Below are 70,232 nucleotides of genomic sequence, written 5' to 3'. Positions count from 1 at the left end.
GCCCCGAGCTGCGCCCCAGCTGTGCAGAGGAACTGCAGGTCCCCAGAGCGGTAAACACAGTCACCTGCAAAGAAGATTTCAAGGTGACCAATGTCTCAGCCCGGATGGACGGGACAGCTTGGACACAGGCCCTGTGGCATCCATCCATCCTGGGTGCAGCCACCTTCCCAGAACTTTTCTCGTGCCTCCTCCTGGCCGATTACTTAGACCACTGGAAAGTTCTTCTCGACACACAGAACCTATTTCCCCGTGGTATCCGAAGTTGGGCAGAGGCCCCCGGCTGTAGGAGGTGAAGCTGCATTCAGCTCTGTGCAGGGTTGTCAACCCAGGAAAGGCCGCCAAGCATCCATCCACTAGTCCACCCAGGACGAGCTTCTTGGCATGGAAAGGGTTTAGACGCCTTGGGGATTGTTTGGGTTTCTCCCGCCAGGAAAGAGAAAGGCGGGTGTGAGTGGGGGATTTCAATTTCATTGCCTCAGAGGAAAACACTCTTTTGCAAAGATTTTATAGAAATAGTCAGGGCCACCAGCCGCTGGAAAATGAACTGATCAGGACCCACCGGCACAAGCAGTCCAGCTATGCCTCCGCCCTCCCCAGCCCCTGAACACTGTATCGATTGTCTAATTGATTTCTGAAAAGAAAAAGCCAGGTGGCAGGGGGTGGGTGTACACACACATACCCAGAGGCACACAGATAACACCGTAGAGTCGCAGGCAAGGGAACACACATCATGATCCACAGCACAACTCCTTCAGAGAGCCTTGGGTAACCTGTGAGGTCACAGAATATTGCTCCAGATAGGAGTCGGGGGAGGGGTGAGTCAAGATTTGCAAGAGTCCAGCGGGTCTCACCACCTCCACTGGATCCTTCTCTTTCTCCTAGAGAAACCTCAGCCAGAGATCCCCAAAATGGGTTGTTTTCACTACCCTGATACTGTAGCAGTTCCTCCTCAGCCCCTAAGCCCCACCCCGCCCCACATACAATCACTCGAGACTGCAAACAGGCCCCTCCCTCCTGTACCTGACCCCCACCGACTCCAAGGCAACAGGGACTTCCTATCCGAAGTAGGTCTGGCCAGAGGCAGGCCCGCTGTGGTCTCTGGGTTTCTAACCTGCTTGGTCCTAAATTAGGGAAACCGGAACGGGCGGTCCGAGGGGGCAGAGTTTGGGAAATTTGTGTACAGCCCTCCGGACCTTCGACCAAGGAGAAGAGGACCAGGATGACCCTGGACAACGCTGTAAGGCTTCCTCTCTCCTTGCGCCCCTTAGGAATGTAATCGAGGAGGAGGATGCTGGCCCTGCGGCTGCTCAACGTGGTGGCCCCCGCCTACTTCCTTTGCATTTCCCTGGTGACCTTCGTCCTTCAGCTCTTCCTCTTCCTGCCCAGCATGCGTGAGGACCCCACAGCCACCCCGCTCTTCTCGCCTGCCGTGCTTCACGGGGCGCTCTTCCTGTTCCTCTCAGCCAATGCCCTGGGCAATTACATCCTGGTCATCCAGAACTCCCCAGACGACCTGGGTACCTGCCAGGGAACCTCATCCCAGCGATCTCAGTGCCCACCACCCAGCACCCACTTCTGCCGAGTGTGCTCCCGAGTCACGCTGAGGCACGACCATCACTGTTTCTTCACCGGCAACTGCATCGGTAGCAGGAACATGCGCAACTTCATCCTGTTCTGCCTCTACACTTCACTGGCCTGTCTTTACTCCATGGTGGCCGGCGTGGCCTACATCTCAGCTGTCCTTTCCATCTCCTTCGCCCATCCCCTGGCCTTCCTCACGCTCCTGCCCACTTCAATCAGCCAGTTCTTCTCCGGTGAGTGGGCCTGGGCAGGTCTGGCAGGCAAGACCTCCTAGCCCAAACCCAAGTTTTTTTTTTTTTTCCAAATAAAAACACAGGCTATTCAGTTCAAACCGCCATATAACCAGTTGTTTGGTATAATTATGCCCCAGTATTTCAGGAGGCAAACCAAGAGAACAGATCGTAATCTATCAGAGATGCAGATTAACTGGGCATGCTCTGTTTCCTCTGACATTTGGCCCTCCTCATCTCTCATACTATATGATACTCATAAAATTATGGCAACCAAGCTCTACACCTCTCGGGAGCGGCACTGTCCTTCAGAGCTCATGCTATGTTCCCCATTGACCTGGACCCCACCCCACCCCAATCCTGTCCACATATTCCTTCAGGAGCTCTTACCAAACAACCACAGCTACACTTGACTTCAGGTGGTGCTCAGCAGGAGGCTAACTGCTCACCTCCAACCTCCCGCCCACTGGGTTTGACTCCTTGACTCCGCTAGGCTCTTGTGCAGTTGACAGGTGGCTCAGAGCCACTTCACGGCTTACAAGTCCACACTCCAGAGATCCAGTCTGCTGTGGGATCTGACCCTTTGGAAGGCTCTGACACCTGCTGGAGCCAGGCACACGAGTCCTCATACTGGTGCTCACCTGGGGATGAGGCCTGTAATTTGAATAGTATGTCTCAAAGAACATCCCATGAAGCCCTGGGAGACTCTGCTCCTGGTGGCAATTCTATTTTACCTGGCCTTGGCGTTTGACCCTACTTCATTTCTTTCCACTCTCTTCTTACCTTGACCTTTGATTGCGACCAATTTGATCTCTACCATTAGTAGTGTGTACACAAAGGTGTGTGTCTGGTGTTCTTAGGTCCATTTCTCAGATAAAGAAACTGAGTCTTATCTGGAACTAAATGACCTGCCTAGCATCTTACTTCCCTGGAATAGTTATCTCTGGCTTGTATCCAGATGCTTAAAGCACAATTCAGTGCTCTTCCTCAGTTCCCATAGTCCCAAACACAATGACTTGACCTTCTAGGCTCAAAGAAAGACAAGCTGCTTCTACAGAGAACCTGACTGTCCTGGTGTACCTGGACTGGATTGAACTGGGCTGGACTAGACTGGACTGGGCTGGGCTGGGCATTTGAAAAAAAAAATGGGCTATACCCTAGGGGAGCTCTCATTTCAGCCCCTGTCTTATCTACAACCCAGCTTTTCCCAGACATAGGACTGACATGCCAATTGGCAGTGGGAACACAGCAGACCAGGGAGGACCAGCCATGGGAAATGCCTGGAGGGCTGGTGGTGAAGCTGGGCCCAGAACTTGAAGCTCTGGGGCCTTCTGGATCTTGGTGCTGGCACGGGAGGCTGCCAAGACTGAAATAAGCAGGATGGGGGAGGGTAGGTGGGTGGGCTGGGGGTGGAGTGTGAGAGCAGGCAGGTGGAGTGATGAGGAGAGCCAGAGAACCTGATTACACATCTTTTCCCAAGTAGTCTCACAACCATAAAAATGGGTGGTTCCAGAAGGAGGACCTTGAAAGGGTTGGATTTAAGTCTGGGCGTGAGGCCTGGCCATATGTGCTAGGTTTGGGAAATATGGAAGAAAGGAAGCCTCTTGCTTTGATCTGATGGGAGAAAAGAGCCAGCCCATGCCCACCCCAGGGCCCAGGCATCTGTTCTGGCTTTAGAACGAGTCTCACCCACTAGAAAAAGGAATTCAAGACTTCTCATCACCAGACCCACATCCTCTTCCTCCTTCACTGACACTTCACATCCTTCCCTGGTCCTCTCCACACACATACACTTTCCTGTTCAGCTCCCTCCTTTGAGATTCCTCTTCTCCAGTTCCTGGTCCAAATGGTCCAGAGCACACCCTCTTGGCTGCTCAGAACAGGTGGGCAGGAGGGTGTACCAAGGGCAGTTGTTGAATAGAAATCACCCCTGAGGTCAAGACCTGCCATGAGCACCTGAGATGGCAGTGAGCGGGGCCCTGAAAGCCCCCCACCTTCATGTGGGGGGGGAGGGGTTCTGAAAATGCAAATACCACTAAGTCCAGACCGTCGGCTAACACCAAAGGTAAGAGAGAGGTCAGTTGAGGAAGTCTGAAACAGGTTCTTTCCTTTGGCTTCATGCCACCTGTCTGAGCCCCATTCTTATCTAGAGAATGGAGATGACGCCATCTAGCATGTACCATGGCGTTTGGATTGGCATGAGTTAGTAGATAGCACCAGAAGGTCCGGTGGGAGAAAAAGATGGCTAGAACTTACTGAGTACCTATTTTGTGCCCCCAAAGGCAGTGTCTTATTGCATCCAATCCAAATCTGGGAGACGGCTAGTCTATTTTTTTAAGGCTGGGGAGCCAAAGGCTCTGCCAGGTTAACTTGTTTCTGAGCCATGCCGCTTTGGATTCTGGGTTCATTTTGTTCTGCTCTGCCACCCTGCCTGTCTAGTCTTGCTTCCTTGCTGAATGGGCCTCTTTGGGAGGAGGGGGATTGCGGGTGCCCAAATGGATGGCAGAATATGCGGGGGGATGGTTTGACAGGGGTGCTAGAGATGGCTGCCGGGGAGGAGGGCAAGGATAGAGGAAATTAGATGATGTAATCTTCCAGGTCCCTTAAGAAAGTTCTGTGATTTTTCTGAAAGAGGAAGTATTATTACATAGTTTAGAGGCGCTGAAGCAGCCAGGCCTGGTAACTTCAAACACTTTGAAAGAAAGAAAGAAAGCAGCTCCCCAGAATAGCCTTTTGTGGCTGCTGCATGGGGCCAGCAAAAGGCAGAAAGGTCTTTGCCTCATGCCTTGATTTAGAAACCTGTGGGAAATGGTTTCCATCTGCCTGGCTTGTTCCTGGGGCTGAGTTGCAAGGCAGGCCTGAGCTTGACAGTTCCGAGCCTCTCACATCCTAGCTTGCGGGCTAGCTTGCACATCAGTATTCCTCGAGCTGGAAGGGCACCATGTCCCCGGGAGTCTCTGCCCTGCACATGGCTGCCCAAGCTAATTTGTACTGACAGGGAAAAAGTGGGTCACAGAATGGTCCGGCCCCATTTGAGTCTCTCTGATGCCCCCAACAATGGTGGAGGGGTTTCTCTAAATGCCAGCTGGAACAAAACTTCTGTCCTCTGGGCAGCTGGACCTATTTGTCTCTAACTTTGCAAAGAAAATCCTGCTGCCCAGGCTCCTAGGGTTGAGGAAAGAGGCTTCAGATGAGCAAGCCAGCAAATTGATTCATCTTGGCTGCTGAATCCATCATGGATCAAACTAACGGGTGTTGAAGCCTACTTCTCAGGAGTCTGGAAGCTGGAGGCTGGGAAGAGGTAGGCTGGGGCCAGGAGGTGCTGGGGGAAGGGAAGACGAGGGAGATGTGTGTGGGTAGACTGGGTTGTAAGGTGACATCCCTGAAGCAGGTACCCAAGCCTCACTGGAGAAGGTGGTGGTGGGTGGCCCCTGAGTTCTAGTCTCAACCCACTGCTCTGGCTGCCAAGCATGCCAGGGTGGTTGTAAGCATGTCAACGTAGATGTTTACTACAGCTGCAGCCCAGCCCGGACTCCAAGCCCTGGAAAGGTGGGGGGAAGGCCGGAGGGTCTTATTCTCCTCCTCTGGGCCTTGATATTCAGCACTGAGTAGAAACCACAGCACTGGAAACTCACAAGCCCTGGAATCCTGTAAACCTGCGAAGCATTATCATAGCCATTTTGCCAATAAGCAACCTACAGCTCAGAGAGGTTGAGAAACCTGCGCAAGTCCACACAGCTGGGAGATTCAAGTCCAGCATGGACTAATCCTCCCACCTCAAACTCCAAGGACTCATGAGACCTCTTACTAGGGGACCTTTAAAAACAGCCACAGGGAGTGCTGGGTTTGAAGCATGTAGAGGAGGTGCTGTCCCGCGCTAGGGTGCTGAACTGATGGCCTGGGCGGGGGCGGGGGTGTTAGAGCCTTAGCCGGCTGACGTGACTGACAGGCCGAGTGTTCCAGTGTCTGCTTCTTTTGTTAACATTAATGACTGAATTGTTCTCTAAGTCAGCTCTGTGCGCTGCCCTTGAAGCTGAGCTTGTGACTTGGTCCCATGACCAGGTCCTGTCCTCCATCATGCTGTCAATTTCCCAGATCCTCCCAGACAGTGCTCCCAGCCTCACCGGAAGAACTGACAGCAGTCTAGACGGCTGCCCGGGTGCCAGCTCCCTTTTTAGGGTCCTAAGCTCGCTCCTCTTTCTTCATGTGTACCCCGCCACACCCCGCTTCCAATCCAGAAAGCGAAATGGGGAGCATTTCTGCCTCTAGGGAAATGTGCAGGGTCTAGGCTGTGCCAGAAATGCCGAGGGCCCTTTTCGCTGACCCCATCTAGCTTGTTCTCCGTCCCCCTAGGCCCCCGTTCTTGCCCCCTCCTCAGGAGCCATCAGCACTAAGGAAAACTTGGGGCGAGGAACTCAGCCACAGTCTCACAGGCTGCATTTTGCTACAAATCGCAAACTGCCTCGCAGCAGAAAGCGCCAGAGCGAGGAGGAGCGCCTGGGGACGTGGCCTGGGTGTAAAGCGGTCTGGTGTTTCCCTTCCCCCCCCGCAGGAGCTGTCCTCGGTTCTGACATGTTCGTCATCCTCATGCTCTACCTCTGGTTTGCCGTCGGCCTGGCCTGCGCGGGTTTCTGCTGCCACCAGCTGCTGCTGATTCTCCGGGGGCAGACCCGCTACCAGGTTCGAAAGGGGGTGGCCGTGAGAGCCCGGCCCTGGCGCAAGAACTTGCAGGAGGTCTTCGGAAAGAGGTGGCTGCTGGGCTTGCTGGTCCCCATGTTCAATGTTGGGACCGAAAGCGCCAAGCAGCAGGACAAATAGCGGGCAAGCATGCCTGCCATCTCTGTGTCTCAGTTCCTCCTGATCATAAGACCACAGCACCCCTGTCTCCACCTGTGACACAGCACACTCTCCCCTAGGAAGGGCCTCATATCCACCCCAGGTCTTCCACCCTCAGAGGATTTATAAACAGGGGCATTCTGACATGGAGGGCAAATGGCCACCTGGGTACCCGCTAGGCTGCCCACGGGGCCAGCCAGGTAGGTAACCGCTAACCTGTTAGAGTGTTTCTGCTCCACGTTGTTATCTCCTGAGAAGCCCCTCCCCCACTCCCTGCCTGGCCCATCCACTCTGACGTCTCAGGTCATCACCGCTTCTGCTAAAGTCCTTCTCTTCGTGTCGATAGTGGAAACTACATTCTTGTTGTGGGTGGGAGACTCCAGAGGCCCTGGAGGCTGGTAAATGGTACAGTTAACAAGCATGAATGGCCGTCTAGTAAGCTTTGCCAACTGCTAGTGAAAATGGGAAGGGATGGGGATGCACATTCATGCTCTATAAGGGATCGTCAGCAGCGTGTGTATGTCGAGGGGACCACAAGAACTTACTTCAATCAATGACCTAGCATTTTTTAATGCTGTTCCCTTCCCAGACTGCCCCAGCTGGCCACCCCAGCCCAGCCAGCCCAGGAATTAGCTGGACATTTCTTTTCCCTGGAATCCCTCTGTCATTTGGTCTCCAGCCTCAGATTTTTGCTAGCTATTGGGAAGGGAAGAAGGAAAGGGAAAGGGGAATTACCCATAAGTAAATAGGGGAAGTGTGTTTCTATATAGCCTTATATACCATATATAAATGTGTGTGTGTGTGTGTGTGTGTGTGTGTGTGTGTGTGTGTAAGGGGGCGGGGGTGAGGAGTGTTGTTATGAGCACAGAGGAAGAGTGAGTATTGGAGGGGAAGGATGGAAGGGCAAATGGGTTGACTCTCTTGCAACCAAAGCCATCTGGTGTTTGAATACTACCCGGAGTATTCAAACTGACCGTTGACGGTATTTTAACAGGATCCAGGCAGTGATCTGCCAGGAGTACTATGAAAGAGACTTTTGATCTAGTCCTAGATGAACTTAGAGATCCCTTGACAGTCCTGATTCTAATGTCCTCTTTGCCATTGCTGGGTCCATGGGCAAGGTCTTTAGCGACCCCTGGGGGTTACCTGCTCTCATGGGGCAGAGGGTGGGGTGAGCATGGGAAGACTCTAGAAATCAGAACACAGACTTTCTGCACCCAACCCAGCCAATCTGGAGACTTCCTGATGTTAGCAGTGGCTGAGGGGGGCTAGCATTGGAGGACGGGGAGGTGTAACAGGGTTAGGGTCAGGTGGGGGCAGTTGTAGGGAGAGAAAAGCCTGAAGATCAAGCTCAGTCCTGGGGGGCTGGTGGGGGTGACAGAATATGAGGGTGCAATTGCCAGTCCATTGCTGCCAGTCTGACCAGCTCTAGATGGGGGCACTGCCTTGTATTCTGAGACCCAGAGGACCAGACAGACCCATAGGCATATCAAGGAGTGGAAGACACATAAAAACTCACTCTGGACTTGGTCCCAAGGCCAATCCAGCATCCATACAGGCACTGAGGCTGAAGGCCACACCTGGCCTGCAGTATCCAGTGGGTAGCCACAGCGACCCCACCCATTGCTCCATAAGACCCTGAATTCTTGAACAGAGGCTGGGGTGATTTTATGCAGGCCCTCCTTTGGCGCCCTCCAGAGGGCTAATGTAGTAATGGGTTGTCTGCTCACACTTCTCCCTCCAGCATTCATTATTTTGGGGCCTCCCCTTTGTTCAACCTTCATCCGTTCATCCTGCCTATATGTACCAAGCACCAACAGTGGGCTGGGTCTCAGTCACTAGCAATCCAGATGCCGATCTGGCAGTTCCACTCTACGACCTTGGCAGTCTTTGAAGCCCGGCCCCTTGGAGGAAAAACGTGCGGTAGGGCTGAAGGGAAGCCCAGGCTTCCTCGGTGGAGGAGCCGTGAGAGGTGCCTTCAGGAACAATTCTGGCCACCCCTCAGCAGCATGAGGAAACAAGGTGGGGAGGTCTGAACAGTTCAGGACTTGGAACTCTCTTGACCCTAGAGTTCAAACTTGAAAGCCAGCCCTGCATTGTCCAGGCTCAGCACCATGGAGCCTGATATCCCAGAAGGGAAAAGGGAGCACTTCAGGTGTCCAGCTCCTTAAACACTGGTCGCTGAGGGGTGGCTGTGGGGAATCTGCCAGGAGTGGTACGTGAGTAGCCTCTGTGCCCATGGCCCTCTGTTGTTAATGAAGACTATCAATAAAATATGTGGTTTTCAACTGTATTTGACTTGACTGTCTGGTTGGTGGCAGAACTACAGGAATGGCATGTGCTGATGCTGATTTACAATGATTAAGAATACTTCTGGGGGGTGCCAGGCGGTGGTGGCACATGCCTTTAATCCCAGCACTTGGAAGGCAGAGCCAGACGGATCTCTGTGAGTTCGAGGCCAGCCTGGTCTACAGAGTGAGATCCAGGACAGACACCAAAACTACACAGAGAAACCCTGTGTCGGAAAGAAAAAAAAAACTTCTGGGAGCTGGAGAGATTGCTCAGTGATTAAGAGCACTGGCTTCTCTTCCAGAAGACCCGAGTTCAATTCCCAGCACACATGGCCGCTCACAATTGTCTGTAACTCCAGTTCCAAGGGATGTGACACCTTCACACCAATGAACATAAAATAATCTTAAAAAATAAACAACAACAACAAAAAAAACTTCTGTTCCAGTGAGTAAGTAACTATAGCAAGATTTCCTGAGTAATGCACTTCTGGTACCCCTGTTCCTCCCTAGAGACCCCAGATTCAGTGAACAATCGGGCACTAATCCAGGACTCTGCTTCAACCCCTTCTCATACTCTACACATACCTATGTCTGTTGTGACTGGTCAGGGCCATGCAGTGTGGTGGCAGTATGACTCTCAGCCTTGGTGGGTAGTAGGTATATGGCCCTGGGGTCTGTGAACCACAGAGACCATGAATGAAAGATCTCATCTAAGTACTTTCCTCTCCCCCTCCTCCTTGGTACAGAGGGGTGGGTAGGGAAGAGGATGGGAGGCCATCTGCTTCTTCATCCCAGCCAGCAGGCTAACTCGAGGACAAGCCAGGGCCTCCTGATCCCTCAGGCTGCCAGCACTGGGGGCAGTCAGGAGGGGTACAATCCTCTGAAGCATCCTAAAGACACACAGGACAAATGGGGCAAATGCTGACTCTGTGTCACCCACCAAAGCCCAGACCAACACAACAGCCAGCAGGCCAAACCCTGATAGACCAGGCAGCCCACTGTCAGCATGTTCTAGACGTGTCATGGCCTGTCCATCCCATAGGCAACACCACACCTGCCCTTTTCAGCCCAGTACCCTTGATGCCCAGCAGGCATACTGCAGGTTCAGGAAACTCTGATGCTGTGGCTTTTTTCCCCTTCTGGGAGAGGCTCCTGGGAGTGCTCAGAGAGGCAGAGAGTGTATGTCCAGCTGTCAGGATGGGGTAAGGTTTCCATTTGTGCAGGCCTGGGTAGGTGGGTGAGATGTGTGCAGCTTGAGAGTGAGAAGGGAATTCTAGGTAGAAGCGGCGTGCCTGGAGCCTTAGAGCGCAGGGGCCATCACAGTGACAGGGAATGAAATCCGAGGGCTGTTAGGTGAGCGGGAAAGACTTTCAACGCCAAGCTGGGGTATCTAGTGAGTTTGAGGGACAATAGGGAGCCACTGACATCCTGGAATGGCAGCATCAGCACCGGACTGCAAAGAAGAAAAAAGTAGCGTCTTGGAGGATAGAGGAAGAGGGAGAAATGAAGTGACCTGACAATCTGGGTGGAGGCAGGGTTGTGGGCTAGGAGAAAGGAGCCATGGGTCAGACACTTCCCAAACACATAGAGGGGGCCACAGAGAGGGGACCCAAGACAGCCTGCAGCTTGAGACAGAGTGAATCGGGTGACTTCAAGGGACACTGGGATAGGGAGGTCAGGATGCTGAGGATCTGGGCCACAGAAGCACTTACCTTTATCATTGGCCTAGCAGCAATTGATAATGTCATAGTCAACTGCCACCCTGCCACCTTGGTGGAAGAAGGAATTTGGAGGGACATCTGCAGGCCACACTTTGCAGCAGGACTCTTGACCCCCAAAGCTGAGTAAAGGCTATGTGCCTATTTCAGAAAGAAGCCATGGGTACTCTGGCTTTACATTCAGTACTAGAGGGAGACACCTGCCCCTTTCCCCCCAGTGCCTAAGTATCCCCCTCCAGACAGTGTATGCACTCTGTTTTGACCCATGTCCTGGTCAAGCAAGGTATAAGCACCCCCACTCTTAGGTCCAGGAGCACATAAAACTCTGGAAAGAGAGCAAACTCATGGAACTTTGAACTTACAGACCCTCTGCTTCAACAAGCTGGCCCTTAGCTCCCAAGGAACTAAACTCCTTCCCCAGGGCCTCCATGGTCCTCCACATTGTCTGTGCATTTGCCTGACCCAAAGGGCCCTGGCTTCTATTTGTTCCCTGGGTCCTCCATGTGGTCCTGCTCTGCCTCAGGTATCCTCACAGGGATACTTTCAATGTGCCCTCCATGTGGGTAAAAAAAAAAAAAAAATAGGGCTGGAGAGCTGGCTCAGTGATTAAGCGCACATACTGCTCTTCCAGAGGACCTGAGTTCAAGTCCCAGCACCCACATCAGGTGGCTCACAATCACCTGTAACTCCAGCTCCATGAGATCCCAATACCTCTGGCCTCTTCTAGAACCTGCGTTCATGTGCACAGATACACCGAGACACACTGACACATATACCAACACACTCACGCGATTAAAAGATAATTTTAAAAAAATTTAGGGCCTGGAGAGATGACTCAGAGGTTAAGAGCACTGGCTGCTCTTCCAGAGGTCCTGAGTTCAATTCTCAGCAACCACATGGTGGCTCACAACCATGCGTAATGAGATCTGGTGCCCCCTTCTGGCCCGCAGGCATACATGCAGGCAGAACATTGTCTATATAATAAATAAATCTTAAAAAAAAATAAATAAATAAAATAAAGAAGGACGTGCAGGAACCAAGGACCCAACTGCTTTAGTGAGGAGGCGGAGCCTGGATCTCCCCTGCGGCCCCGTGAGCCTGCTGTGTGGGGCGGGAGGTGCCTGGAAACAGCTCCTCGGCTCCCACCCTCCATGCTCCCGCTGCGCACCGTGCCTGCCGGTCCAGCTACTCCACTCATTCTTCAAGCATTCACTGACTCTGACTCTGTGCCAGGCACGATGCCAAGAACCAGAAAAGCAAAGATGAATGAGGCCTCAGGGAGCTCACGGGGAAGAAGACGAATGGCAGACGGTTGTGATTCAGCAGGAGGAGCCGGCTGACGGGAGGACAAGGCGCTACGGGAACCTGCAGGACTGCACAGCACAGCACCCCCTCAAACGTGGGTGGGCTGGAAGGCTTCCCAGAGGAGGCAACGTGGAGGAGACCAGGCAGGATGCATAGGAGCACACCAGGCAGGCAAAGCCGGGCTTGGGGGTGGGAAGGGAGGAAGGGTGTGCATCCATCGACAGAGAGGCTTCTGTGGTTTCTGGGAATTGCAAGTCAGGGTTTTGAAAGTGATGAGGTGCGGGGATGTGTCCGCCAGCCACAGTTAGGGATCCCCATGCTCCCCAACAACCCTGCCTCATCTCTTTGATAATTTTTACTTTTTTATTTTTTATGAAACCACGCCTCACCTCAGCTCCTGCTGTCCTTTGGGTGAGGAAAGTGCCAGCGGATGTCTGAGTGGTCTCTGCAGCGGAGACCATTTCTGAGGGAATCTGTCCAAGGCTGCTGATGAATTTGGCTGGGAACATAAATAATCTCTTGACTCCCTGTGCCAGATGAGGGGCTCATGGGAGCTCCTCACCACCTCTGCCTTCCTGAATAGCTTCAGCAAGCAGAGCGGAAGGAAGCCTTCCTACCACGATGATTTACGGGAAGACCATGAAATGCAGGGGCCGACCCTTCCTTGTCCCCTTTATCTGGCCTGGCAAGACATTCCCTTGTGGCTGTCTACGCTCAATGACCCCGTAGCCCCTCACAGTTCTTCCTTTAGTCCAGATATCTTTAGCCTAGATATCTCCCACCCTGTCTACATCTTGTTCCTCGAAAGGGCTTCGCCTCACCGGAACCAGACTAGTCTGGAACCATCTGCCTGAAGTCCCATGGTTCTCCGCTGCTGTGGGTTATATAATGCCTGCACCACACACCTTCGGGGGCAAGGGTGGAGAGGGTGGGGTCTTTTGCCCAATTCCATTCCATGCTGATATATTCTTTTTTCTTTTTCTTTTTTTCTTTTTGGAGCGGAGGATCGAACCCAGGACCTTGTGCTTGCTAGGCAAGCGCCCTGCCACTGACCTAAATCCCCAACCCCTGATATATTCTTAATAGAATTAATAATGACTAGCATTGACCGGGCATTCCCCCTCTGCCTGGCCCTTGTTCTTCATATACTTTGCCTGTATTATCGTTGATTCCCTAGAGCAACCTTGTGAATAGTCAGCTCTGTTATAACTCTATTTTCCAAGTTTGGAGGGGGGGGGGCGCTCAGAGAAAGTTACTAATTTGCCCAAAGCCTCGCAGATAGTAAGTAGCACCGCCTAGCTTCACAGCCATGTAGCCTGCTCTGGTGTCTAGCCTTTCTCTCCAGGCACCAGCCTCTGCATTGTGAATTATTGTAAACATTCAACAAATTCCCCGCTGAAAAGAACATGGAGTCAAACTTTCCCTTGATAATTCTTGGGTTCATTCTTTTATTGTATGCACTGAGCAGCTAGAATGTAACAGGAATTAGTGGTACAACCTCTGCCTGGAAGGGATGCTCATGATGCCTAGTGAAAGCTGATGTGCCGGGCCTCCCCAATGTGGGGATAGTGACCACTTTACAACTTTCCGGGTTCTGGGGTGAAGCTTCTCTAGGGAAAAATCTGAGGTCCTTCTGGCTGCATCCCTACAGAGACCCCCTGAGCTGGGCAGTGGTGGTGCAAGCCTTTAATCCCAGCACTTGGGAGGCAGAGCCAGGTAGATCTCTGTGAGTTCGAGGCCAGCCTGAGCTACCAAGTGAGTTCCAGGAAAGGAGCCAAGCTACACCGAGAAACCCTGTCTCGAAAAACAAAACAAAACAAAACAAAAAACAGAGACCACCCCTACAGAGACCAAACGAGGTCAAAGGACCCTCATTACCCAGCTTCTGGAGATGCAGTAGAGGAAGTATGGGCGCGGGGAGTGGGGTGGAGGTGGGGGTCAGAGGCAGTAGGCTGCGAGAGAAGACCTCTCCACACAAGCTCGTCTACAATGCTGGGAAAAAGACTTCCCACGGAACCTTGGCTGGCTGCTGGCGTAGCTCACAAGCTAAATCCTCCAGGCTGAGGCCAGCAAAGATGCAAAGCCCTGCAAGGAGGGGGGGCCCAGGCACCACCCTAAACCGGAACCCCAGCGAAGCAGGGAGAAGCTGGACTCAGTACTAAGAGGCCTTCAGAACAAAAGGCAGACCCACGTGCAGACTCTTATGCCCTTCCCGGTCCCTGAAAGCCTCCTCTCTGGCTTGCTTATGACGGACGCCTTTATTCCTCACCATTAGTATCTCCCCGCCAAATATTTTCAAATTCCAGGCGGCGTTTGCCTCTAAACCTCTTGAAATGAGATGCCTCCTTAGGGAGAGAGCCAGCGGACAGGCGAGCCCGCGGCTGGGGAAGGTTTGAACTGGCAGGGGAGGGTGGAATCCCAGGGGTGCACAGGGAAGGAGGCCCTCCCAACAGGAGCTGTGGGAGGGACGCTGCTTGAGGACATCTCCAAGATCTGCGGCCCAAGACATCTGGGCAGGGAGCAAGGGCAGAATTGAGCAGTGACCTCACAGGTCCCCAGCCAAGGAGTTCACCCCCATCCCCAAAGATCACCGCATCGAGTACCTGGTGATAATGAGTCACTGGGATGAACCCTAAAGAGACAAGCGTGATGATGCACTTCGCCACAGACTGCTGCCCCACACCCCTGCCTGTTGGGTCCCGAGAGATCTGTGAGTTCATAACCCCCAAAGGTCAAGCTTCAGGGACGCTGAGTTCTAATCCTATCTGTGCCACGGATATGCTGTATGGCCCGGGCCACTCTGTCCAGTCGCAAACCTTCCACCTAGCATGTCGTGCTGTGGACAGTGGTAGACAGCAGGAGTCGAACCTAAGAGGAGAAGCCGTGGGGTGTATACAGTTTGAGAGCTGGAAAGACAGAAGATGAAGTAACCTAAATTCGACTTTGATGGATAGGCGCTGCAGAAGTCGCACGAGCCAGGGGAAGCTGTTCTTGCGTTTAGTCCAAGACTGTAGAGATTGCTCACAGTGTCCAGGCACAGCAGAGCATGACGATGGAAAGGGAAGGCCAGCCCAGGGCAGCGGGGCCCATCTACAGAGCCCGCCGCCGAGGCTGAGAAATCCCTCGCCTGAGCAGCCTAATTAATCCACAACAGCAGGGGAGAGAGTGCGGCGGCTCTTAGAGAAAGGAGTTAATTAGCAACGCGTTCGGGGGAGACAATTAAATTACAGCAGACAACAGTACGCTTGGAGGACCCCGGAGCCCCCTATGCCGATCGCCCAGACCACGCGTGGGGGTGGCCTTTCCACCTAAGCCACCAGCGGCGCACGGCGGGTGGGCGGGCGGGCGAGCGCTGCAGTGCTCGGGTCTGCCGGAAGGGGGCGCCGCCGCCCGCCGCACCTGAGGCCACCGCCTGCAGGGACCGTCAGCGTGAGACCTACCCCAGGAACCAGAGAGCCTGCCGGTGTTCACCTCGCCAAGTCACAAAGGGCTTTAGCCTGGAAAGGGAGTGCTCTGGGGTCTAAACTCATGCTACCAATCATGGGTAGCATCTCTGCATGGGTCAGGGGGCAGGCAGCCTGTCCGGAAGGGCGGGGACCCAGCCGCAGGTTCCCGGGAGCTCGCTCCTGGCCTGAGCCCTCGCTCTTCATCAGGTATCCTCCCTCGCTCACTGCTACCCACCCGGTGGCTTTGTTACAATAGAGACCTTTCTTGCTCTCGCCTAGCCCCAGGGCTGGTGAGTCCTTGGCTTAGGGAAGTTCACCCCATCATGACCACAGCGCTGTGCAGGGCGATTAATTAATTCACCTTGTTCTGAAGAAGAAACCCCGGCTCAGAGAGGCTGAGGAAGTGGCCCAGAAACACACAGTGAGTGGAGGAGGTTGACGTGCACATTCCAATGGCCTCTGAGCCCTTCCCCAGCCTCTAGCCTGATCTTAGCCCAGACCACTAATGCAGAGCTTCTTCACATAGGTGCTAATTAAATGAGGACTCCAGGATGGAGGGCAGATGTGTTTCCTTGTTTGCCAAAGTATTGAGAGAGATGTGGGAATCGCATGAGATGGTACGTGTGTGAACTCCCCGGCAGTGCACTGGGGCCAGCAGAAGGCGGTGTCCCTGACCCTTGACAGTTCTGGGAACCCCTGGGGAATCTTGTTTAAAAACGCGGCAGGGCCTCGCCACTCTGCATTTCCCACAAACGACTCCTGCTCAGTTTCCACCTCCCACCCGGTCTGCACATTCACAGTCACCCCAGGAGTTTCAGAAGTTACCGATGGGTGTGGATGAAGGGGGAGGTCCTCCCTCCCAGAGAGTCTGCTCAAACTGGTCTGGGTGTGACCTGGCATGGATTTTTTTTTATTTTTTTAAACGAGGTCCCAGAAGGCTATTGCTCGGCAGCCGAGCCTAGAGCTCTCCGTGGGTGTATGTGAGAGTGAAGGCGTGAACAGAAGGGCCTTATCACAGGTGTGAAGGACAGAATGGACGTGGAGGCTGAGTCACCAGAGAGGTGGGGCCCGCTGTGAGAGGAAGCCACCTGGCTGCTGAGGTGGGGCTGACAGCCATGGTCCTGACCCTTTGCTCCCACCCAGCCAGGATGGGGTGAGGCCCGGGACAGGCTGGGGGAGCCGCAGAGCCGTTTGGCAGGTATTCCCCAGGATGTGCCCTAGGAAGGCTTGTATTCTGGGTGTCTGGGCCGGCTGCCAGAGGCAGGCAGGGAGCTGGCCGATATGCTGACTGACTGTAAGTACAGAGCAGAAGGCTGGGCTTGGACTGAGGCCAGCTCAGCCAGCCCGGCCCTCGGTTTATTAATCCGCACAGTTCACTTGCGGTGATCACTTAGTGATCAGTGCTATTGAGCACTCACCACAGGGGGTCACAGTGAACTCCTTTACATTAAGGCCCAACAATCTTTTAATGTCGACGGGAGCAACCCAACTAACGAGGAAACAGGCCCATCGGGGTGATACCACTAGCTAGAGTCCTACAGACCGGGCGGAGGCCTGACACCACCACATTCCCTCCCCCATGAGGCCTCCGTTCCTGTTCCTGCTCTCTCCTTGACTGAAACACTACTCCAGGCAGTCAGGGTGACACACAACTGTAGTCCAACTCTCAGGAGGCTGAGGCAGGAGGATTGGAGAGAGCTCGAGGCCAGCATGGGCTATAGAGAGAAACCCTGTCTCAAAACAAATCAGGATTAGGGCCACTGAGTTGCTCTTTCTGTAAAGGCACAAGCTGCCAAGCCCAGGGAGCTGAGTTTGATCTCCTGGACCCACCTGATGGAAGAAGAGAAGCAACTCCTAAAAGTTGTTCCCCCAGCCTCCACACATTTGCTGTGGCATGCAGGTATGCACACACACACATGCACATAAGAAAAAAAAATTTTTTTTTTTTTTGGTTTTTTCGAGACAAGGTTTCTATGTGTAGTTCTGGTGCCTGTCCTGGATCTCGCTCTGTAGCCCAGGCTGGCCTCGAACTCACAGAGATCTGCCTGTCTCTGCCTCTTGAGTGCTGGGATTAAAGGCATGCACCACCACCACCCAGCTAAATAAAAATGTGAGTGTTTGTTGCTGCTGGAACCAGCAAGCCAGGATGTGTGGGTGCCTTTGCTGGCAGCTGCTGAGGCCGGATGACAGGCACTGCTGTTGGGTAATGCAGGAGAGCAGAGAGTCACCCAGCAGGATAGTCTACCTGAGAACTCTCCCAGTGTACCGGCATGGCGTGAGGGTGGGGCATTATCAACCAACCAATAGGTTGCACCTGTTACAGTACTTCCCTTTGCTCTCAATTTAGCAGGGAGCTGAGGACTCTGGCCTTCCTCACAGGGCGTGACCCCAAGGTTATCAAAGTGCTGATCTTTGAAATAAAAGAGTCAGGCAAGTAGGAGGTCTCAGCTCTCCAGACTTTACACACCAACTGTGTGTCTAAGGCCTACTGAGAAGAGACACATCAAAGGTGTCATCGTCCCCCCGGTGCCCCCCTCTGATTTAGTCATCATCCTGGTTTGGTTTTATTGTCAACTTGATATAACAATTGTCACCTGGGAAGAGCAAACCTCAACTGAAGAACTCCCTCCATCAGGTGGCCTGTGGTCATGAACGTGAGAAATTAACGTATGGGAGAGATTAATGGAGGAAGGCACAGCCCATTGGGGGTGGTGCCACCCTCGGGCAGGCGGGCCTGGGCTGTGGGAAAGGCGGCTGAGAAAGGTGTAGGGGCATTCCTCCGTGGTTTCTATTTTAGTTCCGTCCTGAGTTCCTGCCCTGACTTCCCTCAGTGATGGATTGAGACCTGGAAGTGGAAACCTCGTAAACCTGTTCCTCTTCTAAGTCGCTTTTGGTCACGGTGTTCATCACACCAACAGAAAGCAAACTAGAACTATATCCTTTTACAGCATACAGCTAGGTCAGGACCTAGGACACAAACCATAGTGACCATTTAAGGAATCTGTTGCCCTGAAATAACAATGGCATTGCTTTGGTCAGGTAAGGTAGAGAAAGCATTAAAACCTCCAGAAGTGAAAATGGCCAAGATCTGAGAATACACTGTGTGTGTGTGCACGCGTGTTTTGTTTTATTTGGGGTCTCTGGGGGGGGGGGGGTTGCTGATGCTGAGACAGGCTTGAATGTAGCCCGGGTTGGCCTTGAACTCCTGATCCTCTTGCCTCCACCTCCTAAGTACCAGGACCACAGGCACACAGCACCACTCCCGGTACTAACTCAAACTTTTACCACAGCCAAGCTTTCCCAGGGCCAGAGGGGCTTCCCAGTGGAGAACACTTCAGTACTTGAGTCAAACCCAGGGCCTTTCAAACGCTAGGCAAGTACTCGGCCACAGAGCTGCATCCCCAGCCCTACAGAACACGAGTCTTTGAGAGGAGCAGATGAACACCCGGAGGGCAAGGACCACATCTGAAGATACTTAAGGTTCCTCAAAGTGGAATCTCCTTGGGGCTGACCTGTGCCGTCTGGTGCCTGCCTTCCTGACTCGATGCAGCTGAGACCTCTTTTCTTTTGAATGAAAACAGCAGCAGCAATAAAAAGAAGCGAGGCCGAGTCGGGTCCCACTCATCCCAATCCTCCTGTAGCCGGCAGGTCAAGGAGGCCCATCCTGGCTACAAGCAGAATGGGCATCATCACTGTGACCGGACTGGGCTCATCAGCAATGTAACGTGGGCTTCACCACATAGCCTGTAAAATGCTGCAGGAAAGAATCACAAACCAGTACAAGGTTCACATGCTTCTACCTACACCTTGGCTTGATGAGCATCTATTGGGAAAGCCTTGAAGGAGGCTTCCGCCTCGGTTTACCTTGACCTAGCTGCCTGCCAAAGTGCAGGGACAATTGCTTGGGCCAGGCCTCTGCTGCGTCGTCAGGCTGGGTACCCACGGCTGGTGGTTGGTTGGTTGTCGTGTCCGCTGCCCTTCCAGTTTGCTTGGGGGGATATTTGTGTGCATTCCCTCAACAGAGAGAGGCCCAGAGGCCTGCTTAAAACCCGAGGGCAGCGGGAGGAGACATGCAGAGTGAAGCACTCCCAGGAGACTCCAAGGCCTGATAGCCAGGCTTCCCTGCATGTCAAAGGTGGCATGAGACTGCCTTATGTTTGCGTATGCCTTCTTCCTACTTCTTCCCCTAACTTTGAGGTAAACAAGCCCAGGGAATCTTACCTCAAAATATGACACCCTAGGGGCTCAAGAGATGGGTCAGAGCGCTTGCTCGACAAGCATAAGAACCGAAGTTTGACCCCTAAGCCCTCCGGTAAAAAGTCAGGCAAGACTGCTGGTGCCTGTAACCCCAGCCCTGGAGAAACAGGCACGGGCAGAGCTTAGGAGCTTGCTCACCAGCGAGGCTAGCCAAACTGGCGAGACTCTTTTCCTGTGAGAGAGCCTGTATTAAGGCTACAAGATCGAGAGCAACAGAGGAAGACTCCTAGTGTCCTCTTGCTCCAGCTTCTTCGTGAGCACACCTGTGTGCAACCAGTGCACGCACACACACACACACACACACACACACACACACACACACACGAGGCACCCTTGGATGCTGACTAAAGACTCTTAGCTGACAGCAGACACTGGAAGAAGCTTTGTTCCATTATCCCTTTATCTGATGAAAGCCCAGACTGTCCCTTTCCAAGGAGTTAGTGAGTTCATATTCTAGAAAGGGAGGCTGAGGAACGGCACATTTTGTCAGAAGCTACATTCTCCTTAGACACTATTACCCTTGGATTTGCCTGCATCCCCCCATCCCCCACCTCCTCTCACCCCCACCCCGCTCCATGCCCTTTGCAGAAGGGCAGAGAAGCCTGCACCTGGCTGGGTTACCTACTGAGCCAGCGCGCTTCTGAGATTCTCCATTCATACATGGAATGCCCTTTCTCCTCACAGTCTGCTCTCTGTTCATTCCAATGAACCTTCAGAGGTCAACGAAAGCTCTCCTCTGGCCCCTCCAGGGTCAATTTATTCATTTTAGGAGAAGTGAATGGAGATGGTCACTTTCATACAGCTCTCTGTGAAGACATGGCTTACTATCGAGTACTGTGGGGGTCCAGCCCCTCAATAGTCCCCTCCCAGGGTCCGGGAAGAATCTACAACCAGCTGAAAATTTAATCTTTGATGAAAAGAAATGAATCTATGTACATGAAACTTCTTGGTCCATATACTTCATTATTCTGTATCAGTTCTCTGTCTACATATCTTCTACTCTGCTTTCATGCCTAGCTCCTTTCTTGCCTGATTTCTCTCTACATTTATCTGCTGTCCCCTCTAAGTTCTATCTTAATTCTCTCATCTTTGTTCCGCCCCATCTAGGTTCTCATCCATCTAGTTCTTTCCTATATCAGCTCCTCTCCCATCTCCTTCTCTCTCATCTTGTTCTTCCTCATCTGGCTCTTCCTCATCTTCCATCTTGTTCCTCTAGTACTCTCTTCTAGTCCTTCAATCTAGTTCTTCCCCATCTCAGTCTGTTCCTCTCCAGTTCTTACCCATCTAGTTCTTCCATTCTCTTTTCTCTTCTCCATCTCATCCTCAAGTCCTCTCCCTCAAATCCTCCTCCAAGTCTCCTTATACCTCTCCTTATCCCTCTTAGTTCTCTCAAGTCTCTGAGGTATTGAGTTATAAACCCAAGCAATAGCAATCCTCTGGCCGAGCAAGGTCACCAGGCTTGAATTTTTGCAGGGTCCTAAAGGCAGACAAAAGTTTTCCTCAGGGAGTGATTATCAGGTTTTCTTCCAAAAAAGGGAGTGATAAAGGAGGAGGTCCACTGCGAGCTAATGATCGGTTAGTATATCAAGAAAAGGGGATTTATATGCTCAGTCTACATTCCTTCAAGTGGTTAGGTAAGAAGTTAGGAGTCTATAATGTTAGTAAGGCTGTATAAGAAAGGAGGGTCTCAGCCGGGCAGTGGTGGTGCACGCCTTTAACCCCAGCACTCGGAAGGCAGAGGCAGGCAGATCTCTGTGAGTTCGAGGCCAGCCTGGGCTACAGAGTGAGTTCCAGGGAAAAGGAGCAAAGCTACACAGAGAAAGCCTGTCTCAAAAAAACAAAACGAAAAACAAAAACAGAAAGGAAGGAAGGAAGGAAGGAAGGAAGGAAGGAAGGAAGGAAGGAAGGAAGGAAGGAAGGAAGGAAGGAAGGAAGGAAGGATGGAAGGAAGGAAGGAGGGTCTCACCTAAAATTGCACAATAAATAAAGCTATCTACTTGACCTAGGAGACAGGTGTTGTTTCCATAACTTCTTAGTTCAGGAGATCATTTGGCCTTGGATGCTTGATAGATATTTTAGATAAATACACTGTTAGGAGTTCTTGGAAGCACACAAGAAAATCATCTTAGGAACCGGCATATATATATATATATATATATATATATATATATATATATATATATATATATATATATATATATATATATATGCTAAAATATCACCAAGACTTCTTAAGCCATGGCTTGACCTTCGGAAAAGTCCTTGACCTTTCCAAATAGTAGCTTTTGTGATAGTAACTGGGTTCCATTACATTTTCCTGCGGCTTGCAGCAGCTTACCATCAGTAGGTCAGAGCAGATCTCCATTTTTCAGAGCTTCTGATTTCTTACTACCCCCAAATGAAGAGTGCCAGGCCCTCCCATGGGCTTACCCAGTGGGCAAAGCTTGAGGACTATTCCCAGAGAACAGAGGCCACAGTTCTGCTGTTACAAGGGCCTCTATCAGGAGGAAGGAGTATTCTTCCAAGGCCACTGCAGTTCTTGAGATAAAAACTCGATAGGAAAATTAAAAGCATCTATTTTTACTCTGAGGCTCTTAGCCACTCCTGAAAACCTTGCAGAGAACACAAGCATTCATCCTGACCGAGGCCCTCAGAAGAGCCAGCCTCAAAATCCCACTTTCGGTTTTTTTGGTTGTTTTTTTTTTTTTTTTATTCCCCCTCGTTTCCTATCAGCTTCCACCCACTCGCTGTGTTCACTTGGTACGCCATGGGCTTTTCTCACTTTCTTGCTCATCTCCAGCTGCTGAAATTTGGGGCAGGAATCATGCAGACTTTTTTTTTTTTTCAAGCAATTCTCTAATGTCTTGCATAACCAACCCTCAGAAATACAGGGAAGCCACGTGTTCTAAGAATGAAGAGGGATTCTTAGAGGAGAAGCCAAAGTGGTCACGTGTGGACCCACAGAATGCGTCCTTCCAGGAAGCCGGGCAGAATAACCATCCTGGGTTGCCACTTGCTCTTTTGGGGTTAACTCTAACTAGACATTTTGGCAGTAGGGTCTCTAATTACCCAAGCGAGTGACAGCCTCTCTGAGGCTGAATTCCATTACAGGGTCTGCATACAGGAAGGCTGCCTTACTCGGCGATTTTAAGACTTAAGATAACATCCTTCCACGCTGTGATCTCAGGGTGCCCCCATCCTGTTCTCAACTGAAGTGCCCGAGGTAAAAGCTGCCGGGGCCAGGACACACAGGTGCTTCTTTCTCAGCTATTCGGACTGTGCTGTGCCACGGAGGCACAGACTTCCCATCTCACATCTCTTTCCCAGCAGACAAAAGGAAGGCCGGGACCGGAGGACAGACCTCACAGAGCACCAGAGCCTCTGTGTATCCCTGACTACTGACGGTGAAAATGTTCACTCGGCCCACAGCTCCTGCTAACACATGGAGAAACATCACCCCTGCTTGCTTGTGGGGAGAGACGTCGGAAAGGAAATAAAAAGCCGACTGACACACTCTAAAACGATTTTTTTTTTTAAAGTCACACCTTTCATCTCAGATGAAAGGACTGTTTTCAGAAAACTGACCAGCAAAGAACATGATGTCATTTGATCCTCGGATGCCCTTATTTTTAGTTAATAGAATCTGATGGAGGCTGGGGAGATGGCTCAGCGGGGAAGAGAGCTTGCTGCACAAGCTTGAGGACCCGAGTTCGAATCCCCAGCACTCGTGTGGTCCCGTGCATCTGTCCCCAGCATCAGGAGTGTTAGACGCTGGGTTCCTGAGACCAGCTGGCCACCCGTCTGACCCAAAACCACGGAGCTCCAGGTTCAATGAGTGGTCCTGTCTCAAGGGAATAAGGCAAAGCATGGCAGAGGGGAGGGCACCTGAGCACACATCTGCACACACGTGTACATACATGCATATACCACATACACACAGACAATTCCTTTTTTGAAGACTAGGGAAGTAGCTCAGTGTGGCAGAGTGCTTGTCTAATATGCAAGGCCCCGGGTTCAATCTTCATTCAGCACTCACATAAATAAATGAAGGTCTTACGTGGCAAACTGAGGCAAGAGGGCCACAAGTTCAACATCAGTCTGGGCTATATATCGCAAGACATTGCAGAGAGGAGAGGAGAGGAGAGAGAGAGAGAGAGAGAGAGAGAGAGAGAGAGAGAGAGAGAGAGAGAGAGAGAGAGAGAGAGAAAGGAAGAAAGGAAGGAAGGAAGGAAGGAAGGAAGGAAGGAAGGAAGGAAGGAAGGAAGGAAGGAAGGAAGGAAGGAAGATCTGAATGCAGGTGTTTTGTTGTCGTTGAGACAGGGTCTTGCTTGTAGCCCTGGCTGTCCTAGAACTCTGTTTACCAGGCTGGTGCCAAATTCACAAAGATCCACTTGCCTCTGCCTCCTGAGTGCTGGGGTTAAAGGCAGTTTTTACATGGGCATGAGTGAATATGCAGGCTGCAATCAGGTACTTATGAGAAGACTGACGACATGCTTCTCCAGAGTCACATTCCAGAGGTAAGATCCGACCGGACGCTGACATAAGGTCGCCTTACTGGAGCACAGACGATCCATTTTCTAAGCTCCTCAAGTGAGTCCTTTCTAGTCTGTTGATTTTACTTATGGCTCATCTAATGCAGCTACAGGTCTTTTCTAAAAAGCAACTTTTAAAATTGCATTTCATTCATTCGAGTGTATTTGGGATGGGGGTGTGTGCACGCCATGGTGTACATGTGGAGGTCTGAAAACAACTTCCGGGGGCCAGCTCTCTCCTTCTACCATACAGGGCTTGCTGGTCAACCCCGGCCTCCAGCAAGTACCTTTCCTCACTGAGCAGTCCTGCTGACCCCCAGCTACAGATCGCATAAAAGGTAACGCTGGGAAGAACCTCAGAGCTAATCAGTGCTTTCTCAGTCAGCTCAGAGGCTACACGTGACCTAACCAAAGTCACCAGAACAGTGGGTTGGGCAGGGACGGGGCTTTTTCACCCGGTGGTAGAGCAGTGGCCTGCCATGCCTGAGGCTCTAGGTTCAATCTCCAGCGACATGGAACGAAAATGAGACAGAAATGATAAACAAAAGCCAGTCTTTGGTGTCTCTGGCACCAGGCTGTGAACTGTGGTGGAAGCGTCCAAGATGTGGCTTAAACAGGATGTTCTCAAACAGGCAGGTTCTAGATGCCTGGATGCTTTCTCCCACAGGAGCTGTGTGGTGGGGTGGATGAGGAGACACAAGTCAAGGAACAGGGCTCTCCCATGCCTCACAGAATCTGTTCTCTGTGATCTCTTACTTTTCTGGACGCCACTTCTGGAGAAGGTGGTCTCTATTTCAGAAGGGCCTTTTTGAGTTATCTTTACCCATTTTTAATTCATTTTAGTGGCCTTACAATCATATTTCAAAGTCCCTCAGATCACTGTGTGGGTCAGAAATAGATCTATAGGACTTCTTCATACTGCCAACCCTGTAGATCTTTTCATGAGAGTAAGCTTGCTACACTCCCAGGATCAAACATGCAGGAAGAGTTCTTGGCTGGACTGGGATGCAGGGAAGACATCTCCCTGGTGGGAGCACAGAGGAAGGCTGACATACTTGCTGAGGACCCCTCTGCTGTAGAAAGAGCTTCAGATTACGTGGCTTTACCTCACCACAGTGTACAGCTGTAGCCACTGGCCCTGTGGTGTGTGAGGTGGAGCAGGCACTGGACGGTCCTCTCACTCTCCCCCTCCAAGCACGGCAGACTGCTCAGGCTGAACAGACTCCAGTACTCCGCATCCAATTCCATATCCCAGGTGACACAAAACGATGTTTGAAGCCTCACGCAATCCACACTTATTCTGGATTTCTTTCAGGGTTTTTGTGAAGGAGTAGCTAGGTGGAGCCCAGGGCCTTACACACACCAGGCGAGCACTGTACCAAGGGCTCCATGCCCAGTCCTTAGAATCTTTATGCAGTCGCAAAGCAAATAGTTTTCAAGTAAGTGACTTTTATTTTTTTCCCCCCGCTGACATTTCACAGTCAATTTCTACATAACTTCACACTTTCTTAAAAGAATTCACATTTGGTAAATAGTCTCTACCCTAAGAGGTTGTGGCTGAAAAAACCCACTGAAGTACATGTGCAAGAGTAACGTGTGTGCTGAAGGAATCCCACTAGAGAAGTCAGACAATACTATAATCGATAAAACAGCGTAGCAAATTACAAACGTTAAGTTCTATAGCCAATTCAATCAGGAACCTTTCTAAAGGTGTTCCGATGTTGCCAATCCAACCTGACAAAGGGTCTCCTATGGGCTGGACTGAGCTACACTTCTCACAGCCCTGCACAACGCTTCAGAAGGACTTAGAGCATGCACCACGAAGGCCATTGCTACTTACAGCTTTGGGCAACCAATGGAGATCTTTCCGGTCCACTCCAGGCTTCCTCCAAATGCTGGTCTAGCCTCTGACCTCCAAGGATCGCTCCTTCTAAGACCTAGCTTCTCTACTGGAGTCCATCTGCTTCCAGCTCCACCAGGAAGAGAACACTATGCTAACAGCCTAGGGACTTGCAGCCATGGCTCTAAGATCACGGAGGAGCAGTGACTGGAGAGTGCTGACCCCCCCTGCCACTCAGCAGCGAAGATCTATGGTGGCTTTCATCATCTTTTATGGGGACAAGAAGGGAAACGGAAACCCATATCTAGGAGGAAGAGTCCAAGAGGCTTACAGCTCCACGGAGGGCTTTTCCAATGGAGTACATTTGGTTCTCAGCAAGTGCTTCCAGCCTTCTGACGTTCGGTAAAACTTGTGGCTGGTGCCCAGGCTGCTCTGACTGCACCTGTCTCTACAGCTTTCCTGCCAAACAGTGTGCCAAAAAGGGAAGCTTCCTAGTGGAGTGAGTGGAATAGCTCCGCTACCACACGGATTCAGGGAAGCGTATCGCAGGCAGCTGAGTCTGCCCAGGGCACTGGCTCTCATTGGGGGACTCTTTCAGGAAGCAAACAGCAGGTAATAATTCTGTGTTGACCAGAGAGTAGAGAGATTTTTACCAAGCTGATTATCTTTTCAACCAGTCATATCCAAATCGTATGTCTTCATGAACACAGTAGAGTCAACCTGAGTCTTACAATTTTTAAACTATGTTAGAATTACAACCAACTCCCTAACAGATGTGACCCTTAACTCTGGACCTAGTAAAGCCCATGAGCATTCTCTCTGCAGGAAGATGCTGGTCATGAAAGCAAGTTAATTTGTGAAAAACAAAGCTTTTCAGGAGGATGAAGATTGTAAACAAGCGGATACAACCCTTTGAGTCTTTACTGTTTAGATTTTAGTTACCAGCACAGGGAAGCTAAAAAGAATGTGTCTCACATTCTCCGTCCTAAGGCCAGCCCCTGAGAGGGACACCACACCTCTGCTCTCCTGCCACATCTAACACAAGACACAAGACCTCCACAGTGGCTCCCCATCACCACAGGGGGTGGGTGAGAACTCAGACGTGAACAGGGAAGGAGCCTTCCTGACTCCGTGGCCTTGTTCTAACCTCAGGGTTTTCCTTAATTCAAAAGGTCTAAGCACAGTCTCCTTCCCTCCTACATCAGCTGGGTGAGGTACAGACCAGAGACAGCAGTGGAAACTTAGGCCAGACTCTGAGGACCCACCAAAGCCATCTCAAGCTTTTGATTGTTTTAATGTTGTTGATGGTGGCTTGTTTTTAATCTTATATTCATTTATGTATCATGCGTGTGTGTGTGTGTGTGTGTGTGTGTGTGTGTGTGTGTGTGTGTGCACGCGCACACACAGGATGGACCAACTGCAGTGTCTGTTCTCTCCTTCCACCGTGTGGGTTCAGGGATCGAATTCAGGTCATCTGGCTTGGCAGCAAGCACGTACTCACTGAGCCATCTTGCAGTCCTGTCTCAGGCTTTTTAGATGTAAGACAGGTTGTGCTATTTCAAGCATGAATTAACAAAACTTTCCATCTAGTGACAAAAAAATGCTGGCTTCTCTGACCCTTTAATCAAAAAAGCAATTCATCAACTACAATTCCAGATGGTACTAAACCCAAGTCTATACTTTAAAAATCTGAAGTATTTGCCCACTTGTGTGAGATCTGGTGTGTGATCAGTGAGTCAGATGGCTCTGCCCTTTCTCCCTTAACTTTCAAGTATAAGATTCATAGCCTTCCGTGATTAAATGCTTGCACCCAGGCACAACCTGTGCCCAAAGCATTTTAGGTTTCGCCCAACTGGCATGATGCCTGGTAGAATACAAACACAGTCTCTTCTTTTTCTCTGTGACTAAGATACTTGAGGGAGGGCCAAGAAGACTCTTTAGGTCACCCACTCCTTGGTTTGACAAGTGTGCACTCATCCATATCACTGGGCCTTGGATCATGGATAGTGAGGGGGAAGAGACCCACACAGTCATCTTTCCTGCAGGCTAAGGAAAAGGGACTCACAGATACTCCCAACTGAAGGTCCTCCGAGGAACACAAACACACTTAACCTGTGCATAAACCACAGATTAAGACGGCAGCCAGGGCCTGGCACGTGGCTTTGTGAGTGAGTTTAGAAAGAAAAGCTCTTAAACAGGCTGTGGAGACCAAGTGTAGGTAGTAATAGCAAAAGAGTCGAGAGAACCACTCAGATAACTGAGGAACGCCTCTGTGCTATATGTCTGGGTGATCAGACAATGCATCTAGGTCACTGCCTGAATGACTGGACCCAGACGTTAGTGATGCCTGCAACTTGGCCCACGCCTGAGGTGCCCTGCTCTTGGTGGCCTCTATAAACATCCGGGTTTGCTCCTTCAGCTGGTCTAGTTCCACCTGGGTTGCTTGGTTCTGACGAATCAGCTCCTTGGTTTTGAGGGTGATCTCCAGCAGACCGGACTTGTGGAGGACCACTAGGGTGTTCTGGAAGCGCCTGTGCTTGCTCTGCCTCTGCTCCGCAAAGATGTCTGGGCTGCGGCAGAGGTGCTCGGCGGCGGCCCACAGCGGCGGCGGCGAGCTGTAGCTGGCTGTCAGCGGCGAGAGAGGGGAGCTGCTCTCCAAGCCGTGCAGGGTGCTGTCGGACGCGCACACCGGACTGGCGGGCGAGGCAAAGGTCAGACTGGGGGCTTTAGCCACGTGACTGCTGGACACCGGCTGAAGGGTCTGTGGACTCCCGCCAGCCCCCAGGGAGGGCACTCCCTGCAGAGCCGGGTCCTCGGTGAGCTTGGAGCTGGCGGGGGCTGGGACAGAAGGACTGGAGAGCGCGGGGCCAGGCTTGGCTGGCTCGCTGGAAGACAGACCTGGCCCCAGTCTCTCGGGGCAGATTTTCTTCGGTATCCCACCTGCTCCTCGTTCTTCGGAGCTGAGGGAAAGGCTCCGTTTGCCTGGGTGGGGGGCTATTTTGGTGTAAGAGTTTAGAATGGGCAAGTAGTTTCTGGAGTCTGACTTTTTCTCACCAGTCTGGCACGGGCTGACAGGAGACGGCACCGGAGGATGAAGGACGAAGAGCTGTGGCTGTGCTGAGATCAGCTCAAAGGAGGGCCGGACAGTCCAGGACTGGAGCTGGGATGAACTGCTGCCCTGCAGACCAAGGAGAAGAGCAGCTGCGTTCAGGACGGAGGCGGGCAGCCCCCGCTCCCACCCAGGGCAAAGAGGGCGGGCGCTCAGCTACAACTGCTTCCGGTGCCAGGCTTCCCGCATGCACAGGGAGCCCTTGCTGAGAACTGGGAAGAAGGGGCCTGAAATCCACTTATAGCTGGTACCATACCATAAAACAAGAGAAAAACAAAACTAAAAGCAAACACAAAAACGTTTTCCTACGAGAAACTTGAGGAAATGTTTTAAATTCTGTCTCCGTGTGTGCCTGTGGAGTGCACGTGAGTGCACCATGTCAGCGCCCCCCCCCCCCCAGACGGAGTTACGGGTGGTGTGAGCAATCCAATATGGGCGCTGGGACCAAACGTGGGTCCTCTGGAAGAATAAGTGTTCCTAACTACTGAGCTCCCTCTCCAGCCCTGAACTATCTGTTTCTAATCAAGGCTGTCACTCAGAAGAAGAAACTGGAGGTAGATGAAATAATGGCACAGTCAAGGTACAGCAGAGGCGACAGAAACAGAGAGAGTACAACTTCCTGGCCAAAGCTAGAGCTGCTAAGCTCAGGCTGGGCTTGGACTCCGCTGCTGGAGTGCTTGCCCAGCATGCCTGGAATCCTTTACTGGATCCCATCATCGCATAAGACCTGGCATGGTGGCAGATGCCTATCATCTTGGCATTCAGGAAGTGCAAGCAGGTGCATCGAGAGATCAAATCCATCCTCAGCTACATGAGGATTTCAAGATCAGCCCGGGCTACTGGAGACCCTGTCTCAAAACACAAAGAAACCCCAAAACTAAACGAACCCCGGAAGAGGCTAGCTTGTCACTGAGCTTCCTAGCACCTGACCAGACTAGCAGCCTGCCAGCTGTCCTGTGTCCTCTGCTGGAAAAGCCTCCTCACTCCTGCGCATGGCTTGTCCACACGTCCACAGAGCAACAAGAAAGGCAAAGAGGAGAGAGGGCCAGCCAGGAGGAGAGGCCTCACAGGCAGGGCAGCCCTAGCAGGCAGGCAGGCAGCTCTCTGGGGCTGCATCCCGTCTCTGGGCTCCTTCCTTTCAGAGAGGAGAACTGACGTTCCTGCTGAGACGGATCTACCAAACAAAATGTTCAAATGATAGTTCAGAATTCACCAGCAGCCCACCTTGCTGACCTCAGTGTGTGTTCTGCAGACGTGACCAGGCAGTGTCCAGACACAACGCTAGTATCATGCCACAGCCATGTTCTTCTTTTAACCTCTGGCTAAGATGGGAAGGTCAACACTTAAACCCTCTTTTCAATATACCTTGTCAATGCAAGAACTCTATTTTCAGAGTAAATTAGTATACGTTTAAATGTTGTTTGACTTAAATCACTTTTCCACTCCTTAAACTTCTCTATTTGAACTTAACCAAGTTTTTATGAATGAGTTCTCAGTCTCAGATCCTATGACCTAACTAATATTTGCAGGCACTGACGTTTCCTATCTAGATAGTAGCCACAGAGTGGACATGGTTCTGTGCTAGTGCCCAGTCCAAACGACTCACAGCTTCACAGTCAACGTGAGGACCCCACTGGCACGGCCGCTCTCAGCCCGAGCTGCCCTGTCACCGAGCTGTGGCTCTCACCTAGAAACCGCCTCTGCCGCTGCAGCCAAGATGTCCTTCCTGCTGTTTGTGTGTTTGAACTCTGTCTTTGGCACAGTGTCGGCTCATGCATCCCAGGCGGCCCTCAAATTTGCATTCCTCCTGCCTCGGTGTCTCCAGGGCTGAGATTACAGGAGTGTACTACTATGCAGGCTCACAAATGTGTCTTATACTCCTAAATTCCCAAATCAATTCAAATTAAAAAAGAGGTTCCTAGGGCTGTGATGTAGTGCAATGGTGTGTGTTTGCCTAACATACATAGGCCTTGGCCTCGGTGCTCAGAACTGAAAAAAAAAAAAAAAAAAACCTTTTGGTTCTCCCCTAAACTCTGCCTTGAGTTAGAATGCACCGCTTAAGTGACTTCTTGGTTTGGTTCCATTATCCATTACTACAGCAGGTGAAGGTCCCTTTGAAACTAGAAATACAAAGATAAAATAGTGAGAACATAAGTCCTGACTCATGCACATACTTCTAATTTTTGTTTTTAGGTCTCTCTGTCTCTCTCTGTCTCTGTCTCTGTCTGTCTACATTTCAGTAGAAGTATGTGTACATATGGGCTCAGGTGTCCTCAGGTCAGAGGAAGGCGTGGTAGAGTATTTGCATAACACACACAATTTAAAAAATAAATCTTAAAGAAAAAAATGTAAATCAGAAAACAAACAAACAAATAAAAGCAAACAGCATCAGTAGTTGAAAGGTGACATCCTCTCCCGGGTGGAAGGTCCCCATCAGTGTGGCTCTAGTGTGTTTCTGAAATCTCTTCCTGCAAAGTGGAAATGTCCGCACTCTGGAAGCGCAGAAACTTTCATCTGCAAAGGCTCTGGCCCCACTGGCCCTCCTCACCTGCTTGACCAGCACGTTCTTCATGACCACCATAGAGGACAGTGCAGGGAAGGCACTGTCGGCAGCTTTGGAGCTTGGCCTCGGCCTGGCCTCCCGGCTCCAGCCCAAGGCACTCAGCGTGTCCTCTGACTCCATCTGCTCTGCGGAGCTCAAGCATTCTGAGCTCCCATCTGTGGGCAGAAAAATGGTCAGTTCATGTGGGCTCTAGGCTAACAGCTCATAACCCAGCCATGGACGCCCAAAAATAGAAAGGAACATCTTTGATGGGTGTTTCTGTGAGTTTTCTGAGGTGGAAATTTCACTGGCTGTTCAAACCATCCCTCCTGCTAGGCTTGACTTTCTCCAAATCCTTAGAGAAGCCCCAATCAGTCAGGGTTCCTGTGAAAGCACTCCTCCCCAGATCACGTGAGAAATGAGCTGCAGACTCCAAAGTGAGATGCTTGCTTTTATTTTATTATTTTCACAGCTTTGTTGTTGTTGTTGTTACATCTGCATGTGTGGGGATGGAAGGATGTGCGTGCACATGTGGAGGTCAGAGGACAACCTGTGGGAGTCAGTTCTCTGCTACCAGGTTCTGAGCCATGGTGAGAAGTGACTTTACCTGCAGAGCCCTCTCACCAGAGCTAGGTAATTACTTTCCAAATCTGTTGTTAAGACGTGGGGAGAAGTGTGATCCCAGGCAGAGTTAAGATCTTTAGAGGCTCTAGAAACCACAAGATACAATCAAAGTAAAAAAGCAAAGCCAATTAAAATCTATATCCATTAAAATGAAAAGCTTTGTCCTGAGTTTCTGATTGAGTAGTTAGTGCTGTTTGGAGAATCTACACTCCTAGGAGACAAACCCCCAGGCATACCTGTGAAGGATTATTTAGATCAAGTTTAGCTCTCAGAATGTCAGTGAGGGATTACCTCAATTAGCTTAACTGATGTGGAAAGACTCAGCTAGAGGCAGGACCACCCCCTGGGCAGGGATCCTCGTGTGTAGAGAAGGGAGTGAGCTGAGCACCTCGTTCCTTGCTCTCTGCTCCCTGACTGTGGGTAAGCTAAGAAACTGCCCCAAGTTCCCATGGCCTTGACTTCCCTGCCATGATGAACTTTCAACTGTGAGCTGAAATAAACGCTTTTCCCGTAAGCTGCTTTTGTCTTGAGATGAACCCAGTTTGTTGTCCCAACAAAGGGAAGAGGTGCGCAAACACTGAGGGAGAAGGTGTCTGTGGTTGATATATTATGCACCCCAATAAACTTATCTGGGGTCAGAGAACAGAACAACCATAATATTAAATATAGGTTTAGGCAGTGGTAGCACACACCTTTAATCCTAGCACTCCAGAGGCAGAGATCTATGTGGATCTCTGTGAGTTCAATGCCACATTGGAAAGAGCCAGGCATGGTGACGCACACCTTTAATCTCAGGAAGTGATGGCAGAAAGCAGAATGGTATATACGGCATGAAAACCAGGAACTAGAACTGGTTAAGCTTTTAGGCTTTTAGTAGCAGTTCAGCTGAGATCCATTCAGATGAGGACACAGGTTCCAGTTTGAGGAAACAGGATCAGCTGAGAAGTTGGCAAGGTGAGGTTAGCTGTGGCCTGTTCTGTTTCTCTTGATCTTTCAGCATTCACCCCAATACCTGGCTCCAGGTTTGTTTGGTTTTTTTTGTTGTTGTTTTGTTTTTTTGTTTGTTTGTTTTTTGCTTTTTTTGAGACAGGGTTTCTCTGTGTAGTTTTGGTGCCTTTCCTGGATCTCGATCTGTACCAGGCTGGTCTCGAACTCACAGAGATCCTCCTGCCTCTGCCTCCCAAGTGCTGGGATTAAAGGCGTGTGTACCACCGCCCAGTGGGTTTGTTTTTAGTAATAAGACCTTCTAAGATTCGTGCTACAGGTGTCAGTGGGACAAGGGCACATTTAACTCACTGGCCAAATTTGAGACAATGCAGGGAACAGAAATATGCGGTTAACGGACCAGCAAACTGAATTACTAAAGAATTATACAAATCCAGGGTGATACTCAAAAAGGGACCAGAAGAAGGAAAATGTGGGACTGGAGATATGGCTCAGAGGTTAAGAGCACTAACTGCTCTTCCAGAGGCCCTGAGTTCAATTCCCAGCAACCACATGGTGGCTCACAACCATCTGTAATGAGGTCTGGTGCCCTCTTCCGGCCTACAGTCACATATGCTGTATACATAATAAATAAATAAATCTTAAAAAAAAAAAAAAAAAAGGAAAATGCTTCTTAACCAAGAGGTTCAGTGACTGGGCAAAATGACAGCATTAGTAGATCACAACTTTTAAATCGCTAGGGTGGTAACCAGTTCAAGTGAGATGCTAAAACACTAGTCAAGAGTTTGCAGGAGGGGGCTGGGGAGATGGCTCAGTGGTTATGAGCACTCTCTGCTGTTCCAAAGGTCCTGAGTTCAATTCCCAGCACCCACATGGCAACTCACAACTGCCTGACGCCCTCTTCTGGTGTGCAGATGTATATGCTGACAAAGTACCCACATGAATGAATGAATGAATAAATCTTTTTTAAAAAAAAAAAGAGTTTGCAGGAAGGAAGACGGTATAGTGGTGCCTGCCTATGATTCCATCACTTGGAGGCTAGGTTACCCACACAAGCCAAACTCGCTCTGTAACCCAGGCAATTGAGCTTGTCATTCACCTGCCTCGGCCTCCCCAGAACCTAGGATTCTAGACACGTGCCACCAGGCCCGATTAAAAGATTATCTTTACAATAAAAAAATCTGGTACACAGTACCTTTTAACCAAGGGATCAGAGTATCATCAAAAATGAGAATGGGGGCTGGAGAGATGGCTCAGCAGTTAAGAGCACTTACAGAGGACCCAGGTTCAGTTCCCAGTCCCCACTTGAGGTGACTAACAACCTCCCGTAACTCCAGCTCCAGGGGATCTGATGCCCTCTGCTAGCCCCACAGGCACCTGCATGCAAGTAGTGCACGAACTCATGAAGAGACACATACACGCAAATAAACATATCTTAAAAAAAAAATGAGACCAACTTAACAGTTTCCTTGTGTTTGGGGAATATACAACATCAACAATGCAGTGTTCCAATGACTCCCAAAACGGGAAGCTATAAAACTACAGTCCTGCTGTTCAAAGATGTCAGTGTCATAAAGGAAAGAAAAGATAGGAAAGCTATCCTGGATTAAATAACATTAAAAAGACAGGCCATCAAGCCGGGCGGTGGTGGCGCACGCCTTTAATCCCAGCACTCGGGAGGCAGAGCCAGGCGGATCTCTATGAGTTCGAGGCCAGCCTGGGCTACCAAGTGAGTCCCAGGAAAGGCACAAAGCTACACAGAGAAACCCTGTCTCGAAAAACCAAAAAAAAAAAAAAAAAAAAAAAAAGACAAGCCATCTACATACAATGCATGCTTCTCAGTGGGATCCTAGATCCAATGGCAAATAGCTATAAGGACATTACTGGGACAATAGGAAAAATCCAAACAGACTGTAGTTAGAGAGAATTCAATCAGGTTGACTTTCTTGGGTATAATAATGCCCTTGTTTCTGAGATTCATACTAAAGATTTAGAGATAAAATGCTAATTGTTTGAAATTTTTGAAACTTTTCAAACAGTTAAGCCAATGTATATAGGAAAGGATATGAATAAAGCCAAAATGAAAATTCCTAGTGGACCTGAAAGAAAGTATCTTTCCTGCGAGGGGGGGGGGGAGATTCATTTTTCTTTAGGTTTGAAATTTCTCAAAATAAATTTGGAAAAATAATTAACATAGAAAATATTATCCATTTTGGTTTTGCAAATTTTACTAAAGTCCTTCTCAGGCAGCTTTTTGGCTAAGATTATCAAGTAAAAATTTCATTATATCCAAGGTAACTGCAATAATTCAGGCAGGACCACATCCCTGGGACCTAACCCCAAGAGTGACCAGCATTCACTGGGACCACCTCCGGAAAGAGGATTGAGGGTGGTCATTTCTAATATCACTCTGTCTGAACAGTGCGGCACTTATCAAAACAACTAGCCTGACAAAGACTTCAGAAGATGGAGCTAAATGGCAGTGGTCCTGGGAATTCTAAACAGAAGGACTGTGGGTAAAGTGTGTTTTCTTCGTTGACTCCCGCAAGTCTCTAAACTTTTACTACGAGCACGCATTACCTTTATGATCCAGAAACAGATCAAAAGCAAATGTGATATTCAAAGAGGGAAAAAGCCCTTAGGTGGTTTCCAGGCCTTGTTTTATAGACCCCACTCTCCAGACCCTCCCCAGCCTCACTACCAGAATCTCTAAGAGGGCCTAGGAATCTAAATCTTTAATAGATGTTTCAGGGGGGCTATGGTGAGACAAGTCTGGTAAGCAAATTCATTAAGCGAAGGGATCCCAAAGTGCTACAGGCTGGCTCACCCTTCCCCGGACTGTCCTGGTCCTGGGCAGACACTAATGCCTCCGCTCTAATCCCCGGGGTCAGTGCTGGCCCTCTCTGAGTAATGCTCTATTTATAATTGAGCTTCTCATTCAGCGGGCCTACGAGATGAAAACGTACCAATCTAAGACCGGGAGGGAGAGTCCTAGATTTCCTAACAGTAGCATTTCCCAGTATAAGTGAGTAAATCAGTAACAGGCCTGGGTTGTCTCTGGAGCCTGGGTAATACCTATAAATCTTTCCCTAGAAAAAGCTCCTTTCCCAGGATAGTAAGCCCGACTCCCTGGCATCATCCTGAGAATCTCCTGGGACATTAATGTTGACATTAATTCAATATTTAGCGTAGTTCAAGCCACTCCCTCAGCCCTAGACATAGGAGCTTCAGCACGAAGTTAAGAGGCTGAGGTGAGGGTGCAGTCGCCCTTCTGGGGAAGGCTCTGGACAGCTGTCATGAAAGCTGCTCCACTATCAGTCTTCCTACTTTTTTTTTTTTTTTTTTTGGTTTTTCGAGACAGGGTTTCTCTATGTAGCTTTGCGCCTTTCCTGGAGCTCACTCGGTAGCCCAGGCTGGCCTCGAACTCACAGAGATCCGCCTGCCTCTGCCTCCCAAGTGCTGGGATTAAAGGCGTGCGCCACCACCGCCCGGCCAGTCTTCCTACTTTTTAATAACTTATTTATTTTTATTTTGTGTGCACTGGTGTTTTGCCTGTATGTATGTCTGTGTGAGGGTATTGGGTACCCTAAAACTAGAGTTACAGACAGTTGTGAGCTGCTATGTGAGTGCTGGGAATTGAACCCCAGTCCTCTGGAAGGGCAGCCAGAGCTCTTAACCACTGAGCCGTCTCTTCAGCTTTTTAAAAATTTTTTTTTAAAGATTGGTTTTTGAGCCCACATGTGGTGGTGGATGCCTTTAACCCTGGCACTTGGGAGGTGGAAGCAGGAGGATCACTGTGAGTTCAAAGGCAGTCTGATCTACATAGTAAATTCCGACAGCCAGGGCTACATAGACAGACCCTGTCTCAAATAATGATGATGATGATAACAATGATGATGATGATGATAAATAAAAGATTTGGTTTGGGGGGGGAGGGTGTTTGTTTGATTTTTATTTTTTGAGATAGGGCCTCATCATGTAGCCCTAACTGGATTGGAACTCACTATGTAGACCATACTGGCTTCAAACTCACAGAGATCCACCTGTCTCTGCCTCACCTGGAATTAAAAGCATATCTACCATACACGCTCAAGGATTTGTTTATCTTCTTTTATGTGTATGTGTGTGCCTGTTTGTCTGTCTGTATATACATGCACATGTACAGGCAAGTGCCCTCAGAAACCACAAGAGGGTATCAGATCCCCTCCAAGTGGCTGTGCACCACCTGATGTGGATGGTGGACACCAACTCATGCCCTCTGCAGAAGCAGCCAGTGCTCTTAACTGCTGAGCCATCCCTCCGGGCTCCTGTTCTACTTTCTCATGTCTAGTGGGGTTTACAGTTGGCCCGGGTGGCTCACAGTCCAAACACAAAGTGTTCAGTTATTAGGAAAAAAAAAACGGTTAGGAGGGGACTTTTTTAAGTATAGCAAAATTACTTTCTAGGCAAGTGTTATCTTAACAAATGACAGTCACTTACCACATAAAGATGGTTCAGCCAATGACAGACCACATTTGAGGTATGACTATATCATAGAGCCTAAGTATGTAATAGGCTATATCATCTAGGTTTATGAAAGTACACCCTAGTGTTCCTTAAGGACCAATTTCTCATTACATAATACAAGACTACATTACTTTTAACTGACCTTCACACTGTTTCATGGCAACAAGATACAGTAGTATTTTTCTTTTTCCCTGCCATGAAAAGGGAGTTAATGCAACAGAATCCTGAGTATTTTTAAAAACACTTGTTTTTGAGACAGGATCTCATGTAATTCAGACTGGCCTTGAACTCTATGTAGCTAAGAATGACCTTGAACTTCTGACCCTCCTGTTTCTACCTTCCAGTGCTGGGATTACGGCCATGTCCCAGCCCGCCCAGTTTTATGGGTACTGGGGATATAACCCACGGCTTCCTGCATACAAGGCAAGCAGTCCACAACTGAGCTATATTTCCAGTCCATGTTCAAATATTTTTTCTAGTAACTACAGTTTGAAATGGAAGAGCGAGAGTTTAAAGTATAAATTGAAAAGGAAAATTACTTTTTCAGAACTAACCTATGGTGCCATAAGATACCAGAATTACCAACCACCACCCCTTGGTTTCAGAATTGCTATTTTTAAGAGCTCAGATACTTATTTATCCTGTATGTGAAAGCTTCTTGTGTTTCTTACACTAATGAGCTTCAGGGAGGAATGTTTCCATGCGTATTATGGAGCAGAGGCAGAAGAGTAAGATATTGTTAACCTGAAAAGCCGGAGTCCTTGTCTGAGTCGGCAGCCACCACACCGAGCGGCCGAGTGACTCTTTTATTCTCTGGGCCTCGGCCTGGCTTGGCAGAGAGTCTTCGAGGGCTCTCTCGGGACGGCATTTTCCTCTCCATGTTTCAGCGGGCTGGAAGCTGGGTCACAGACAGTCTTTGCATGTGGACTGCTCTATGAAAAACAAGGATGTAAGAAGTCATCACCTGGAGCATGAACCAGGCGAGACAAATGGTGAAGAAAGTGAGGGCAAAGACTGCCAGCCTCACCCACTTCAGCCACCCCGTCTCCAGAGTCTCAGCTGACCAAGCTTCAGGTTTACTACACAGAACGGTTTCCATCCAAAGGAGGCTCCCCACCCCCCTCTGCCCTCTAAGTCCATCGCGAAGTCAAGGCCCACAAACCATGTTCAGTGGAAGCTTTGTGAACTGCCAACAAAGGGACATTTGATTAGGCTTTTTGGTAACCAAATAAACTTGCCCTCCTCCCTGAGGAGAAGAGAGGTAACAGCACCCGGCGAGGCGAGCTTTCCCAGCAGACGTCTGCAGGATGGTGATCCACTGCCACCACACACACACACACACACACACACACACACACACACACACACAGTCCAGGGTTTCTCAAACAAACCTCTCAGTTCTCAGAATGAAGTGCTGAGCAGAGTACAACCAACGTCATACGTGCATGCATGCACACATACGTATACTACTTCAAAAGACTTCTTTACATTTATTCTAGGTACTTTTGTGTACATGTATACATCGGCATGAACACACATGTGCCATGATGCATGTGTGGAGGTCAAAGGACAGCTTGCAGGAATTGGTTCGGCCTCCACTTCGTGGGTCCTCAAACTCAGGTTGTCAGGCGGCAAGCACCTTTACCTGCTGAAGTACCTCACTGGCCCTATATGCTACTTTTTAACATAAAACAATACAAACACACACACACACACACACACACACACACACACACACACACAGTCCAGGGTTTCTCAAACAAACCTCTCAGTTCTCAGAATGAAGTGCTGAGCAGAGTACAACCAACGTCATACGTGCATGCATGCACACATACGTATACTACTTCAAAAGACTTCTTTACATTTATTCTAGGTACTTTTGTGTACATGTATACATCGGCATGAACACACATGTGCCATGATGCATGTGTGGAGGTCAAAGGACAGCTTGCAGGAATTGGTTCGGCCTCCACTTCGTGGGTCCTCAAACTCAGGTTGTCAGGCGGCAAGCACCTTTACCTGCTGAAGTACCTCACTGGCCCTATATGCTACTTTTTAACATAAAACAATACAAACACACACACACACACACACACACACACACACACACACACGCGTGGGGGGGGCAGGGGGGGGTGCTAGAGAGATGGCTCAGCAGTTAAAAGCACTGGCTGCTCTTCCAGAGCACCCACATGGCTGTTCACAACTCTCTGTAACTCTAGTTCCAGAGGATCTGACACCTGCACACCAATGCACATAAAATAAAAGTGAAATAATTCTTTTTAAACCACAAAACTTTTACAGTCCTGAAGGTATAGATCAGTGGTGGAATGCTTACTTAGTATAAGTTTGATTACAACAAAAGAGCAAAAACTTTTATGTATAAACATATTTAAGAAGTGTTTATGGGGGGTGGGCTGGAAAGATGGCTCAGCAGTTAGGAGCACTTTTGATTCTCAGCACCCACATGGTGGTTCACAACTCTAGTCCTAGAGGATCCAATGCCCTGTGGGCACTAGGCACACAAGTGGTATGTATACAGACATACGTGCAAACAAAACACTCATATTCATAATAAATTTTAAAAGTGTAAGAGCTTATATTGCATAAGGATATATTGCTGTTAATGTTATTCTTGAGTTTCACAATACCCTCCTCAGTTGTGATCCATTTTGCAGTGAAGCTCAGATGCGTTACATTCAGTCACATGTATACATAAAAAAACATGTATCGAGTGCTCCTATAAACTGGGCATTGTGCTAGACTGAGGATACAGAGTGACTAGCATAACTGTGTTGGTATCCTTCCTGCAGCTTGTGATCTAGAGAGGAACAGACATTAACCAAGGATTCATACAGCTGATGATCACGTTGACAGGAGCTATGAAAAGTGAGGCTATGGTCTGTAGCACCAGGAAAAGTGCCATGAGGCTGGAATCTGGAGGCTGAGGAGTCAGCAGGCATTAGTGTCGTCAAAGACTACAGGTGAGCTGTTGCGGTGTGTTCCAGGACAACGAGAAGGCTGAAGGGAGAAAGAACTTGGCACACTCAGAAGTAAATGGCCGGCCCGGCTGGCCAGAGCAGAGCGCAGGAGCAGAAGACCATGTACTGACAATGGGGGTGGGGGAGGGGAAGGAGAGCAGACACCCAGGACAGAGGCCCTGCAACCGCACATGCTGGACAGACTGTGGATGTTAACTAAGGCGCAGCGGGAGTGGTGGCCCACTCCAGAACTCAGGAGGCAAAGTCACGGGGAACCTCTTGGTCTATAGAGTGAATTTTAGGCCAGCCGGGGCTACCTAGCCAGATCCTGTCTTTCAACAACAAAAACAAGGGACACTTCGGGGATAAAGAAAACAGGGTGCCACCAAGGAAAACAGTCATCATAAAACTTGGTAGGCATAAGCAAATCCAGAGATGCTTTAATCCACAATCCACTCAGGACTCCATGCACTTGGGCCAAGCAGCACTGTCCCTGGAAGAACCTGAAGTGCTATCCCTGAACATTTCTGCTAGTTCAGGACCTAGTGAACTAGAGGGAAGACTCATGGTGAAATGAGACGCATGCTTCCGTGCACTCTGGAGTACCCCTTGCTTACATATGTACAGACCAGTGGTTCTCAACATGTGAGTCGTGACCCCTTTGGGGGTCAAATGGCCCCTTCACAGGTTTGCATATCAGATACCCTGTGTATCAGATATTTACGTGGCGATTCATAACAGCAGCAAACTTACAGTTATGAAGTAGCAATGAAAATAACTCTAGGGTTGGAGGTCACCACAGCATGAGGAACTGTGTTAACAGGTCCCAGCACTGGGACAGCTGAGACCACTGTTCTAGACAACTGCAGTGAGCTAAGGACACACACTGATCGGATGGGAGTAAACACTCAACGCCATTCCAAGGAGAAGTCATCATGCCCCACATACAACTCATTTAGGAAGGTTTGTCAGCCCCACCCAGCTCAGGTCACATCACTCTCCCTCCACACACAATGATAAGAACGACACTGTCACATGTAACAGAGCACTCTGCAAAGGCAACGTCTCTCTGTCTGACAGCTATGATGCCTGATAGCCTGGACAATCCCGTTTAAAAAGTAGACTAAAATGTAAAACTGTATCCCTAATTAAAGCAGGAGCCTATGAAACCCAACAAATGCATAGAGTACAATTTTCCTAATATAATACTGCTCCAAAGTGAACAGAGCCTTCTTTAAAATGAAACTAGATGTGGCTTCTGGATGGCATTCAGACTATAAGGCAGGTTTGACCAGGCTGTTGATCCAGATTAGAAGGGCATGTCAGTTGCAACTAATTAAGAATCTGAGAAAACTTCACCGTGCAATATCTTACTAAACATAGAGTATTTTACAGGCATTTCTGAGAAAGCATCCCAACTTAGCCTTCTATGATCCTTGGACAAGACAATGAAGAGTTATCAAAATGTTAGTACTGCCAGGCAGTGGTGGTACATGCCTTTAATCCCAGCACTTGGGAGGCAGAGGCAGGCAGATCTCTGCGAGTTCGAGGCCAGCCTGGTCTACAGAGCGAGATCCCGGACAGGCACTAAAACTACACAGAGAAACCCTGTCTCAAAAAACAAAAAAAAAAAAGAAAGAAAGAAAGAAAGAAAAGAAAAGTTAGTACTGTTGCTAAGTTATCAAAATGTGAGTACTGTTACTAAAACGCAGTCAGGGGAGCTACAGAAAAACACGTAGGAATTTACTCTGGTTCACAGAGAATTTAAAGGATAATGTTGACTAAAGAACCAAAATACTAAAACTTCGGCAAATCTGTTAAATTCTAAAATTTGAGATCCTGGGGAATTGGTGGCAATTGGGAATAAAAATAACAACAAAACCCTTACAATTGACTTTAGAATGGCAAAGTGTCTGCTTTGGATGCAAAAATTATTAAAAATATGAAAGCCTCTCTTCTTGATAAAGTTCTGTTTAAACAGGAAAAAAGCCTTAACGTTCCAGCCAAGGAGGCCCATGTAGGAAGGTGCATAAGAGCTACACCAACCTCTCTTCTTTGGGAGGAAGTGGGCTCACACACACACACACACCACACCAGAGGAAACCCTAGGCAGAAAAGGGGGTGATTTCCCACTAGCACCCCTTAAGCCAATAACCACACAAATAGCAAAACCTAAAAACTCAAGAAATCGGGTTTTTCCCTCCTCGGTATTATTTTAATAAAGTCAGATACAAGCATCTGAAAATGGGTTACACGGTCTTCCTGCTACCTCATCTCTCGGCCCCCCGAAGCCACTACTACCATTTCCTACACATCTCAGATTACCCTGCATTTCACTCATTCTGCACGAGGACTTAACGAACACTCCCAAACAGGCAGAGCCAGCGGCCCTAATTGGGCCTCCTATGAATGTACGGGTAACACACTATCCAAAAGGTTGTCAAAGCGGGCAGTCTACAGTAAAATTCAAACGGGAAGTGAGTCAACACAGAGGCTCATATAAACTGGTACAAGAAGACACTCTCGGAAGTACTCCACGGCACCTGGTGCCTTCTTCCATTTTTCACTCCTTACATTCGGGTCATTATTCGTCTCTAGAAGCTCACAGTTGCTGGTTCTGTTTTTATTTTGTTTTCAATCTTTGCAACAGACTTGTCAGGCATTCAAGAGAATACTAAATTCTAACAAATCTCAGTCAGTCTGGCAGTCTCTGAAAGCCAAAGCAGTTTAGCAGGCACCAAAATACCCGAGTTCAGGTATTTTGACGGTCAAGGCTGCATTTCCAAACACGTGATCACCTCAAGACCTAACTTTCAGGTCTAGTCCAATATACCCATTATTCTAAGATAGGACAAATATACCAAATTAAAAGCTGGTGTGACCCACAAACTCTGGCGACCAAAGGGTTACAGGGAAAGGATCTGAAATGCAGCTTTTAGTGCTCTCCTTTTATAGCTACTTGGCGACATTCCTGAGAGCTCACATTCCCTTTAAATGTGTCACGTGTACGACATGCGTGCGCAGAGGTGTGAGGTGAAGGCCCAAGCCAAGGCTCATATGGAATAAAGTGATAAGGTCATAGAAAGTAAAGCCTTTATCAGCCATAAAACCATGAGTAACGTATTAGTATGTTTTCTCTGCAGCCGGTTTCTTCTGATCTGCATGTTCAGAAATACCATTCCAGGAGAATGTGTATTGTAGTAGTGGAAAAACTGCACCTGCCTAAGTGTCTATTATTCATATTCTCCTTCAAACTCCTTCCCATTCTCAAAACTGGCTGAAAAGGTCGTGTCCAAGATCCTGCCCTGTTCCGCACGGTCACACGGTTTCCCATGGCTCTCTCCATCCTTTAAAGGGGGGCATGTGATCAGAGCACGTTCTCAGATCACTTTGAAAGGGGGCTCACAGTAACAGTGCCCACCTACCCATTCGCACCAGCCCACATGACATCTGCGCCAGGCGGCAGCATGCACACCCTCCAGGCATCAACTAGCCCTGCCAACTCAACGGGGCAGAATTGGGCAGACCACAGGACTATGCTGTGACTGGCATACCACCAGTCTCCAGGGCAAATGCCCAGGCAATGCCTACTGCCAGAACTTGGGCAATAAACAGAAGAGCTTGGCTCGGGCCTGGGGCCTGGGTCCAGATCAAAACTGCCCTACCCAGCCACTAACCATTGACTTCTTACTTGGCACTATCCACCTTCTTCCTCGCATCCCTATCCGTGGCACTTCGCCTGGCTAGCTGGCCTAAAGTAGGGGGCCGCGGGCCCCTGGAATAGACGGTGCACCTGTGTCTGGCCACAGCTGCTAAATGAAGGTGCTGGACACTCACCTGCACTCACTCACTCACTCACTCGGTCAGCAGCCCTCATGCCCACCAACCAACCAGTCCAGCCCGGCAGGCCTTCAGGCTCTCCTCCCGCAGGAGCCGTGGTACCCAGGGCCAGGCCAGGGCACACGTGCCCTCGGGGACTCCACACCACTTGCCCCTGACACAAGGCCCCCTCCCTACACGCCGTCTCTGCCTCTCACCCCGGATTCCCTTTCCCACGCGGGCCCGACCCCTGGAAGCAAACCAACCAACCAACCAGAAGCCGGGGATGGCGACCCCCGCTGCCCCAAGTCCGGCTTCCCCTTTGTGCCCACTTTGCTCTCCTTCCTCCTCCACCTGCTCCCACCTGCCTTCTCGGGGATCCCAGTCCCAACCTCCCAGGGTCGCCATTCCGGTTCCTTCCCCGTTCCCCACCCCACCACCACCCCCGGCCCCCCAATGCCCGGAGCCAAGCGAGCCCTGCCTCGCTCACCTAGGGCCAGGGGTCGCCGCTCCAAACCACCAGCCCGGCCGGTCAGCGGGCGCATGCGCGAGCCGGGCCCCACGACTCCATGACAACCTGGTATCCGCCGGGTCTCCTTCGCGCTATCCGCCGCCCCCCCCCCCCCCCCGCGCGCGCCAGGCCTCCCGCCCCTCGCTCCTCCCCCTCGCCTCCGCCGCCGCCGCCGCCGCCAGTCACGTGGTCCCCGGCTCCGCGGAGCCAGCGCCACGGAGACTGCGCGCTGCGCTTGGAAGGCCCGCCCCCACCCCCCCGCCCCCAGCCCGTCCCTCCCCCGGCTTCCGCTCTCGAGCGCCGGAAGGCCTGCCGGTCGCCGCTCTCGCCACCGCGGAGGGCCTCTCTATGGTCGGCGCCGGCCGCCGCCATCTTGCCCGGCTCCCGGAGCCATTGTGTCGTGGAGGAGAGCGAGTCCTGTGGGATTGGGTGTTTGCAGGCCGGGGTTCGTGGCTGGCAGCCCCCCGCCCCTGGCGAGAGTCGGGATTCGTTCGGGGATCCTGCGGGGAGGCTGCTCTCGGGGTGAGGGGTGGGGACCGGAACTGGACGCGCCGGGCCTGGCGTGGCCGCGGCGCCCCGCGTGGGAGGACTCGCGCGGCTCGCTCACGTTTTCGCCACGCCCGCCGCCGCCTGGTTCGCTTCCCCGTCAACCCTCCAGTCCGCGCACGAGGGCCAGACGCAATGAGTCTTGCGGTGGGGTGATTGCGTGCCGTGTCCTGTTTTTGGGCTCGCTTTGCCCCCGGGCACTGGGAGATGCCAGCCTTTGTAGACGACGTCCCATGCCTGGCCCTGGGAAATGACCTGGGAGCACGAAATGAGGATGATCCCGAAGAGGAGTGCTTCCCAACTAAAAAGGTTGCAAGTTGGAAGCTGGGTCTGGAGCTGCCCTCGTTTTGTCCAACCCGGTGCTCCAGGAAGTGCTGTTAAAATTAAATAAAATGAGGCTACTACGGTCTCAGCCGCATTAGCGGCGTTACAGGAAGAGCTCAGGGACCACATGCAGCTAATGGCTGCTTTATTGGACAGCGGAGATTATCGCATGTTCTTGGCACTGCCGATAGTTAAATTGGACCTTGCGGATCTCTTAGATGGCGAATCGTTCTGCATTGGTAATCCAAGCAGCTTAAAGTTCATACTTAATCACATTATTTATCCAGACACAGATAATGCTAATGTATTAGTGAGTGTGAGTGTGCTTATTAGCATAAGCCCTCCCAACAAGTAATAGTTGAATGTCTACACCTAAGGCTGTTGTTTGGGAAATGGAGGAAACGAAAACAATGGTTAACCATTATCAAATCATTAAGAGCCGGAGCATTTTATGCTTAATGAGCATTTTCTCAGGACGCCTCAACAATTGTATGGCGTTGGTGCTGTTATCCTTCGTTGATAAACCAGGGAACTGAAGTGTGTGCCCTGTAAGCCTGAGCTTAACAGGGAAGACATACTTCCCCTAACTAAAACGATCTTTGCCTTCAAACACCTTAAAGATCAAACACATGAAATCGAAAATGGTCCAATAACCAACATGAGAGAATGTTAAGTGCCAAAAAAAAAAAAAAAAAAAGTGAGCAAATCGATAAAAGCAAAGGAAGAAAAATTACTCAGCTTGAGTCATTGTTGAAAGAGGAAGAAACCAGGTAAAGCCTTAAGCACAGATAAAAGTCGATGTACAGTAATGGAGGTGGGATAATGCATACAGGCAGAAAAGAATAAAGTGTGCAGAACCACGAGGAATGACTTTGTCTTGGACCTCAAAATGGGAAAGAGCTGGGCGGTGGTGGCACATGCCTTTAATCCCAGCACTTGGGAGGCGGAGGCAGGCGGATCTCTGTGAGTTCGAGGCCAGCCCAGTCTCCAAACTGAGTTCCAGGAAAGGCACAAAGCTACACAGAGAAACCCTGTCTTGAAAACCCAAAAAAAGGTGGGGGGGGAGAAAGTCGGATTCCCCTTGCATATTAGCAGACAGCCATTCTGTATTAACTACTTGAATTTCAAAATAAAATCAGTGGTATTTATGGATATGGATTTATAATTATTTTACCCTATGATTCTATATGAAGTCCATGAAAGTAGATGATATTGTTAGCTAGCCAAATCATTAATTTTTTTTCTTCCTTTATTGATTTCCCAGGGTTGTAAATTGGCCCCTGGATGGATGTTTCCTGGGGCCTGGGGCCTTAAGTCAGTGTTCTAAGATTCTTGGTTGGGCTAGTGTGGAGGCCGGAATTACTCAGGGTCCGAGACTCTGAGCTTGCTTTATCCTGCAGGGTTGCATAAGGAGATGATTGACCACGGGCGTGGTTACCAGGTGTTTGGAAGGGTCTGCACTTGACTGTATCTAGCAAGGGGAAGGACTTTTGCCTCGCCTCTTGTCATTGTTATAAAAAGCCCTTGGATTTTGATCCAGGTCCTCCCGAAACTGCCCTGTGTTTGTCTTTCTTCTAGTCTCTGTCTATCATTCTACCTAATATTTCTTATCCTTCTCTCCTTAAGAGTACCCAGGGAAAAGTGGGGGCAGGTCCCCCACAGCCAAGGTCCCTGCAATGAAGAGTAGATTTTGAAGCATAATTCTTCTGGCTTTCAGGTCTTACCAGTTTGAATCCTCCCCAGTACCGCTGGAGGCTCAAGACTTAGTTTACCAACACCATTTCCAGCAGGGGGAGACATGGTACCTTAAATGCTGTGCTAGAATTTGGGACTAGATTTCCCCCGTAAGCAGGGCTGGGTCAGAAACAGCAACTCTTTCCAGTCCACGTCAATAAATTATTATCACCTGTCCATATGAGGATTTGGCTTTCTAGTCCCATGTAACATAACATAAAGAGTTAGCCATGTATGTATGTATGTATGTATGTACATGTGTGACATATTTTTAAACTTTCAATTCTTTTATTTATTCAATTTTGAATTTATTTGTAGCTCTGGCTGGCCTGGTACTCACTTAGTAACCCAGGCTGCCCTTGCTTTAAATTTGCAGTGGCTCTCCTGTCTCCATCTCCTGAATGCTGGAATTACAGATATGAGCTACTACACCTGGTATACTTTCAAATATTTATAAATAATAATCACTTTTTCCAGGCTTGGTGGTACATTTCTGCAAGCCTAGCTACTTGAGAGGCTGAGGCAGAAGGGTGACTTGAGGCCAAGAGTTCAAAGTTCCTATAGAGGTAGGGGCTGGAGAAAGATCCCAGTGCTTAATAAATACATAATTGATACATAAACTTGAATATAAAATTACAGTTTTTTAGGATCATTTAAAAAATACTAGTGTAATGTGAATCAAGGAAAGCATCCAAAATACCCAGTTTCAAACCCCAGCTTCTCTCAGTATCATTTTATAAAAGAAAGGGCATTTTGATATCCCATATACATAGAATAGGTATAATCTCACAATTTAAAAAAATGGATAACTTTAAGCTGGGCGTGGTGGTGCACTCCTTTAATCCCAGCACTCAGGAGGCAGAGGCAGATGGATTTCTGTGAGTTCGAGGCTAGCCTGGTCTACAGAGTGAGTTCCAGGACAGTCAGGACTACACAGAGAAACCCCGTCTCAAAAAACCAGAGTCGTGCCAAATTTTTCACATCGTCAGTTCTCCAGTTTTACCAAGGACCAGTAAAAACGCAAGGACTGGATTGGTTCCTGGACCAGCATTTGGGAGGCAGTGGTTTCATTTCTCTGAACATCCCTTGGCCATCTGTAGCATCCTCTAGTCTTAATCAGTACCTAGTATCTTTGATGCTGGTCAATTCACAGAGCTTCCAAAGAGGATTTGATGGTGTGGTGGATACATGTGTGCACTGGAGGGCCAGAGGCATGCTGAGAGAAGAGGCAACTATTCAGCATGGACAGGCAAGAGAGACCATGGTCTCACACAGACAGAGCTATGTACAGGTCAGAAATAAAAGGATGCAGGTGCAGACCTCCTTCCCCACAGCAGCCAGGTTACTTCTTGACCAGTATTCACAGTGGGACTCTGGGAAAAGCAGGATCATGAGGAACACTGTTTAGATACAGTCAGGATGCTAGCATTCAGGCACAGTTTTGAGTCTATGGGGCAGGAAATTCCTCCCAAACAGCTAGCTTACTTTCTTCTCTCCTTGCTTGTACCTTAAACTCCTTTCACATTTAAATACTCAGCCTCCAGTACATAGAACATTCAGGGATAGCCTGAGCTACATGAGACCCTGCAGAGAGAGACAGAGAAATGAGGGGGAATGAAGACTCTGTTTTTGTTTTTCCAGAGCTGAGGATCGAACCCAGGGCCTTGTGCTTGCTAGGCAAGCGCTCTACCACTGAGCTAAATCCCCATCCACTCTCCAGACTCTGTTCCACACTTGTAATTCTGGAAAAGAATCTCCAAAGCCCCAGTATTCTTGTCTTTTTGAATCATTTGTGGAGTTTTTTTCCATTCTGAGGAGCTGGAGAGATGGCTCAGAGATTAAAAGCACTGGCTGCTCTTCCAGAGGACCCTGGTTCAATTCCCAATGCCCATATGTCAGCTCAAACAGCTGTAACTCCAGTCCCAAAGGATCTGATGCCATCTTCTGGCCTCTACCGACACTACATGCCCACCATGCTCAGACATACATGCAGGCAGAACACTCACACATATAAACATTATTTTTTTAATCTAAAAAAAAAAAGCCTCCTTAAATTTTATTTAGCTAACAGCTGATGGTATTTGGAGTCTATGAAGAATATCAGTAGAGAGGACATGTGGAGTGTCTGTGTGACAGACCAAAACGTTCCTAAACACTGTATACCACACTCCTGGAGGAGGTAGGCTGAATCTGTGAAGGTGTCACTCAAAAAGGTTGGCCAGGTGGGTCTGTTTAAAGCAGTGTCATTACTGGGACACTTAGATTCATTGAACCTGCTCCATCCTTACCCTATATCTAAAGGGCTGGGAGATATCTCAGTCAGAAAAGTATTTGACATGAAAGTACGATGCTCCAGCATCCAAATAAGAAGCCAGGCATGAGTGTGCCTTGTGATCGCAGTACAGACGATGTCTTAGTTACTGTTCTATCACTGTGAAGACACCATCACCAAGGGAACCTGTAGAAGAAAGCATGTAAATGGAGGCTTGCTTACAGAGGACTCGTCCATGATCATCATGGTAGGGAGCATGGCAGCAGGCAGGCATGGCACTGGAGCAGTAGCTGAGCACTCACATCCTGATCTGCAGGCTGGCAGAGAGAGTGAGACTGGGCCTGATGTGGGCTTTTGAAACCTTAAGCCCACCCCCCAGTGACACGCCTCCTCCAAGGCCACACCTCCTAATCCTTCCTAAACAGTTCCACCAACTGGGACTCAAATCGATGAACCTATGGGGGTCACTCTCAATCAAACCACCCCAGGGGAGGCGGAGACAACATGGATGCCTGGGGCTTCTGACCAGCTAGGCTAGTTCCAGCTCCCAGTGAGAACTTGTCACAGAAATTGAGGTGGATGGCTCCTAAGGATCAACACTCAAGGTTGTCCTCAGGCTTCCATTTGCACACACATATCTGCACAAACACACACAGACACACACACGCACACACAAATTCATGTACGCCAACAAAAAAAGAACTAGGAGACTGAAATTGGTAAATGGAATTAAGTTTATTTACAGTGTGGCCAAACCAGGAAGAGGGACTCTTGGTTTCTCTCCACTTCCTCTGTAGCAGCATTCCAACTCTATGGGAAAGATGAAATAAGTCAGGAAATGTGCCCACGTGAAGCTCTCGGAGCCCTGTGTGATGTCTTCCTGGGAAGCAGGTTCCTCAATGGATTGGTGCCAGGCCTTGGCCTTCCCTCCCCGCAGCACGGGATTCCTGGGGAAATTTTAAAGCTCTGGAGTCCATTGTTTCAACAGCCTGATAGCCAAAGGAAGGGTCTTTCCTTTGACTGTCTCCTCCCCGCCACAGCTGTGACAGCCACAGCAGACTGGATTAGTAGCTGCCTGATGTTCGGATGAAGTCTTACCTAGTTATTCACAGACTACCTGGATGGTTCACCTCAGTCCGGAACTTGCTTCTCTGGGGCTGATTGCCTAAGACCTCAAAAGGAAGGCTGAAAAGCAAGCAATCAGTTTCCAAAGACTCAAATACGATAGACTGGGTGGCTTTTTTTTTTCTTTTTTTTAATTTGGGAGGGGGCCACCTTTTGAAAATTTGAATGAAAGAGTCAGTCCTCCTAATTTAAATTCAAATTCTCTTTTCCTTGCTTAACGTCAAAGAAGATTTGAGACAGGATAGAGCATCCATCCTCCAATGCTTTATCACGCTGTCGACCTGTTTTGCAGACAGTGACGGTGTCGAGACCTGTGGCGGAGTGGATTCTTCACAAGGCCACCCGTTTGTCTATGAAATCATACACCTTGGAAATCACAACAAACAAAGGCATCATTAAGAGGTCTTTTCTACGGGTGTGAAAAGTGTGGGGTGCTCACCCAGAACTTGGGTCTCTTTGTAGTTTAGTGTCCCTTTTAAGACTTAAAAAGCCGCTTTTATCCGGCGAAGCCACATCCACTGGAGCCAGGGGACAGGCTCCGGAGCCCTCCTTGAAGTGACAGCCATCCACATGCAGAACTGCAGGGCTTTTGGTCTGCCGCTTTGTGGTCAGGGATAACAGGATCACCCACAGGATCTGCCCACAGGGTGAATCCAGGAAAACTCCCTGCGATGCCCTGTACTAATAGTTTAACGAAATGCCCCCTGCAGCGACTTGTGACAGGGCACAGGGATTTCCTCCAGTGTCACCACACTTCAGCGGGAGTGATTGTGTCATCCAGGGGCAGGTGTTCTTAGCTGTCCTTTACCTGTTGTCTCCTCATGTCACATACAGCCAAGACAGCAGATGACAGGCTCATCTCTATTACTCGGGGAATTACCAAGTGGTTGCCTAGCAACTCCCACAGAGCAATCAACGCGGGTCTCTGTTGTGGTATGTAGAGTGGTTGGCTTTCCTCTCAAGAGCATTTGCATATTTCTCTGGGGTCTCTGGGAAAAAAAAATAGGTGTGCCTCCCCAGCTCTGAAGCTCCTCAGATTGTCTTTTGTCGTGCCTTTCCCCAGTATTCATTCTATGGTAGTTCACAATCACAGTAAATGACAATTATTTGCTCTGATTATTAATACAGCAAATGCTTCAGTTCAATTCAATTCAGTAAGTGCTTTCTGTGTTCTCCATAGCACTCTACCCACTATAGAGAATTGTAAGGATGAACAGTGTGGCCCCCGTTCCTAGCCAACATGAAATTTAGTGTAGATAGGTGGGCAACACAGCTCAAGGGTAGAGCATTTACCCAGCACATACAAAACCCAGGGCATGGCCCCCAGCCTGGGAGTGGGGGAGGGAGAGGGTGGAATAATGAATATAATTGCTTACATCTTTGATATGTATAGAAATGACTTGTTTACATGTGTGAAACAACTGTGTATATGTGAAATAAAGGTATTTTTATTTAGGATAATTCCTTTGTGTTTGATCAAAGGATTTTTTTTTTTTTTGCTTTTATAGACTCCTGCCTTTCTAACTTACAGCAGCAATCAGTTCAAAAAGCTGTAATCAGTTCAAAATCACTTTTAAGACCCAGCTCCTATTGGAATCTAAATAATTAGCAGCTCTTAAAAGGCTCTTGTAGAGACGTGTCGCTGCCGATGCCTGATAGGATGGTGCAGCCCGGCCCCAGCCTGTACCGCAGTCTTTCGGGATAATTGCTGCAGCAGTGTTCACAGCCTGCACCTCTATTTTACACATTCCAGTTTAAAGAAGCCTCTTCCTCACCTTTCTTTGTCTGCTTTGGAGCAACGTGACTGCCTCTCTCCACTTAAGGAAGGCCTTTGGTCCTTTCTAACGTAGACCAACAGGGAGGGATGGAGGGAGGGCTGTATGTCATCATCAAGGTGGTGACCCAAGAGTCCACCATCAGCATCTGTAAGCACATCCATGGACTGGATGTCAGGAGCCATGTCCTTTGGATACCTAAAGAAATCCTGAAATCTGCCATGGATGAGATGGGGACCCTAAATGTGTACATGGATACCATGCTCAAAAGACTGTCTGGGCCAAAGGAGTAAGGAATGACCCAGACTGTATCTGTGTGTTTTTCTGGAAAATATGATGAGGGTTTACAAAGCAGGTCTACCGACTGGCAGTGCAAAGGTAAGTAACTGCTTAGCATCAGGGTTAGAAAAAGACCCCGAGGCTGGAGAGATGGCTAAGAGGTTAGGAACACTTACTGATCTTGCAGAGGACCTGGATTCACTTCCCAGCACCCACATCTCTCTCAAAAACAAAAACAAAAAACAACAGTGGTACCAGCTCTTGCCGCCTAGGCTGACAACCTGAGTTCCGTCCCCAGGACTAATCCCAGGACACACATGGTGAAAGCAGAAAATCAGATCCCAAAAGCTGTCCTTTGGCCTCCACACTTATGCTATGGGATGTTTTTGCCCATCCCCCAATACAAATAAATGAAATTGAAAAAAAAATTTTTTATTTTTTTATTTTTTTTATTTTTTATTTTTTTTTTTGAGACAGGGTTTCTCTATGTCCTTTTGGTTTCTGTCCTGGATCTCACTCTGTAGACCAGGCTAGCCTCGAACTCACAGAGATCCACCTGGCTCTGCCTCCTGAGTGCTTGGATTAAAGGTATACGTCACTACCACCTGGTGAAAAAAAAATTTTTTTAAGTGGACCTGGGACAGCTACTCCATTGCCCTTTGATGCTGGCGACCCCTTCATTGTTATCATCTAGATCCTGTGTGCCGCACCTTGGTCAGTGTGTCTTCTCTTTCAGACTTCAGCTGAAATAGCAAAAAATGGTGCCTCAGAAGGCTGTGTCCAATCATATCTGATTCATTGTCCCTAACACAGAACAAAAACCCGTTTTCTTTCCATTCAGAAACCCTGCAGCTAGACTTTCCCGAGTGGGGACAGTTTCTGAGAGATTCCTCCCTTTTAACTAAAGCGCCCTCCAAGAAGTGGGGGGCTGGGCAATCAGCTAATGGGCGCATGGACTGCCCTGGATAACTCTGCTTGGAAGGATGCTGTCTTGTAAGTTTATCTATTTACTTTTAAATTTATTTTTATTTTATTTTACTTGTATGGATGTTTTGCCTACATGCCTATCTATACACTGTGTGTATGTGCCTGGTGCCTTGGAAGGTCAGAAGAAAGCATCTCATCTCCTGGATCTGGAGGTGCAGGTGGTTGAGAGCGGCCATGTAGGTGCTAGAAATCAAACCCAGGTCCTCTGGAAGAGCAGCCTGTGTGTGCTCTTAACCGCTGAGTCATCTTTCTAGCCCCTATTTATTTATTTTATGTTTATATTTTGAGATAAGGTCTTATGTGAGCCACACCAGCCTTAAATTCCCTATATAGCTTAAGATGGCCTTGAACGTCTGAATGCCTGTGGTGTTGGAGAACAAACCCAGGGCTTCCAGAATGCTAGCTAGGCCCTTTACCCTCTGCATTCCACGCCCCTTTTGGTTTCAGGGTTAGGGATTGAATGAACCCAGGGCCTTAGTTGCAGCCTTGTGCAAGCTACAGGCATGCACTTTACCAATGAGCCACACGCCCAGCCCGTAGCATTTTTCATGGTATCATTGCTAAAGACAGGATCTTACGGGGAGCCACACACAGAAGGAAGAAGGCCCGGTATCTCAGAACACCAAACTTCCACATCCTGTTTGTACCATGCTGTATCCTGGCCTACATGTCACTGGCCTCTGCTGACGGTCTGACGGGTGCCCCTTATCATCTTCCATAGTTATTTCTGGAAGGCCCCCAAGGACTCAGGAGCAAACCAGCCATGTACTTCTACTTAGCCTCTCCACGGATGACCCGGTACTCGCAAGCCCCTTAAAAGGGGCTGCCTCTGTACGAACACCGTCACTCGGCTTCAAACAAATATTCTCTCTCTTCTCTGCTAAGGTCACTGTGGGTCAGCAAGTTGCCAAAGCAGAAAGCCGGAAGAGGCAATGACCCTCTCACTGAGTGTGTACTTAGTTTTTTAGGATATTAGCATTTTATTTCTTTGTTTGTGTATTTATTTAGAGACAGGGTCTTTCTAAGTAGCCCTGGCTGTCCTGGAACTTCCTATGTAGACCAGGCTGGGCTCGAACTCAGAGATTCTCTTGCCTCTGCCTCCTAAGTGTTAGAATAAAAGGGACACACTACCATACCTGGAGAGTGCATACTTTCTTACCTAGTTGGACTTGATGGCGCGCGCCTTTAATCCCAGCACTTGGGAGGCAGAGGCAGGCGGATCTCTGTGAGTTTGAAGCCAGCCTGGTCTACCTACATAGTGAGTTCCAGGACAGCCAGGGCTACATAGTGAGACCCTGTCTCAAGAAGCCAAAAAGAAACAAACAAAGCATAACTGCTTGTGGTTTCAGTTGCTCCAAATCTTACAAGATTACTTCTCTTTTCCCACTCTGGCTTTTCCCTTCCAGGGACTAGAAACGTGCCGTGGGAGCTAGGATTTAGGAGGACGGGTGGTTAATTCCTTCCATCGCTCTTATCTTTCTTCCCAGGGAACCTCGCACTTAACCCAAACAGAACTCAAACCTTTCCTCCACCAATAGAAAAAGTAGCACAAGTCAGTCAGTCAGTACAGATAATTACTAATATTTGGGCCGGCTGAGAAGCTGGCAACATTCTGTAAATTCCATTCATCATGCATAAAACCTAGGAGCGAGCATTAGAGGTTCCTCGTATAACTTTAAAATGGGGCCAGAGAAACTGCTCAGTACTCAAGAGCACTTACTAATCATCCAGAGAACACGAGTTCAGAACCCAGAACCCATGTGGGGAGGTTCGCAACTGCCTGTAATCCCACTTCTACGGGACCTGGCCCTCCAAAGCACCCCCACACATGTGACATACATTCCCACAGACACACACATACATAAACACAAACTCATGAATAAAAAAAAATACTAAAAATAAAGCTTTTAAAAAAAAAACTTAAAAATGGAGGGCTGGAGAGATGGCTCAGCAGTTTGCAGAAAAATTGAATCTGGTTCCCAGCACCCATATGGCAGCTCACAACGTTTTTGTAACTCCAGTCCTAGGGGATCCAATGCCCTCTTGTATGCCTGGTGCACAGGCGTACATGTGGAAAGAAACACCCCCACACAGGAAATAAACATGAAGGTTTAGGACTGGCAAGATAGCTCAGAGGTTAAGAGCTTCCAGAGGTCCTGAGTTCAATTCCCATCAACCACATGGTGGCTCACAACCATCTGTAATGAGATCTGGTGCCCTCTTCTGGCCTGCAGACATACTTGCAGGCAGAACACTGTATATATAATAAATAAATAAATCTTTAAATGAACAAAGGTTAAAAAAATTTAACTTAAAAATTATGTCAAGTGTCAGGAGGATGAGAAGTTCAAGGCTAGCCTTGGCTACATGAGACATTGTTTGACAACAACTTACAGGAAGTATACCACCCCATTCTTTTGTCTTGTTTTTGAGACAGGGTTTCTCTGTAGACCAGGCTGGCCTTGAACTCAGAGATCTGCCTGCTTCTGCTGGGATTAAAGGTGTGCACCATCACCTCCACCTCACTCTTTAAAGGCTCCTCTTGGGAGCTGGACTTCAGGAAGCTCAGTTGGCAGAGTACTTGCCCGGCATGTATTAAGCTCTGAGTTTGATCCCCGGCACCAGCAAAAACTGGTTGTGATGGCTCACTCCCATAATCCCAACACTTGGAGGTAGGGAAGGGAGCATCAGAAGTTAAACATTATCCTCAGCTACAGAGTGACTTCAAGGCCAGCCTAGAACACGTGAAACCCTGCCTCAAAACAAAATTTAAAAGTAATGGTGAAAATTTAAAACAAAGGTATTTCCTAACAGACATTAGTGTATGAAAGTGCCACTTCATGGGAACCCTGAGAGATGCTTTCAGATGAGAAATAGCAGTGGCAGTGCTCCAAGTTCAATGACCCTAGTATGGTTCTTGTGCTTCAAGAATGTTCTTTATAGAAATACCCGCTCTCACCCCCAGGAAAGAAGCCAACACAAAACAAACTATTTACATCCAGAAAACACAAAAGACAGAGAGAGAAATGTGATGGCCCGGAAAGAAAATGTCGGAGTGAGACGGGCCGAGAGAGCTGGTATGATAGGCAGAACTCAGGGTGGGACGTCAAATGTGTCAGATGTCAGTAGAGTCCCAGTCCTGACTCCGACAAGCAGGGTTCCTCCTGTGACAGTCTTCCATCACTGTGGCAAAACACCCGAGATAAAGCGAGGAGAGGGTGCAGGGACACGTGTGGGAGCCCGTTCTCGGGTTCCTCATGGCTTTACCCAGCAGGTCCGAATAGAGGATGATCAGGACCACGGACCTGAGTGCAGGTGTCTGAGATGGTCTGCACTTGGCTGTGCTGGGGGAGGAGGTCTTTTGCTCCACCCCTTGGCATCTCTATAAAAACCCTGGACCAGAGACAGTCTGGGCCCATTGGAATAGGTTCCAGGCCCTCTCGAGGCTATCCTTTATTTTCTATCTGTTTATCTCCGCGATATTCTCCGCTATAAATCCTTCTATCTAATATTTCCTGCTGATTGCACTCAAGAAAACTCTGGGGAACTGTGGGGGTGGTGGGTAAATGCCCCACAGACACGTGATTTTGTTCTTTTGTTCTTTTGATTTGTTTGTTTGCCTGTTTCTTTCCAAGGCAGGGTTTCTCTGTGTAGTGCTGGAACTCACTCTGTAGACCAGCCATGATTTTAGTCCTTATACAAAACAAAGAAAGAAGTAAAGCCAGGCATAGTAGCGCACACCTTTAATCCCAGCACTTGGGAGGCAGAGGCAGGCGGATTTCTGTGAGTTCGAGGCCAGCCTGGTCTACAGAGTGAGTTCCAGGAGAGGCGCAAAGCTACACAGAGAAACCCTGTCTCAAAAAAAAAAAAAAAAAAAAAAAAAAAAAAAAAAAAAAGTAAAATTTGCTAGCCTGGGAGATAGTTCAATCCCCAGAACCCACATTTACAAAAACAAAAACAAAAACAAACAAAAAAAACCACAGCCTGGAGTGCTCACAAGGTTCAGAAGCAAGAAACAAAAGAGGTCCCGCTTCAGTGAGGTAGAAGGCAAGACCCACCTCCTGAGAGTTGTCCTCTGACTTCTACATATGCACCATGGCGCGCGCGCACACACACACACACACACACACACACACACACACACACACACACACACACACAAACTCATTAAATAAAACAACAGTGCCCGGAGAGACGGCTCAGCAGCCCAGAGTGTATGCTGCTTTTGCCAAGAGTCCAGTTCTGGTTCACAGCACCCATACCATACCCAGCACCACACAGCCTAACTCTCATCTTGGATCCTTGCTGTGGGTCCAACAATATCATCCTTCATACCAGGAACTGAGGTGATGTAACATTTTAAAAAACATTCCACTCATAGTCTTGGGGTTCCCCCCCCCAACACACACACACATACACAAGTGCAGACATTCTTCAAGTCTTGTTCTGGTGCCTTCTTGATCTTTCCAGAAGGATCCAACATGTTCAGGAAGTGGCAAACACCAGAACCACTCCAGCCCGGGGCGGGGGGGGGGGGGGGGGGGGGGGGGGGGCGGGGGGGGGGGGCCTCCTAACTCATTCTCTATTAGCATAAACGTTGACTATCGCAACCAAAGAGCTCAGCCTGTGTTATTAAATGGTTATGACTTCAGCATTAAAAAATATTTCCTGGGGGCTGGAGAGATGGCTCAGAGGTTAAGAGCCCTGGCTGTTCTTCCAGAGGTCCTGAGTTCACTTCCCAGCAACCACATGGTGGTTCACAGCCATCTATATTGAGATCTGGTGCCCTCTTCTGGTGTGCAGTCATACATGCTGTATACATAATAAATATATATATATATATATATATATTTCCTGTCCAGGCAGTGGTGGCACACACCTTTAATCCCAGCACTCGGGAGGCAGAGCCAGGCAGATCTCTGTGAGTTCAAGGCCAGCCTGGTCTACAGAGTGAAATCCAGGACAGGCTCCAAAACTACACAGAGAAACCCTGTCTCAAAAAACCAAAAAAATAAAAACAAAAAGCATTTCTTGGCATAATTGGCTCCCAAACCTAGTAGCCATTCTCTAGACTGGGTAAAGATTAGCGTTAGAGTGGTAGATGGATTGGCGCCTTTCTTTCCTCTGAGTACTGGTTTTGAGAAAAAGATTTTGATGATACAGTGTCTGGTCCCATCATCTGCTCCTTCCATTCACAACTCTGTCCCTTTTACTACTGCATTTTATTTTATTTTATTTTATTTTATTTTTTTTGTAAATAGGGTCCTATGGACCTCTGAGCAGCTGAGGATGGCCCTGAATGCCTCGTCCTCTTGCCTCTGCCTCCCAAGGGCTGAACCACAGTAAACAGTTTTTGTCCTGTGGATTGAACCGAGGGCCTCATGCAAGTGCTCTTCCAGCTGAGCCGTACCCCTGTACCCCAGTTCCTCTTGCCTTTTGTGTACAGAGTGTGTGTCCCTGGCCGTCTGGCAGCCCCTTGTTCACCCATTTACACGTTCTCTGCTGGCTTTGTTTGTGGCTTTTCTGGCTGGGTGGGGAAAAGCAGTATAATCTCCCACGTCCCTCGGGCTGGCCATGTGGGCTCTCACGCTCTCCTGCGGCACCCCTCCCCTCCAGCCCCCCCCCCCATCTTCTTTATTCCACATACTTGACACATGAGGCAGTTTCCAGGGACAAAGCACAGCCAGTCCTCGGGCTGATTCCAGCACTGGGAATACCCAGGACAGAGCCAACCAAGTATGTGATTGGCAAGGACTTCTCATCAAACATCTGAAGGACACGGTGGCCCCGGATGGAAGACGTGTCTCAGAACCGAATGGAACATGGGGCTCTTTAGCAATGAAATTGGACCCAGACTGTGACCTGGAAAGCCACGAGACCTGTGCAGAAAAGAAGCCAACAACTCACTCTACACCTGGGTGGTGGGGGTGGGGGTGGGGATCCGACACCACTAGAAAACGGCTTTTCATTCACAACTGAAGTGGTTTACTACGACTGTGACTTGTTTAACATCCCTTGTTTTAACATTCAGCATTAGCTTTGGCCAAAGAAAAGTCTCTGGGACTAGAAAGGCATTGGCTCTCTATTAAAAGAATGCAAAACATCATTTTCACAGGAAATGCAATGACAAAGCCTTGGATGTAGACAAAGCCTTGGTAACCATCAAATAATGTTATGAAACCCAGGCATGGAAAGGCTGAAATAGGACCTTGGTGTGGTACTCCTGAAGGAATAACTGTTGCAAGATACTTGATTACATTGTGTAAAGATATGTCACTGTGGTTGGTTTAATAAAAAGCTAAACAAAAATAGATAGATAGATAGATAGATAGATAGATAGATAGATAGATAGATAGATAGATAGATAAAAATAAAAAGCTAAACAGCCGGGCAGTGTTGGCACACATCTTTAAGCCCAGCACTCAGGAGGTAGAGGCAAGCGGATCTTAGTGAGTTCAAGGCCAGCCTGTTCTACAAAGTGAGTTCCAAGACAGCCAGATTGTTGCACAGAAAAACCTTGTCTCAAAGAACCAAAAAAGATTTTAAAAAAATAAATAAAAAGCTAAACAGTCAATGGCTAGGCAGGGAGAATAGGTGGGATTTCCAGGCAGAGAGATGAACTAGTGATGAACCAAGGGACAGAGGAGATGCCAGGAAATGCAGAACAAGTCCAAGGTACAGAATGTAAGAAAAGTGAAAGGCCATGTGGTAGAACATAGATTTAAAACTATGAGCTAATTGCAGATATAAGAGCTAGTTAGGGGGCTGGAGAGATGGCTCAGTGGTTAAGAGCACTGGCTGTTCTTCCAGGGGACCGGGGTTGAATCCCACAACTGTCTGTAACTCCAGTTCCAGGGGATCTGACACCTTCACACAGACAGATGCAGGCAAAACACCAATGCACAAAAATAAAAATAAATAATTTTTTTTTTTAAAAAAAAAAAAAGCTAATTAGGAGCAAGTCTAAGCTATAGGCTGAGCTTTCATCATTGATGAGAAGTCTGTGTGTCATTATTCAGGAGCTGCCTGGCAGGACAAAGACTCGTTACAAACAATAACATGTGCAACGGAATTCAGCCAACAAGATGTGTTGTTATTGTTTTCATTGTGGGAGATATGAAATGATCAGGAGATGGATCCTGGACTGAAACAGAAAGAAATAGGGCCTGGCCACTAGGAAGACTCCTTATGCATTAACTGTATAATAAACAAATAAATATATGCAGAGTTCTTCTCTACCCAGTATTCCAAATCTCATTGATAAGTAAATTGCTGTTCCTCACAAGGACCTGTGCATTTTATATGTTAATTTTGAATTAATTTATTTATACAAATAGGAGAGTTTTCTATCAAGTCTCTCATTAAAAAAAAAAAAATTTTTTTTTTTTTGGAAGCTAGCAGGCTGGGGTAAGAGTAGCCTCTGGGGCTGGAGAGAGAGCTCAGCAGTTAAGAGCACTGGCTGCTCTTCCGGAGGACCTGGGCTCAATTCCCAGCACCCACATGGTGGCTCACAACTGTCTGTAACTTCAGTTCCAGGGAATCTGTCACCCTCACACAGACACACATGCAGGCAAAACACCATTGTACATAAAATTTAAAAAAAAAAAAAAAAAAAAAAAAGGCCGCTGATGACCTCTGTCTGGCCAACGGTGCCGTGCCTTCAAAGAGAGTAGAATAAGAGGAAAAGTTGGATTTTTAGAATGGATAAAACAGTAATTTAGTGGTTTTGAAAAGCCTCTCTCACAGGAGGAACTCATTCCAAGTTGGCAGGAGGCTCTGTTCCATGTGGTCATTCAGAAAACCAGGTTTTGTTTTGTTTTGTTTCTATGTCTTCAAGGATATATTTCACTCGCACGCTCAAAGCTGGATCTCAGGCAAATTTCTTGTTCTGATTCAAGGAAAGGTAAAGCTGTCTGGATTAGGCAAACCACTACCTTAAAACGTAGGACTAGAGACAGGTGTGGTGGCACAGGCCTTTCTGAGTTCGAGGCCAGCCTGGTCTACAGAGTCAGTTCCAGGATAGCCAGGGCTACACAGAGAAATCTTATCTCGAAAAGACAAAACAAACAACACACACACACACACACACACACACACACACACACACACACAGAGCCATCTCTTTTGCTTTTCACAATGTAATGCAATTACGTGTCACATCTCTGGCAGGGAGGCCGGAGATCTCTATCCTCAGATGGACAGCTACTGACCCCACTAGAAATAGGCACCTGCGGGGACCGGAGAGACGGTCCGCGGGTTAAGAGCACTGGCTGCTCTTCCAGAGAACCTGCTTTCAATTCCTTGCACCCACATGGCAGCTCACAACCAGCTGTAAGTATAGTCCCAGGGGATCTGCTCTTCTTCTGGCCCCTGCAGGTACCAGGCGTGCATGCAAGTGCACGGACCTACAAGCCGGCAAAACACTCATACACATAAAAATAAGTTTAAAAACATTTCAATGCACCTACGGAAAGGGGAAGGGGAAGTCTCTGGTCGAGTCCACTGTGGAGACCCATCTGAATGGAGTTTCTTTGTTGCTAAGTTGTCCCAGAGACACCTAAGAGAGGAGCTGTGCAGCCTCTGAGGGCGGCTTTTGTCTGTGCTGGCACAGGCCTGGCTCGCACAGCTACTCGGTGAGGTCTTCCTTACGTCATCCTCATGTCATTGCCAGCTCTCACCCCATCCACCTTGATCCGCTTCGGAGGAGGCTGCTGGTTATGAGGACATGAGGCTGCTGCCTCTTGTCTTGTCGTCCCCAATCCTTCACCTGTCTTCTAGAAGTTGAGCCTGACTTTCCTCTTGGGACACCCAGAAGCCCTGTACGCTGTTTGTTTTCACTCTAAGGTCCAGAGAAGGCCGTGGTGTTAGACCTATGGTCAGATTAACCAGTCACGTTCCAGGAGAGCTTCACTGGGAAACAGAAAGAAAGAAGAAAAAACACTCAAGTGTTGAGATTGTTCTCAAGTCCCCCCCCCCTTTTTTTTTTTTCAGATAAATTGTTGGTTGTTTTTTTGTTTTGGTTTGGTTTGGTTTGGTTTTGGTTTTTCGAGACAGGGTTTCTCTGTGTAGCTTTGTGCCTTTCCTGGATCTCACTCTATAGACCAGGCTGGCCTCGAACTCACAAAGATCCACCTGCCTCTGCCTCCCGAGTGCCAGGATTAAAGGCGTGCGCCACTGCCGCCCGGCTTTTTTTCATTTTTCTTATTAAGAGATTTTCTACTCACTCTACATACCACCCACAGATCCCCCTCCTTCCTCCTCCCACCCTCTAGCCCTCCCTCCCTAGACACCCACATCCCCACATCCCCCAAATCAAGGTCTCCCATGGGGAGTCAGCAGAGCCCGGCACACTGAGCCTAGGCAGGTCCAAGCCCCTCCCCACTGCACCAAGACTGTGCAAGGTGTCACACCACAGGCACCGGATTCCCAAAAGCCTGCCCATGTACCAGGGACAGATTCCGATCCCCCTGCCGGGGTGTCCCCCAAACAGTTGGAGCTAAACAACCGCCTTCCATATCCAGAGGGCCTAGTCCAGTCCCATGGGGGCTCCACAGCCACCAGTCCACAGTTCATGGGCTTCCACTAGTGTGGCCAGTCATCTCTTCACATCCTCCCATCATGATCTCGACGTCCCTCGCCTGCAGAATCCGTCCTCTCTCTCATCCATTGGATTCCTGGAGCTCAGCCTGGTACCTGGCCGTGGATCTCTGCATCTGCCTCCATCAGTCACTGGACAAAGGCCCTATGATGACAGTTAGGGTATTCACTAGACCAGTCACCAGAGTAGACCAGTCCAGGCACCCTCTGGACCACTGCCAGCAGTCCAAGGTGGGGTCATCCTTTTTTTTTTTCTTTTTGGTTTTTTGAGACAGGGTTTCTCTGTGTATCCCTGACCAGGCTGGCCTCGAACTCACAGAGCTCCACCCGCCTCTGCCTCCCAAGTGCGGGATCAAAGGTATGCACCACCATGCCTGGCCCAAGCTTCAAATGGGCAGCATTAGGCCGGAATCACTCGCGACCATCCAGTCCCTTCCACGTATGTACGTAGCCAAAGATGACCGTGAACACCTGGTTCTCTGGCCTCCGCCTCCTGCTGGGTGTTGGGATTACCATGGACCATTACACCCAGCTTATGTAATCCTGAGCTAGGAGGATCAAATATGGGGCCTGTAGCACACTAGGCTGGCACCACATTCCCAGCCCTGAAGCCTGCCTCTTTAAGAACAGAGTCAGCCCTCAGCTTGGCGTTAGGACAGTGAGCAGGGGAAGACCAGGAGCCAGCCAATTGTTTTCCAATAGCTAACCAGACCTTGAAAGGCCTCATCAGATCACAGCTCTGTTACCCTGGGGACAGTTTCATTAGGAGAGCTGTCCCCAAATCCCCTCTCTGGCCTGCCCCTCCCCCGTCTAGTGGACTTGCCCAAAGCTTTCCAGAAAGAAAAAAAAAAAAAAGCTTTTGTTCCCAGGCAGAGGAGCTTCTTGTTCTCAGGCCAGGGCGCAGCTTCCCTGTCCCCCTCCCTCTCCCTCCCCGGGTGAAGTCAGGCCAAGGCTGGGTGAAGAGTTTGAAGGGTGTGGGCGGTCTGCACGGGGGAACAAGGCGTCCTCTTCTGTTATTGCTCTTCAGGGCCATTTCCAGACAGATAGGAAGTAAGAAAATAGTAAACATTCTTCGGCTCCAGACGGCAGCTGAGACAGGAGCAGGAGCCTCACGACGAGGCCCTGCCTGTAGGGGCAGCAGCAGGTAGGAAATGTGAGGTTCAGGTTGACTGGACAAGGCCTGCCTGGGCCCTGTGAAACCAGCTCCCCCCCAACCAACCCCACAACTTCCCCCAGCCCCCCACCCTCCATTCTCCCACCCCCCACCCCCGTGGCCTGGGCCGTGACCCAATGCCACCCCATTGTTTCAGTTCTCCCCAGTCCATGCCAACTGCTGCTTTCCCGGCCTATGCTCAGGCATGTTCCTTTCGGGTCATAGAATCCAGTCAAGGACAGTTAAGTAACACGTTCATCTTCCTTCAAAGACAAATCCTCTCCTGCCCCTGTTGAGGCATGGAGTTGGGGACCACTGGTCTCTAGGATGCAGACATGACCAGCTTCTCCATTTGCGAGTGGCTTCCAGGTCTAAGTGGCAGGGGAGGAAGAGGAAGAAGAGGGGCTGGGGGCATGGGGACATAAGGCTGCCCTCCCTGGGTGTGGGAGGTCATGAAATCTCTCCCCTAGGAGATCCCTGGGCTCTGCAGAACCTTCTCTGTGGTTCCCCCTGGACTTCCTTTATTTGCACTTCCATCCAGGTCAGTAATCCGGGACTCCGCCTGAATGAAGCCTTCTAGCTTCGCCCTGCTGAGACCCCATTGCTCTTCCGGGAGGTCCCTGGAAAGACACCACAGTGTCCCGCGCCGCCGCCCCCCCCCCCCCACCCCGCTCACCCATGCTCTGCAGGAAGTCTGTGGGAAACACTCACAGGGCCCCTGGGCCAGTCCCAGTGAGGCCCTTCTCCAGGAAGAGGCCCATGGGAGTCTCAGCTCTGAACGGCTCTGAGGATGAGAGCTGTGGGACCACAAAGCCCCTGGGAGCGGGGCTTTCAGCACAGCTTTGACCTTTCCTTTCTTGTTCCTCTGTTACCGGGATAAAATGCCACGACCAACGCAACTTGGAAATGAGAGTGTTAATTTGGGGCTGACGGGTTTTGTAGGGTTGGAGTCCGTGACCACCATGATGAGGAGCATGCCAGCAGTCGACAGACCGGCATAGTGGAGGAGCAATGGCTGAAAGCTCACATCTTTTTTTAAAGAGATTTTTTTATTCATTTTACGTACCAACCACAGATCCCCCTCCCCCCAGCCTTCCCACCCCCACCCCGCACCCCGCCTAACCCACCCACCATTCCCTCCTCAGACAAGGCAAGGCCTCCCATGGGGAGTCAGCAGAGCCTAGTCCATTCAGCTGAGGCAGGTCCAAGGCTCTGCAAGGTGTCCCCCCCATAGGTACTGGGCTCCATAAAGCCTGCTCATGCACCAGGGATGGATCCCTTGAGCAGATCAATCCACAACTGTCTCGCTTATGCAGAGGACCTAGACTGGTACCATGGAGGCTCCACAGCTGTTGACCTAAAGTTCATGAGTTCCCACTAGTTTGGGTTGGTTGTCTCTGTAGGTTTCCCCATCAGGATCTTGATGCCCCTTGCTGGTAGAATTCGCCTTCTCTCTCTTCGACTGGACTCCTGGAGCTCGGCCTGGTGCTTGGCTGTGGATCTCCGAATCTGCTTCCTTCGGTTACCAGATGAAGGCTCTATGATGACCGTTAGGGTGTTCACCGATCTGATTACCAGGATAGGCCAGTTGCTGGGGTCATCCTGGTGGATTCCTGGGAACTTCCCTAGCACCAGGTTTCTCCCTATCCCCATGATGTCTCCCTCTATCATGGTATCTCTTTCATTGCTCTCCCACTCCGTCCCTGTTCCACCTCAACCATCCCATTCCCTTATGTTCTCATCCCCCGTCCCTTACCCTCTATTGCGCCCCCGCACCCCCAGTTTACTCACGGAGATCTCATCTATTTCCCCTTTCCAGGGCGATCCATGCGTCCCTCTCAAGGTCCTCCTGGTTAGCTAGTTTCTCTGGAGCTGTGGGTTGTAGTCTGGTTCTCCTTTGGAAAGCTCACATCTTGAGACACAAACCAACCAACCACAGGCAGAGAAAGAGAGCTCCCTGGGAATGGCACCAGTCTTTAAAAACCGCGAAGCCTACCTCTACTGACTCACATTTTTCAACAAGGCCACCCTTCCTAATCTATCTCGAACAGTCTCACCATCTGGAGACCAAGTATTCACACATTTGAACCTATGGGTCATTCTCATTCAATCCACCACAGCTCCGGTTCCCCACACTCCTTCGAGTGTTTGGTTTTTTTTGTTTATTGTGTTGTTTTGTTTTATTTTTGAGACAGGATCTCACTAGGCAGTCCTGGCTGGCCTGAAACTCTCTGTGTAGACCAGGTTGGCCATGAACTCACAGAGCTCTGCCTGCCTCTGCTTCCCAAGTACATGCCTGGCTTTAACTGCAATTAAGTCTTGAGGTGATACATTAGTATGTAACCAGTCTGTGACATAGACACTGAATCTTCATGGTGACTTTGGGTCTTCAGGCCAACCTTTGTAATCTCTTGTACAGCATCTGGAATGCTCAGGGTCCAGTCTCACTCTCTCTGGGCTGTTTTTCAGCATTGGTCCCCACAGCTACAGCAGTGAGTGGCCTGGTCATTCACCACTGTGCACCTTCTGATATATGTACCCCACAGGCTTATGAGTTTAAAGACTTGGTCCTCAAACCCAGGGTGGAAGATGCGGGGAGTTGTGGAATCTTTAGAATGTATGACCTCCCTGGAAGGTAGTAGGTCACTGGGAGGTGGGGCTTAAAGGCTTAAAGCCCTACATCCAGCTAGTCTTTGTTTTTTTTTGTTTGTTTGTTTTTGTTTTTTGTTTTTTTTGGTTTTTTGAGACAGGGTTTCTCTATGTAGCTTTGCGCCTTTCCTGGAATTCACTTTGGAGACCAGGCTGTCCTCAAACTCACAGAGGTCTGCTTGCCTCTGCCTCCCGAGTGCTGGGATTAAAGGTGTGCGCCACCACCGCCCGGCTGTTTTGTTTTGTTTTTTTTTTTTTTTAATAGATACTTTATTTATTTTCTGTGCATTGGTGTTTTGCCTGTATGTATGTCTGTGTGAGGGTGTCAGGTCCTCTGGTACCGGAGTTACAGGCAGTTGTGAGCCACCATGTAAATGCTGGGAATTGAACCTGGGTCCTCTGGAAGAGCAGCCAGTGCTTTTTTTTTTTTTTTTTTTTAAGATTTAATTTATTTATTATGTATACAGTGTTCTGCCTGCAGACCAGAAGAGGGTGCCAGATCTCGTTAAAGATGATTGTGAGCCACCATGTGGTTGCCAGGAATTGAACTCTGGACCTCTGGAAGAGCAGCCAGTGCTCTTAATCACCAAGCCACCCCTCCATTCTCTCAGCCCCAGTCTTTCTGTTTATTGATAGCTGCAAGATGTGAGCAAACTGGCCCATACTACCACCACCAGGAAGCCACCCGCCAACGTGACTTACTATTACTACCATAAAGGATACTATCCTCTCAAACCGAGAGCCAGAAGGAATCCTTCCGCCCTGAAGTTGTTTTTGTTTTTTTTTTCCGAGACAGGGTTCCTCTGTGTAGCCCTGCCTGTCCTGGAAGTAGCTCTGTATAGATCAGGCTGGCCTCAAACTCAGAGATCCACCTGCCTCTGCTTCTCAAGTGCTGGAATTAAAGGCGTGTGCCACCACACTCAGTTGTTTCTTCTTTAAAAAAAAAAAAATGTGGAGCCAGGCGGTGGTGGCACACGCCTTTAATCCCAGCACTCGGGAGGCAGAGCCAGGCGGATCTCTGTGAGTTCGAGGCCAGCCTGGGCTACCAAGTGAGTCCCAGGAAAAGCACAAAGCTACACAGAGAAACCCTGTCTCGAAAAACTAAAAAAAAAAAAAAAAAAAAAAAAGTGAGTGGGAATTTTGTCTGCCTGTTCCGCTGTGCCACACATGTGTGCAGTACCCTTGGAGGCCAGAAGAGGGCAACAGATCCCTCGGGATAGGAGTTATAGAAGATTTGTAGTCAGCATGTCGGTGCTGAGAACTGATCCTGTGTCTTCTGGGAGAGCAGGCAGTGCTTATAATAGTTAAGCCATCTTTCTAGCCCCGCTTAAGTTGTTTCTTGTTTGGTATTTAGTCAGGACAACTAGAAAAGTAACTAACAGTATAGATTTCATAAGCCAGAAGCTATCTTAGAGGATAGGTAATGTGTTCATGAAGATTGCATTGGCTTTTGTGGATGTTGGGAAGAAAAACACTAAGGCATGAACAGAAGGTGCTTATGACCACGTGACCTCAGAGACGCAGGAAGAAATCCAAGCTGAAGCTAGCATCCAGACTCCCCACTTCTGGTTGTGCTTTCTGAACCACACAGAGGATGGTTCATAGTACAGGAGTCTCTCCAGACACCTCAAGGCTGCTGGGATACTGCTCTTTGGGTAATGGTTTCTTTATGGAAAGATGGGGCTCGAAATACTGAAATCTTGTTTCTGTTTTGCCAACTTGGCTAAATAACTCCTTGGAGACATCCAGAACCAGGAAACAAGCAACCCCTTCGGAAGCTCACAAGCCTCATCTCAAGCAGACTAGCGCTCACTGCTACCCAAACCCTAACTTTCTTTCTGTCATGGTAGAGCTTTCCAAGGAGGTCGGATGAGAATCTGTGACCTTCGGAAATCTCTCAGGTGGCTCCTCCCAAGGGAGAATTGCGCACATTGCAGATAACCAAGGCCAGCACTTCATGAGCACCTGTCAGCAGGGAGAGACTTCTCTAGTCTTCACAGCACCCCGAAGGAAGCCGAGAGTGCCTGGTAGACAGTGGACAGTTCAAGAAATCGAGGTTCAGGAATGAGGCCCAGGTCACATGGCCAGCAATGATGAGTAAAAGAGCCCCAGGGACCCCAGCCTGGCCTGTCAACCCTAACGCCTCTCTCCCATTGTGGGATAATCTTTGTACACTGTGAAGATGCGCCTTTGCCTACGCACCTCCTGATTGGCTTAATAAAAAGCTTGGTGGTGGTGCACATCTTTAATCCCAGCACTGAGGAGACAGAAGCAGGTGGATCTCTGTGAGTTCGAGGCCAGCCTGGTCTACAGAGTAAGTTCCAGGACAGCCAGGGCTACACAGAGAAACCCTGTCTCAAAAAACCAAACAACAACAGAACCATATGTGATGGTACAAGTGTGTAATCCCAGAAGCACTGGGGAGGTGGAGGCAGGAGAATCAGAAGTTAAAGGCCATTCTCTTTGGCTAGTTAGTGAGTTTCAGGACAACCTGGGCTACATGAAACCTAGTCAAAAGAAAGGGAGGAAGGGAGGGAGAAAGGGAAAGGAAAAGAAAAAAGAAAAGGAAAGAAGTCTAGAGACGGGTCAGTGGTTAAAAGCACCGGCTGCTCTTCCAGAAGACCAGGTTCAATCTCCAAAGCCATGGTGGCTCACAACCACCTCTAACTCTAGTCCCCAAGGATCCAACTCCTTCTGACCTTTGTGGACACTAAGCAG

The 70,232-nt window shown here is 49.2% G+C and overlaps 3 protein-coding genes across 5 annotated transcripts in view; 1 reads left to right on the top strand and 2 right to left on the bottom strand.

Annotated features, from left to right (window-relative positions):
- LOC143268381 (uncharacterized) overlaps positions 1-471 on the bottom strand; it is a 5,444-nt gene extending 4,973 nt beyond the window's left edge. Inside the window, exons 1-2 of the mRNA XM_076550529.1 lie at positions 204-471; positions 1-64 (exon numbers count right to left, since the gene is read on the bottom strand). The exon at positions 1-64 is cut by the window's left edge and continues 10 nt beyond it. Coding sequence (XP_076406644.1) covers positions 1-64; positions 204-471 — 332 coding nt within the window. The remainder of the gene's footprint in view (positions 65-203) is intronic.
- The window catches only part of Zdhhc22 (zDHHC palmitoyltransferase 22), a 9,540-nt gene extending 600 nt beyond the window's left edge, over positions 1-8,940 (top strand). The window contains exons 2-3 of the mRNA XM_006990308.4: positions 1,269-1,814; positions 6,364-8,940. Coding sequence (XP_006990370.1) covers positions 1,289-1,814; positions 6,364-6,629 — 792 coding nt within the window. The 5' untranslated portion in view covers positions 1,269-1,288 and the 3' untranslated portion in view covers positions 6,630-8,940. The remainder of the gene's footprint in view (positions 1-1,268; positions 1,815-6,363) is intronic.
- Positions 8,941-25,625: 16,685 nt separating this feature from the next.
- On the bottom strand, positions 25,626-45,786 carry Cipc (CLOCK interacting pacemaker). Of its 3 annotated transcripts, none has more exons than XM_076551135.1 (4): positions 45,681-45,786; positions 38,507-38,694; positions 31,694-31,863; positions 25,626-29,214 (listed from the first exon to the last, which is right to left on the bottom strand). In XM_076551135.1, exons 2-4 carry the CDS (start codon positions 38,640-38,642, stop codon positions 28,312-28,314), a joined length of 1,209 nt encoding a protein of 402 aa, XP_076407250.1. In that variant the 5' UTR covers positions 38,643-38,694; positions 45,681-45,786; the 3' UTR covers positions 25,626-28,311. The 3 variants fall into 3 exon arrangements, with proteins under 3 accessions (XP_076407250.1, XP_006990369.2, XP_076407251.1); XM_006990307.4 differs by lacking the exon at positions 45,681-45,786 and adding an exon at positions 45,053-45,209; XM_076551136.1 differs by lacking the exon at positions 45,681-45,786 and adding an exon at positions 44,581-44,791.
- Between the last annotated feature and the right edge of the window lie 24,446 nt (positions 45,787-70,232).

The sequence above is a fragment of the Peromyscus maniculatus genome, chromosome 14 (genome assembly GCF_049852395.1).
Source record: "Peromyscus maniculatus bairdii isolate BWxNUB_F1_BW_parent chromosome 14, HU_Pman_BW_mat_3.1, whole genome shotgun sequence".
NCBI lineage: Eukaryota > Metazoa > Chordata > Mammalia > Rodentia > Cricetidae > Peromyscus > Peromyscus maniculatus.
The sequence above is the reverse complement of the archived record's forward strand: the minus strand, read 5'-3'. Positions and strand labels throughout refer to the sequence as shown.

What these genes read in the sequence shown, in the direction of transcription:
- Cipc (XM_076551135.1), bottom strand. Translation starts at nt 38,642, where the DNA reads ATGGAGAGGAAAATGCCGTCCCGAGAGAGCCCTCGAAGACTCTCTGCC. An exon ending in CAAGGACTCCGGCTTTTCAG is followed by an intron (nt 31,864 to 38,506) that starts GTTAACAATATC and finishes TTCTGCCCACAG; the next exon opens with ATGGGAGCTCAGAATGCTTG. An exon ending in AGAACGTGCTGGTCAAGCAG is followed by an intron (nt 29,215 to 31,693) that starts GTGAGGAGGGCC and finishes CTTGGTCTGCAG; the next exon opens with GGCAGCAGTTCATCCCAGCT.